This window comes from Oncorhynchus mykiss, chromosome 16, assembly GCF_013265735.2.
Source record: "Oncorhynchus mykiss isolate Arlee chromosome 16, USDA_OmykA_1.1, whole genome shotgun sequence".
In the NCBI taxonomy this organism is placed as follows: Eukaryota; Metazoa; Chordata; class Actinopteri; order Salmoniformes; family Salmonidae; genus Oncorhynchus; species Oncorhynchus mykiss.
Genome location: NC_048580.1, coordinates 32,054,678 through 32,126,766, shown reverse-complemented (window position 1 = coordinate 32,126,766; position 72,089 = coordinate 32,054,678). Strand labels below are relative to the sequence as shown.

The following is a 72,089-nucleotide window of genomic DNA, read 5'->3' as shown; positions in this document are numbered from 1 at the left end:
CTTTAAACTGGTACTGTACGTATATGCGCTATTTCTAAAAACCTGTTTTTGCTTTGTCATTATGGGTTTTGTGTGTAGATTGATGAGTTAAAACAACATTTAGTACATTTTAGAATAAGGCTTTAACGTAACAACATGTGGAATAAGTCAGGGGGTCTCAATACTTTCCGAATGCACTGTACATACATACACATTTTATGGACACAGTGTATTTTACATACCTAAGGGAACATTTTGACATTTTGTGTATGGTTAGTGAGAAAGTCCATATTTCAAATGTACAGTCCCTTACTAGACGTCCGAAAACGTTTGTAAAATTCGCGGTCGGCGTCGGGCCGTGCGGTAGGGCCGGACCTACCGGGAAGTCATCAAATGAACTTTGTCGGACATTCGGTTTCCGTTTTATAAAATAAACAAGTTTTGGTCCATTTTTCCGCTATCCCGGAAATTCCCACAAGAGGGCGTAAGGAATCATATGGCAATTGGACTAAACATCACGAATCAAGACGGGGCCTTATCTCGAAAACGGAAAATATTTCGAAGCCGAAACTTGGTGAGCGTAGGTTTGGCATAATGGGCAGTTGGCCCCGAACAAGATGGCATCTAGGCCTCAACGGTTTTTGAGTTATGGCCATTTTTCTGGGATTAAAGGTCCAAAATGGAAATAGAGAAATTATTTTTCCACTTCAGGTCAAAGTCAAGGAGCCTCCGGTGTCAATAAAAAAAGAACCGGCCATTTATCTATCGTCATTTAAGAGAAATGGTACAATGACAAATTGGTGATGTGCACAAATAGGAGTTTTTTTTTCAACAGTTACAGATCCAGTTGCAGGGTGTTCATACGAATCTTTTTAAAGTGTGCTGTGGAGCTCTGCGAGATTTCTGTGATTTTCTATGATTTTCTGAAATAACACACACATACTAAACCCTCCGTAAATAACTCAGTTCTTAACGTAAGGACTTAAAACTCAGGATTCTGTAAAAGCATACCCCAATCAGGATATGAGTTTATTTATAGCTTCCTGTGCCAACCGGAAGTGCCTTAAATGGTGTCATAGTGGCTGTTTCCAAGGGTTAAAAAGGTCAGATCTTTTCAAAACTTCATATGTGTGAGTAGGCAACCCCCATAAACTGTAAGTCAGTCATTTCTCCCAACAGATCTCAAAGAAAAGCTCCCTCACACACACACAGGAAGGATGGAGTGACAAAGTGCGGTGCTTAAAGACACAGAGAGCAGGCAATGGCATTACCATAATCCCTAGGCCGTGCCGAGTTCAACGAGATATCCCGCTTGACCGTAGCTCGCTCGGTCTAGGCGCAGCGACCATTAGAAAAGTAGGCCCAAAATGAAGCATGCCCCACAACGTCATTTGATTTTGGGTGACAGTGAGAGAACCGTTAGGGTGAGAAGAAAAATTAAACCACAGGAATGTTCCTAAAATCCTCCCGATCCGTGCAAGCCTAACCTTGACCGTGTGGCATTAACCCTTAATAGTTCAAAGAAGGTGTTTACATCAAACAGTTTGCATTGACTTCTCTCCCCATAGGAATACATTGCCTGCACCCCTAAATTCAACCTGAAGCCTATATGGGTTATGAATGCCGTATGAACCTGTCTTCGGTACCAGTCCATCAGGCCACTATCAGGTCTACCTGTGTCGATTCTAAGCTTCCTGGAGCAACCGGAAGTGGTTAAAATCAAAAAGTGTATACCCATTCCCTGCCTGCAGTTTGATAGACATAGTGCATTTAACCCAGTGTAAATGTTTATATATAGCTTCCTGTGCCAACCGGAAATGCCATAATTGGTGTCTCAGGGGCTGTTTCGAGGGGTTAAAAAAGTCTGATCTTTCCAAAACTTCATATGTGTGATTAGGCAACCCCCATGAACTGTAAATCAGTCATTTTTCCCATAAAATTTCAAAGGAAAACTAAATCACACACACACAGCTAGGAAGGATGGACCCTTTGGGGTGCGTAGAGACATACACTGCCTGCATTAGTTAACCTTGTTGGAACTTTTAAAGAACCGTCAGACCTACAGTTCCAAAACTTTAGAATCCTGTTCTAGACCTCATGTCGATAGTGCGTGGTGAGTTAGGTGGCTCTAGAAGGTTCTCGGACCGAGAAACAGCCTCGTACATTTGCAATACCTTCAATTAATTTTTGCATCACGAAAATGACGACATTTAGAAATGTCCCAGAGTCGCAAGACTAGGTGCATTGCGAACGTCTCGGCCCATATAGACAGACCCCAACGTTTCTGTCCGATAGCTCATTCAAGGACCCCGTAGCAAGTCATGGAAAAAACTGGATTTTCAGCACCAATTAGGGTTTTTCTCGGACACCAAATGACCTATCGAGCCGAAACTTGGGATTCGGGGTCGCCTCAGCTAGGCCAACACATAACATAAGAAATGGACCCGCAGCTAGAACGTAACTACGTGTTTTATGTTTTTTTTATGGTTTGAACCGAAGGCGTTGTGAATTTTGGGCCAGCTCTGAAGTATGTAATAGTTGGCTACTAAACGAGTTGGAAAAAGTGGGTTTGGTGTCAGTTTGTATCAGTTTGGTGTCAGAATGATATCTAATTGACTGATGGACTCTTGTCCACTTGACTCTTGTCCATTTGCAATATGTTTAAACAGTGAGGTACCATCACCAAAAGTGACATTCTGAAATCTACCCTAACGAGCGATTGAGATGAACCAGAATCACTGCAAAGCCATCCCGAGTTCATCGGGCCAGTCAATTTCACATTCCTGCAGGATTTTTATAGCATGACAAATTCGTGATGGTACCTGCCCATTAAAACATATTGCAAATGCACAGTGACTTTGAAAAAGTAAGAAAACATAAACAAATGGACATAATGAAATCACCATATTTAAATTTTTGGGTTACCAGATGCACATTTCAGATCACCAGTTGCACGGAGGAAAATTGGAAAAGGAAAAAAATTGTAGTGTGATTTCCTTTATGATCTATTGAGGTATTTAAAAAAATATATATTATAATCTCCGACCATAACAATAGAGTCTTGCACTGCTTGTAGGTTTGATCAATTATTACATATATTTGTGGCTCATCATTATTTGGACTGTATAGATTAATGAGCCAAATATGTTTATGGTCCAATAACATATTTTAAATAATCCATCTACCTTGCAGATCTGTTTTTACAATTTGCACGTTCACATCAAAATGGTTGTTAATTAATATCATCACCCCTTTTGAGTTTCTTTGTCCATGGTAGAGGTAACCCCCCAGCACTTTCTCTACACAATTTCATTTAAAACAGTTGAATGAGTTTCCTGTAAACAATAGATATTATATTTGTTCTCTTTTAGCCAGGTAAATATAGATAGTATTTTCTTATGATCTACTAAGCCATTACAGTTATAACTGGCTATACTTATTTCACCATTTAACATAATGAGATACAAGTCTAAATTCTCTGTATCATAATATACAGAGACTCCTATCCACCTGTATCCTATGGCAGTATATTAAAAAATTGTGCAAATGATTATTTATTTCCACAATGAACGAATAATATGCTAATAATGCTGGCAGTTCATATGAAGGATTGTCACCTAAAGCCAGGTTTGACAAGCAATTATTATCATTGGAAAACAATTATTGTGATTCATCCTGTATTTTCTCTAACATCATTACCCCATAGCAACAGATGTGAAAACACACACACACACACACACACACACACACACACACACACACACACACACTGCCAAACCTTCCCCCAAAGACAACCACAAGCTCAAACCCAACTCAATAGAATACTTATACAGTTGTAGCTGTTGAGAAGGCATGCAAAATGTTGCAATATTTTTTTTTACCAATGTCAAGTCCTAGCTCATGGCGCTCAGACACACCACAATCATTTCCTCCCTATCTGAATGTCCGAGTCTGACCCCCTCCCAATGGGTTACTACAGCTATTATTGCCAGCACTGCTACTGCCTGGGTGGGGACACCCCACCGGAATCGCCACCGGCTAGGTAAAAGGTTGTCACGGTTCTCATTAGCAGCTTTGAGAAATTCTTTGTATATGATGCTCACTTATCCGAGGGCTTTGGCTTTGTTGGAGCAATCCTGCCAGGCAGGCTCAGACACTTGAGGGGGCAGTGCTGCTGTAGTGTGCTACTTGCAGTAGGCCTATAAAACCGATAAGGATTTCTCCTTAGTGTTTGGGTCACTCAGGTGGGTGTCTACAGTACAGGGTTGAGGACCGCTCCATCGTGATAAGACAATAAATAAATAAACAATATTTATAATCTATTTTAAAATATATATCCCATATCTGCACAAAAACTGACAGCTCCCTCTGTCACAACTAGTGCTGTGGCGGTCATGAAATTTTGTCAGCTGGTGATTGTCAAGCAATAACTGGTCAGTCTCACAGTAATTGTCCGTTCATTAACATTAACACATGTACCATCTCCTGGCTTCCACACATAACCTACAAGCTATTTAAAAAAGTTGTATAAGTCAATGTAATTAGAAATCCATCTTGTGTAGTAATACGCCTGTCTCCAAAATCTTTATACCAGTGTGACAGAATCACTGACCCGCAAAATGGAGATAGCAGGAAAGACCGAGCTGGCGAACATTGTAGGGACAGTACAGCACCACAAAGACTGTCTCTCCAGACTCGGTATCGCCATGGACAGTGTGCTGGCAACCATCCTCCGCTTGGAGGGGAGTGTGCAGTCCCTCCAGTCTCCAGCACAGATCCCGGTACCAGCTCCCACACCACGACCTACCTCCGTTCCATCGGAGACGGTCCGTGGAATACCCCTGTCCCTCCCGGAGCACTTCGTCAGGCACCAGCAAGATACAAGGTGTTGCTTCTACAATGCGACCTGTAACTTGCTCGCTAAGCCGGGCTGTTTCTGGAAGAGACAGGGTTGCCACCGTCATCTCGGCACTGACCGGACGGGCTCTGGACTGGGGTACCGCGGTCTAGGAGATGGACGGAGCCGAGGTCAAGTCCTATGAGTGCTTCACCCTCCTCTTCTGCTCAGTGTTTGATCATCCTGTGCAGGGCCGAGAGGAGAGTGAGCGTCTACTCCGACTTTGCCAGGGATCTAGGAAACCCTCGGAGTCCGCCCTGGAGTTCCGGACCATCTCGGCGTCCACTGGATGGAACGAGTTGGCTCTGGTCACCGTTTTCCGCAGTGGACTGCGGGAGGAGGTACAGCTGGGGTTAGCCTGCCGTGATGTCAACCTGTCATTCAACCAGCTCATCAGCATGGCGATCCGGTTGGACAACCTCCTGCAGTCCCGAAGAAGACCTGCATGGAATTTGGAGCTCATGGTTACCCCTGCTCCGTGGCCAGAGCCAATGGAGGTGGGCTAAGCACGTTTACCCAAGGCAGAGCATAGGAGAAGGAGGAATCTGGGCCTCTGCTTCTATTATGGAGGAAGGGGTCATTTCTCCCCGAACTGCTCTCTGACCCCTAGGAGGCGAGGAGGTGACAAGCCGGGGAAATCCCCTGCGCCAACCCAGGTAGGAGGCAAGGTCTCCTCTCCTTGTCTGTCATATCAACCAGTGTGTTTTCCCATCAAATTCCCTGAGTGTGTTTTCCCATTAAATTCCCTGTTCCTTTTCTGACCCATGACACTCATTCAGAACAGATCATTTTCTTAATTACAGACACCCCCATGCACCCCATTGTTTTAGGTCTCCCCTGGTTGAGTTTGCATAACCCGGTTATTTCCTGGTTCGAGAGGAGACTGCTGGGTTGGTCGCGGGAGTGTCAGGGGAGGTGTCTCGCGGTGTCTGTCAACACCACTACGGTGGAAAGCCCGGACTGTGCTCCTCAAGTGGATTTACCAGAGGAGTACCAGGATCTGCACCGGGTTTTCTCAAAGACCCAGACTACATGCCTGCCTCCCCATCGCCCCTGGGGCTGTGCCATTGACCTGTTGTCTGATGCAGCCCTCCCGAGAGGACATGTCCATCCCCTCTCCTATGCGGACACCAAGGCCATGGAGACCTAAGGCCATGGAGACCTATGTACAGGAGAGTCTCCAACAGAGTTTTATCTGCCTCCTCAAGAGTCTTTTTTGTCAAGAAGAAATATGGGGGACTGTGCCCTTGCATTGATTATCGAACACTGAACAAGGCCAGCGTCAAGTCCAGCTATTCTTTACCCCTCATCCCAACCATCATCGAACAAATACACGGGATGCAGTACTTCACGAAGCTGGACATGAGGAGCGCATTTGTGCAGGCGATGAATGGAAGACTGCTTTTCCCATTACCACAGGTCATTACGAGTATCTCATAATGCCCTTTGGCCTGTCTAATGCTCCTTCAGTCTTCTAGGCCTTCATCAATGAAGTGTTTTGGGACATGCTTGGACAGGGCATAGTGCTCTATATAGACGACATTTTGGTCTATTCTGCTGACCGTGTCCAGCATGTCTCGTTAGTCAGGTCTGTGCTGAGAATACTGTTGGAGCATGATCTATATGTTAAACAGGATAAAAAAAAATTCCAGGGCTATCTCATCTCCACAGAGGGAGATGAGATGGAGGAGCCACGCATCAGCGCAGTCAGGTCATGGCGCACCCCCAATTCTTTGAAAGCAGTCCAGCGATTCCTGGGGTTCGCCAACTATTTCCGCAGGTTCACCCGGGGCTTCAGCACGGTGGTCGCGCCTCTTACCTCCCCACTGAGAGAGGTCCACTGCGGCTTCGTTGGACGGCGGAGGCGGGGAGTGCGTTCGAGACGCTGAAGGCATGTTTCACCACTGCTCCTGCGTTGGCACATCCTGACTCCTCACTCCCCTTCATCGTCGAGGTGGATGCCTCCAAAGTAGGAATCGAGGCAGTGCTGTCCCAGCACACAGGAACCCTTCCAAAGCTGTTGCCCTGCACTTTCTACTCTAAGCAGCTGAGCACTGCACAAAGGAACTACGGCGTAGGGGACCGGGAACTCTTGCCGGTCAAGAAGGCTCTGAAGGCATGGAGGCACTGACTGGAGTGGTCCAAACACCCTTGCCTGGTGTGGACGGACCACCGCAACCTGGAGTACATCAGTGCAGCGAAGAGGCTAAACCCGAGACAGGCCAGATGGGCTCTATTCTTTGCCAGGTTCCAATTCACAATTTCCTATAGGCTGGGCTCGAAGACTGTGGAGGCGGACGCCCTGTGTCGCCTCTATGACGCAGAGGAGAGGCAGGGAAAGGAGACCCCCAATAACCCTCCGTTCCGCATCATCGCGCCAGTGGAATAACCGGAAAACAGCACCTACGTGCCCACAGGTGTGCGGGACCGCCTCCTTTCCCTCGAGAGGAACACAGTTCAGTGGATACAGTTCTGCTAGAATGACACATGCAGGCAAAAGAATCCAGTCCAGAAAGAAGCCCAGGCACCACACAGTATTGTCTGTAGGCAAAGAAAGATAATAAAGTATACGCCATTGCACAGTTTTAATGACATTTGAACTGTGCCAGTATAACACCATTAAGGTAGACTAGTTGAACATGCATACTGTAAGGACAGACGCTGGAGACGAGAAGCAAGTACAGGGAGTGAACATTTAATGAAATATGGACAGGAACAGAATACGGACAGCCTCTGGACAGGGGATAATAAAATGACAATAATGCAGACACGGGGATCTAACTGAGGAACAGACAGATATAGGAGGGGCAATCAACAAGGTAAGTGAAAACCCCCATGAAATTGACAGAAATTAATGGCAACATATTGGTATTGGACAAAACATATACACAATCGCAAATAACACTCAAATGGGCGGCAGTTCATCCAAACCATATGGCAAGTGGCATATGGCAAATGTCAAGTGTCATACAAAAAAATCCAAAGATGGCGAGCGCGCTCCACCATAGATTTTAATATTGAAAATGGACACAAAGTCCCAAGGCCCAAGGGTCAAATTGTGAAAATCAAAAAAAAAAAAATACAAAAAATACAACCCCCTCTAAAAATGGGCTTTTTGGACCGTTTTGCAATATGTTTTCACATTTTTTGGTTGTCAATTATATATATATATATATATATATATATATATATAATAGCCGAATGAACATACCTTTGTCTTATTTTATTGAGTTTGTCCATAAGGCCTATGTTTTGTCTATTTGCAATGTATGATCATAGGAAATCCGAAGTCAGTGAACCATGGCCAAATGGCATAAGAAATGTTCAAATGCCATACATAAGTATTGAAAGTACCAAATCAGGATGTCATGTGCATTTGCCATATATGATCATAGGAAATCGGTTTCCGAACCCAAAAGTGAACCATGTCCAAATGGAATTTATACTGACCAAATGATATATATCACTATTTTAAACCCTGAATCAACCTAGAAGGTCTATTTGTCATGTTTGATCATAGGAAGTAAGAATTTGGTGCAATGAGACGGTCTTTTTATAAAATATTTTTTGAAAATCCTAAATGACCAACCTATTGGATGGGCCTGGGTGGGGGTTGCTCCCTACCCGGCCATGGACCCCTTGCACTCCCCTAAAGGCATTTAAACTATTTAAAAATTTGCTCCTGGTACCTGTTCAGATTACCAGGTGCACGGCTGTCCATTTGCAATGTCTTACAATGGGCATTTACCATCATGACTTGGACATGCTCTAATATACTTCAGAAATGCCCAATTGACTGGGCCTTTGAACTCGGGATGGTCGAGCAGTGGTAGTTTTTCTATTGCAGGTTCTGTTCTGTTACTCCATCCTTGCTGTGTGTGTGTGTGTGTTTTTCTTGGAAATCTGATGGGAGATATTACTGATTTACAGTTCATGAGGTTTGCCTAATCACACATGACATTTTGGAAAGATGTGACCTTTTTAACCATTCGAAACAGCCCCTATGACCTCAATTTAAAGCGCTTCCGGTTGAAAGTAAAAGCCTATCCTCTTTGGGATAGGCTTTTACAGAATCCTGAGTTTCAAGTCTTTACATTAAAAACTGACTGATTTACAGAAGGTTGAATGCAGTGTATTCACAAACTGCAGGTTGGGTATATCAAAACCACTTTTAGGGTGAATTTAACCACTTCCGTTTGCTTCAGGAAGCTCAGAATCAACACAGGTAGTCCTTATAGTGGCCTGATGGATTGTCATCGAATACCATTTGATATGGCATCCATAACCCACATAGGCTTCAGGTTGACGTTGGGAGAGCATGCAATGTATTCCCATGGGGAGAGATGTCATTGTAAACTGTTAGAAGAAAACACCCTGTTTTCACTGTTAAGTGTTAATTCCACACAGTCAAGGTTAGGCTTGCACAGATCGGGAGGACCTTAGGAACGTTCCTGTGGTTGAATTGTGCTTCTAACCTTAACGGTTCTGCCACTGTCACCCTCAAATTTAGGGCAGGCTTCATTTTGGGCCTACTTTTTTGCGTGTACGCTGCAGTCAGACCGTGCATCTTGTGAGGCATCTCGTTGAACTAGGCACGGCCTAGAGACTATGGTGATGCCATTTGTTTCCCTTTCTGTGATTATTTAATTTGGGGATTTCAGCCCTAATTGATGGTAAAGTTCACATTTCACCTTTAGGATATGAAGGGGACCATTCAATCTTTTCATGTTGACATCTGTAGAGGTACAGGTGACCCTGAACACGTGGCAAAATGAATTTAGAAAATGGCCTGCACAGAAGCAGAGTTAGAGCATAACCTGTAAACCCATGTTATCCTTAGGGAAAAACGTGTATGTGTCAGACTACATGAACCGGTGCACGCAGCTAGAATAACTCTGTGGCTTGTCCACCCCAACCTTCCCCCGATGAGCCCATCAAAAACGGCGTATCTCTGTGTGACCCAGAGGCCGCTTTATGTCCAAAGTATCATTAAATCAAGGTACTAAACGATATTATAACCGCCATCGATAAAAGACAGTACTGTGCAGCCATCTTCATCGACCTGACCAAGGCTTTCGACCCTGTCAATCACCGTATTCTTATCGGCAGACTTATTAGCCTTGGTTTCTCAATTGACTTCCTCGCCTGGTTCACAAACTACTTCGCAGACAGAGTTCAGTGTGTCAAATCGGAGGGCCTATTGTCCGGACCTCTGGCAGTGTCTATGGGGGTACCAAAGGGTTCAAATGTCGGGCCGACTCGTTTCTCTGTATATATCAACGATGTCGCTCTTGCTGCGGGTGATTCCCTGAACCACCTCTACACAGACAACACCATTCTGTGTACATCTGGCCCTTCTTTGGACATTGTGTTAACAAACCTCCAAACGAGCTTCAATGCCATACAACACTCCTTCCGTGGCCTCCAAGTGCTCTTAAACGCTAGTAAAACCAAATGCATGCTTTTCAACCGTTCGCGGCACGCACCCGGCTGCCCGACTAGCATCACTACTCTGGACGGTTCTGACCTAGGATATGTGGACAACTACAAATACCTAGGTGTCTGGCTAGACTGTAAACTCTTCTTCCAGACTCATATTAAACATCTCCAATCTAAAATCAAATCTAGAATTGGCTTTCTATTTCGCAAACAAAGCCTCCTTCACTAACGCCGCAAAACTTACCCTAGTAAAACTGACTATACTACCGATCCTCGACTTCGGCGATGTCATCTACAAAATAGCTTCGAACACCCTACTCAGCAAACTGGATGCAGTCTATCACAGTGCCATCCGTTTTGTTACCAAAGCCCCTTATACCACCCACCACTGCGACCTGTATGCTCTAGTCGGCTGGCCCTCGCTACATATTCGTTGCCAGACCCACTGGTTCCAGGTCATCTATAAGGCTATGCTAGGTAAAACTCTGCCTTATCTCAGCTCACTGGTCACAATAACAACACGCGTTCCAGCACTGGTCACCCCCAATGCCACACCTCCTTTGGCTGCCTTTCCTTCCAGTTCTCTGCTGCCAGTGACTGGAACGAATTGCAAAAATCGCTGAAGCTGGAGACTTATGTTTCCCTCATAAACTTTAAACATCAGCTATCTGAGCAGCTAACCGATCGCTGCAGCTGTACATAGTCCATCTGTAAATAGCCCACCCAATCTACCTACCTCATCCCCATATTGTTTTTAATTTATTTTTCTGCTCTTTTGCACACCAGTATCTCTACTTGCACATAATCATCTGCTCATCTATCATTCCAGTGTTAATCTGCTAAATTGTAATTGCTTCGCTACTATTGGCTATTTATTGCCTTACCTCCTCATGCCATTTGCACACACTGTATATATACTTTGACTGTATGCTTGTTTATTCCATGTGCAACTCTGTGTTGTTGTTTGTGTCGCACTACTTTGCTTTATCTTTGCCAGGTTGCAGTTGTAAAAAAACTAGCTAACCTGGTTAAATAAAAGTGAAATAAAAAATAAAATAAAATGAATAAAAAAATCACTACTAGTCAGGCTTCATTCCGGGCCTGCTATTTGCACGGTTGCTGCGGTCAGACAGAGTGAGCTACGATCAAGTGGGGCATCTCCTTGAACTCGGCACGGCCTAGAGACTACGGTGATGCCATTTGCCAACACTTTAAGTTATGATTTCAGTCTGTCATTTTGGTGATGGTTCATCACTGTTTAAACTTATTGCAAACGGACAAAAGTCAGCCATCAAGTCAGCGTCCATCAGTCAATAAGATATCATTCTGACACCAAACCGATACATACTGACACCAAACCCACTTTGTACAACTCATTTAGAAAGCCAACTATCACATATTTCAGAGCAGGCCCAAAATTCACAGTGCCTTCTGTTTAAACCATAATAAAAACTTAAAACACATAGTTATGCTCTAGCTGCGGGTCCAAGTCTGACATTATGTGTAGGCCTAGCTGCGGCAGCTCCGCATCCCGAGTTTCAGCTCGATAGGTCATTCGAACCATGAGCAGCAACCTTAATTAGTGCTGAAAATCCGTTGCTGAAAATCCGGGTGTTGCTACGGGGTTCCTGAATGAGCTATCGGACAAAAACTTTAGGGTCCATCTCTATGGGCCAAGGCGGTTTCAATGCACCTAGACTTTTCTAAATGTCGTCATTTTCATGATGGTCAAAATTAATTGAAGTCATTGCAAATGTACGAGGCTGTTTCTCAGCCTGAGAACCTTCTAGAGCCACATAACTCACCGTGCACTATAGACTTAAGCTCCGGAATATGTATATAACGTTTCAGAGCTCTAGGTCTGACAGTTCTTTGATAGTTCGAACGCAGATAACGATTGCAGGCTCTGTGTGTCTGTAAGCCTCATACTGTGTCATACATTGACTGTGTATGTGTGAGTTCAGAAAATTACAGAAATCACGTAGAGCTCCGAAACCCACCTTAACAGATTCATCTGAACACGCCGCAAATGGATCTATATTTTTTTCTCTAAAAATGTCTTTAACCATCACCAATTGTACATTGTACGATTTCTCATAAATTACTGGCTAGTTCTTTTTTTCCTTACACCGTAAGTTTATGTACTTTGACGTGAAGCGGTCAAATTAGTGCTCTATTACCGTTTTTGACCTTGAATCCAAGAAAATGGGCCTTAACTCAATCTTGTTTCTGGGCTAAAAGGCCATTTGGCCAAACCCGTGCTCACCGAGTCTCGTCTTCAAAGTCTTTCCATTTAGTAGAAATGGCCATGTCACTTGGTGATGTTTTGTCCATTTGCAATAAGCAGCCAGTTGCCATCTAGTGGAATTGTCCGGTACAGCGGAAAAATGACAAAAAATATATATAAATATAAAACGGAAACCAAATGTCTGAGAGACTTAATTTGATTACTTCCCGGAAGAGCTGGCCCAGGCAAACGGCCTGAGGCCATCGGCCTATTTTAACATCACTTGCGGATGTCTAGTAAGGGACCATACATTTGCCATATGGAGATCCTCATCAATCATATGGGAAATGTCAAATTGGTCCCTCCATGTATGTAATGGAGTCCAGGTGAGCCTGACGAGCCGGCTGAGGCATAACGTAAGATGTGAGACAAGTTTAGGGACAAAATTACTTGGTGTTACCTTAGACTGTAAACTGTCATGGTCAAAATATATAGATTCAATGGTTGTAAAGATGGGGAGTGGTCTGTCCACTATAAAGAGATGCTTTGTGGAGTGTGGTGTCAAAAAAGCAGAGCAACTCCTGCAGTCTCTATTTTTATCTTATCTTGATTATTGTCCGGTCATGTGGTCAAGTGCTGCAAAGAAGGACCTAGTTAAGCTGCAGTTGGCCCAGAACAGAGCGGCACGTCTTGCCCTTCATTGTAATCAGAGGGCTAATATCAATACTATGCATACTAGTCTGTCTTGGCTAAGAGTTGAAGAAAGACTGAATACATCACTTCTTGTTTGTATAAGAAACATTAATGTGTTGGAAATTCCAAATGGTTTGTATTGTCAACTTACACACAGCCCTGACACACACTTACCCCACCAGACATGCCACCAGGGGTCTTTACAGGAACTCCCTTAAAAAAACGAATAAAGCAACAACTCACGGCACAATGCCTCTCCCCCATATGACCTACTTGTGTGTATGTAGTGACATGTATGTGTAACTGATTGATGCACACACACTACATGTTAATGTTTTAAAACGTATGTAAATTGTAGTGCCAGGCTAAGTCTTTTGTCTGTAATTTGTTTTGTGTTAGCTGTCGCAAATGCCTAGTTAAATAAAGGTTAAATAAAATAAATAATAGGGATTCTAATCAAATCAAATACAATGTTTTTCATCGAAGTACAGCAGGTGAATTGCCACCTGCAGCAGAACCAGTGGTGTAGAGGAGGTTAAATGCATGTACACTCACTTTTTAATTCCCACAATGTTTATTAAAGTAGTGTAGTGGAGGTATACCCTGTATCAATAAATAAGCCAGAGGGAACAGATCAGAATCTTTAGCTTAAAATATTGATAAACTATTGTTTCTTCACATTTTAAGCGCAGCAATGTGTACATGGCAAGGGCCTATGTGCAAATGTTCCAAAATGCAATCTGTGTGAAAACACTGTTCTAAAATGTGCACTGCTCATGCAAGCGGTTTCATGGACAGAGATTGACATTTTCATTAGAAATTTGGAAAAGGGGGAGATCTAAAGTTGCAACAACTGTGATGGGTTGTTAATATGACTAGGATGGTGCCTTTGGCTGCTAGAGAATGAAAGAAAGTTGAAAGAAACAATGAAAGAAAACCAATAAAACAAGAGAACGCATATGAGGAAGTCTATGGTCAATGGTGGGATTTTGGCTATTGGCTACTTTGACGCAAGGTAAGACATGCCTCATAATATGAAGTAAAACATCCAAACAATTAATGAACAGGAAAAAAATAGCGTCACTAACCGTCTTAGGCCTAACCGTCTTTTGGAAAGGCTTTCCCAAAAACCTTCTCAATTAAATGTTAACTAACTACAAAGTAGCTGGCAGAATGATGTCATGATTATTTGCGTTAATCCAGTGGCCATTTGTTTTGCAAACTCTCCTGTGCGCTACAGAAACACTGCTTAACAGTGTTTAATTTGAACAGGATCCCACCCGAACAGGATCCGGCACCTCTCAGTTTTGGACTGTTTCATTCCAGAACCTGTTCAAAAGGATCCGGTACCTCTCATGACATTAAACATTATTTTCCCTTTTTTTTTTTAAAGCAATCAGAGTTCAATCAAATTGATTCTATGTACATCTGATGGCGGCACCCTAAAAAATGATATGTGACAACAGTGCTTGATATTCTTAGAATTGATTTGTGTGAGGCTGGCCCGGGTTGATGGTTTGCACAACATTGTAGTCTATATAGATCAACGCGTGGCCATTGCTGTGGTGAGAGAGAGAAGTGTGCCTGTATCTCTCACAAAACTAGAATGAGATTCACTTTATATGATCTTTCGCCTTGGTCTGATAGACATGAGCATGCAACTCTCATGTCTCCAGCGTTGCACTTAATAATTGATTTACTTATAGAATCATAGCCGCTGGAAGGGTGCTGGAGGTGTCGCATCACCCCTGATGCATTGAAATACATTTGCCAAAGATATATAATTTCTGCTGTCAGCCAAAAAAGGCCTTTCGCAGTAATTCAAATACAATCACGGGAAAACACAGATTCTGCTGAAAAGAGAAGACTAGTCTGTCTGTAGGCTACAAAGTTATCAACTTCCAAATAGTCCTATTGAGTGAAGATAATTGTTTTTTAGGGTCTGTATATCAAAAGAGAGATAAGCTTTGGGCACGAGCGCATCATTGGGTGAGTCAGTGAAACTGGAAAGTTTTTTTAGGACTATAATTTCCTCCTCATATTGTACAATATGTGTAAGGGTTTTCCTGGGGTGAAGTAGAGGTGGACCAAAACGCAGCGTGATTATATTGATTCATGTTTAATAAACAAAGATAAACACTACAAAACAATAAACGTGGAAAACCAAAAACAGTCCTATCTGGTGCAGAGACAGAGACAGGAACAATCACCCACAAACACACAGTGAAACCCAGGCTACCTAAGTATGATTCTCAATCAGAGACAACTAATGACACCTGCCTCTGATTGAGAACCATACTAGGCCGAAACATAGAAATACCCAACACATAGAAAAAGAAACATAGACTGCCCACCCAACTCACGCCCTGACCATACAAAACAAAGGAAATAAAGGTCAGAACGTGACAATATGTGTGTCTCCACATATATAGGCCTAGAATTTTGATTGATTCAAGACAATGTCATTTTTATTGATCTCAGATTCTCAGTTTGTCAGTGTCAAAGTATAGCTTGCCATTTTGATAAATTTTGATGTATTAAAAAAGTTTCTGCTAAAGTCTCCAGTCATGAAATGTATTTATGAAGGCACATTTTTGCCCAGACCCTAGGACACTAAAAATGTTCCCCACCTCTGCAAGCGCCTCTCGCTGATGTACTGCTCTATGCCAGTATGCGAAAGTGATTTTTCATTCATGTGTTCAGGTACCTCAGAGGTCCCCAGGTCACTCCCCTCTCAGGCTCACTTTTTGTTCCTGCACCTTCCAATTTACAAATTTAAGCACTGCTGCTAACTAAGCAACAGTGTGCTAGATTCCTAAACAGTTGATTTAAAGCATGGGTGTCAAACTCTGGCCCGTGGGCCAAATTTGGCCCGCGGGGTAATTATATTTGGCCTGCGAGACAATACCAAATTACTACTAGAGCTGGCCCGCCGGTATTATACAGCGCATTCACCACTAATACTACGAATCCCATAATGCTCTGCTGTTTTCGCGCGCCAATCAGGACAGGACCCAGAAACGCTCTCTCCTCTGTGACAGTAGTCATAGCAACATAGACGCTACAACTGTCAGCGAGCTAACCCTTCCCAAAAATGGCGAAAAGAAAGGCAGAAAACAGGAGCTTTCTGGACAAGTGGGAGGCAGAATATCTGTTTACATATGTAAAAGACAAACCTGTTTGTCTTGTTTGTGGAGTCAACGTGGCTGTAAGTAAGGAGTACAACATTAGATGACACTATGAAACGAAACACCATGACAAATACAAGGACCTGGACATGACTCAAAGGAGCCAGAAAGTAGAGGAGATGAAAATAAGTTTGGTTTCACAACAGAATATGTTTAAAAAAGCCACATCACAAAGCGAGGCTGCTGTAAAGGCTAGTTATATAGTGGCAGCAGAGATCGCAAAATCAGCTCGGCCCTTTAATGAGGGAGAGTTCATGAAAAAGTGCATGAAGAAGGTTTGTGACCTTGTATGCCCAGAGAAAAAACAAGCATTTTCAAACGTGAGCCTGAGCAGGAACACAGTAGCTGATCGCACATGTGATCTTGCCACCAATCTGTATGACCAGCTGATGGAAAAGGGAAAAGATTTTGTTGCGTTCTCCCTTGCTGTGGATGAGAGCTGCGACGCATCTGATACTGCTCAGCTGTCAGTCTTCATCCATGGAGTGGACTCAAATCTGTGTGTTACGGAGGAGCTATTAGGATTCAAATCAATGCATGGCACAACCACAGGAAAGGAAATCTTTGAGGAGGTTTCCAAATGTGTAACTGAAATAAAGCTGCCGTGGGATAAACTCGTTGGATTAACGACAGATGGTGCGCCAGCGATGTGCGGTAAAAAGAGTGGACTGGTGGGCATGATTCGGGAGAAGATGCGGGAAGAGAACTGTGCAGGTGAGCTAACTGTTTACCACTGCATCATACATCAGGAAGCACTGTGTGCCAAAGCCCTAAAGATGGAACATGTTATGACCACAGTAACACAGGTAGTTAACTTTATAAGAGCCAAAGGTCTAAATCACCGCCAGTTTAAATATTTTCTGGAGGAGTGTGGTTCGGAATACGCAGACGTGCCGTATCACACAGAGGTGAGATGGCTAAGCAGAGGAAAAGTACTGAACAGATGTTTCGAGCTGCGTGAGGAAATATGTCAATTCCTGGAAACCAAAGGGAAGGATACAGCAGAGCTCCGGGAGCAAAAGTTCCTGTGTGAGCTGGCCTTTCTCTGTGACATCTCGAGCCATCTCGATGCGCTGAACCTGCAGCTTCAGGGGCGGGGGCGCATCATCACAGACATGTACGCTGCAGTGAGGGCCTTCAAAACTAAACTGTGCCTGTGGAAGAATCAGATGCTGCAAGGAAACCCTTGCCATTTTCCCTGCTGCCAATCCATAAAAGCGCAGATCTCTACCGCCGTGTTCCCATGCGCACAGTTTGCTGAAAAACTCAGTGTTCTCGCCGCTGAGTTTAGCCGGCGATTTGCCGACTTCGATGCCCAGAAATGCAAGTTTGAACTGCTTAGTAATCCCTTCGCAGTTGATGTGGAAAATGCACCAACCAACATCCAAATGAAGCTGATTGAACTCCAGTGCAACGACACGCTGAAGTCAAAGTATGATGCTGTGGGCGCCGCACAGTTTCCACGGTTCATCCCTGACACAATGCCTCAGCTCCGCACCCAGATGCTCTCCATGTTCGGCAGCACTTATCTATGCGAGCAACTTTTCTCCTCGATGAAGATGACCAAAACAACTCACAGGAGACGTCTTACTGATGAACATCTTCGCTCGATACTGAGGATTTCTTCAGCTCAGAGCTTGAGCCCAGACATTGATGAACTAGCATCCAAGAAGAGATGCCAGGTATCTGGCTTGGGCACATCAGATTAGACCAGTGTGCAATAATTAACGTTTTCTTTATGCACTTTTTCTTGCTACAAGGCATGGGCTTGAATGGTTGATTGATTTATTATCATTTTATATGTAAAATTATTAGCCAGTGGAAAAAGTTTATTTTGGTATTTAAATCAGAAGGCTGCAAATAGAAAATAGGCATACAATTTTTATTTAAATTTTATTTATTTAATAAATGAATGCCATTGATGTGTTTTTTCATTTGAAATTCGATTTTGCATGTCTCCACTATTAAATTATATATTGTATGGTAATAAGCGATGCTTGTTCCATATTCAATGTTAAAACTTCTTATGGAGGTGATCCCTGCACAGGGATAGCTCAGCGGAAATTTCAGAGCGCCACCTATAGTACTTTACTTAGTACTCGTTAAATCTCAAACTTTCATTAAAACACACATGCCAGGTACTGAATTAAAGCTACACTCGTTGTGAATCTAGCCACCAAGTCAGATTTGTAAAATGCTTTTCGGCGAAAGCATGAGAAGCTATTATCTGATAGCATGCACCCCCCAAAATACCAGCACGACACGTAAACAACAGATTTTGCGGTAGCCGGCGCTGCCCAAAACGCAGAAATAAAATATAAAACATTCATTACCTTGGACGAGCTTCTTTGTTGGCACTCCTATATGTCCCATAAACATCACAATTGGGTCTTTTTCCCGATTAAATCCGTCATTGTATACCCAAAATGTAATTTGCTGAAGGCCAGTCTGATGCTGCAAAAAGTCCATTTACAAGACGCAACGTCACTTTTTAAAATTACAAAAGTCGCCTATAAACTTTTACAAATCACTTCAAATGACATTTCTAAACCAACTTTAGGTATTAATAAACGTTAATGATGTATCAAATTGATCACGGGGCGATCTGTATTCGATAGCAGCAAGTCTGGAAAACATTGTCCATTTTTTCAGTTTCACAACATACTGTGGTGCGTCAGAAGAAGGGAGGGGTCTATTTGTGTTGTAACCAGGGATAAATGATTCTGATATTGATAGCAATGGTGACATCGTGTGGAAGCTGTAGGCGTTTACAGGGGGTTCGCATATATTTTCTCTCGTCTTAAACAATTGATTGAATGGCGGACGAATATTTTGTTTTTGTTTTTGGTAAACAGTTTTACCAGGGATTTTTACTCCTAAACACGTTCTGTTATAGCCACAGACCCGATTTAACCAGTTTTAGAAACTTCAGAGTGTTTTCTATCCACACATACTTATCATATGCATATACTATATTCCTGGCATGAGTAGCAGGACTTTGAAATGTTGCGCGATTTTTAACAAAAAGCTGCGAAAATTCGCATCATCCATAACAGGATTATTAAGCAAAACTTGTTTGGGTCCATATTAAAAGGTTAATTTGTTCAATGTTGGCCCGTGACTTTGTTCAGGTTTTACATTTTGGCCCACTGGGTATTTGAGTTTGACACCCCTGATTTAAAGGGTAACAACTCTCAAAATTCGACATTTCTCCGATTTTTCCCAGACCTCCCAGACCTTTCCCAGACCTCTGGTATCCTGACGTAGATGAAACATTGTTGTGGATTTATAACATCCAATTTGGTTATTTCTGTATATAAAAAAAGACAGAGCTAAAACGTATAAAAATTTGAAACGTGACAGCCTCATTCGTCTGTTTCGTGGGCCTACTATTAACCTACTTTCACAGTACAGCTTGGGTTAGCCTGACTGTGATAGACCAATAAGGGATTTATAATTTTAGGTCATTCTAGTATGTTACTGTTTGTCATTTTAATGCTTTTCCAACAATCTTGAAGGAGTTCCCACATATGCTGAGCACTTGTTGGCTGCTTTTCCTTCACTCTGCGGTCCGACTCATCCCAAACCATCTCAATTTGGTTGAGGTCGGAAGATTGTGGAAGCCAGGTCGTCTGATGCAGCACTCCATCACTCTTCTTCTTGGTCAAATAGTCCTTACATATCCTGGAGTTGTGTTGGGTCATTGTCCACTTGAAAAACAAATTATATTCCCACTAAGCACAAACATGATGGGATGGCGTATCGCTGAAGAATGCTGTGGTAGCCATTTTGAATTCTAAATAAATCACAGACAGTGTCACCAGAAAAGCACCCCATAACACATCCTCCTCCATGCTTTACGGTGGGAAATACACATGCGGACATCATTCGTTCACCCACACAGCATCTCACAAAGTCATAGCGGTTGAAACCAAAAATCTCTAATTTGGACTGCAGACCAAAGGACAAATTTCCACCGGTCTAATGTCCATTGCTCGTGTTTCTTGGCCCAAGCAAGTCTCTTCTTATTATTGGTGTCCTTTAGTAGTGGTTTCTTTGCAGCAATTCAACCATGAAGGCCTGATTCAGAGTCTCCTCTGAACATTTGATGTTGAGATATCTGTTACTTGAACTCTATGAAGCATTTATTTGGAGTGAAATTTCTGAGGCTGGTAACTCTAATGAACTTATCCTCTGCAGCAAAGGTAACACTGGGTCTTCCATTCCTGTGGCGGTCTTCATGATAGTCAGTTTCATCATGGATGGTTTTTGCGACTTCACTTTAAACATTCTTGAAATGTTCCGTATTGACTGACCTTCATGTCTTAAAGTAATGATGGACTGTAATTTATTTTTGCTATTTTTGCCAATAATATGGACTTGGTCTTTTACCAAATAGGTCTATCTTCATACCCCCCTACCTTGTCACTACACAACTGATTGTCTAAAACGCATTAAGGAGGAAAGAAATTACACAAATGAACTTTTAAGAAGGCACACCTGTTAATTGAAATGCATTCCAGGTGACTATGTCATGAAGCTGGTTGATAGAATGCCAAGAGTGTGCAAAGCTGTCATCAAGGCAAAGGGTGGCTTTTTGAAGAATCTCAATATAAAATATATTTTGATTTGTTTATCCCTTTTTTTGGTTACTATATGATTCCATGTGTTATTTCATTGTTCTGATGTTTTCATTATTATTCTACAATGTAGAAAATAGCAAAAAATCAAGAAAAACCCTTGAATGAGTAGGTGTTCTAAAACTTTTGACCTGTAATGTATGTTTTGAAATAGTCACAAAAATAAGCATGCGCTCAATCAATTCACAATTGTTAATATATAATTCACAAGTGATAGGCTAATATTGTCACCCATCACACTATTCTTGATTTAATATTGTCTTTACATATACTAAATAATATATGTGTGTCATTTTTTTTTATTTGGAATGGACCATTATCATGCACCTGTCTCGAAACAGAGGAAATATATGCATGTCATCTATGCACATAAATAGCAAATGGAGAATGCTTTTCCTGTGGATAATTTTCATGCCATCCAGGTAGGCTATACTCCGGTTTTAAATAGAAGCAATATGCTTAATATTAGGAAGGTTGAGAAATAAATATATTAGGCCTAGCCTATAGAAAGCTGATGGGATCATCCTCTTTTTAATAGAGGCCATCACACTGTTTTCTCACACAATTGCATAGCCTATAGAAATGTTGCGCAACATGAGCTCATTTGTTCTTATGAAGTGTTTGATTCGTTTTTCAAATACATTTGCATTGATGTCAGAGTGATTAAAGGGACAATAGAGTGCTGAGTCCAGTTAACAAGTTTGGTAGGCTACTAATCAGCAGCATCAGAGCTTGGAGAAGCCTAACTACCTTGACTAAACGGTCACATGGAATTTGACTGCCATCATGACTCCTGACCATTGGTGTGGTACTAATACGGTCACAGTAACAGCCTTATGCATAACCAAAGCATTTCTGCACAAACTGTCAGAAACCGTCTCAGGGAAGCTCATCTGCGTGTTCATCGTCCTCACCAGGGTCTTTATCTGACTGCTGTTCGGCGTCGTAACAGACTTCAGTGGGCAAATGCTCACCTTCGACTGCCACTGGCATGCTGGAAAAGTTTGCGATTAATCGCATCTTCAACTATACCAGGAAGATGGCAGACAGCGTGTGTGGTGTCGTGAGGGCGAGCGGTTTGCTGATGTGAATAGGGTGCCCCATGGTGGCTGTGGGATTATGATATGAGCTGACATAAGCTACGGATAATGAAAACAATTGCATTTTATCTATGGCAATTTGAATGCACAGAGATACCATAAAGAGATCCTGGGGCCCATTGTCCTGCCATTCATCCGCCATCACCTCATGTTTCAGCATGATAATGCACAGCCATGTCGCAAGGATCTGTGCACAATTCCTGGAAGCTGAAAATGACATGTCTTCCAATTCCCACAAATATCCAGCAACTTCGCACAGCCATTGAAGAGGAGTGGGTCAACATTCCACAAGCCACAATCAACAGCCTGACCAACTCTATGCGAAGGAGATGTGTCACCGCTGCTTGAGGCAAATGATGGTCACACCAGATACTGACTGGTTTTCTGATTTTCCCTACCTTTTTTTAAGGTATCTGTGACCAACAGATGCATACCTGTATTCCCAGTCATGGAAAATCCATAGATTAGGGCCTAATGAATTCAGTTAAATTGACTGATTTCCTTATATTTCCTTAACTGTAACTCATTAAAATCTTTGAAATTGTTGCATGTTGGGTTCATGTTTTGTTCAGTGTATATGTCGCAAGTGAAAGCATTGCGTGAAAGCCTCAGACTTAGGAAGATGTAAAACTTTTATTTTTATTCTATGAATTTTATTTGACTATATCAAGTATACTTTTTTTAAAGAATGTCTTCGGTGGGGTAATTGGTATTCTAAAGAGGTTAATTTTACCTGCAAGATTTATGCTGAGTAATGGAATAAAGTTATATTTATATATTTTTTGTCACTCATTACTCATCCTAAGTATCCACTTAAAGGATCGCTGTAGATCGTGAGTTATTAATTTTATTTTTTCCTATTGTCATTATTTAGTTTTTTTTCCACATTAATTTTATAACCTGAGATTTCTTTTGTATTCTGAAAATAGCAAAGGGGGCATTGAGTTTTCAATATTTGTCAGGTACACTACAATACCAAAAGTATGTGGACACCTGCTCATTGAACATCTCATTCCAAAGTCATGGAGTTTGCTGCTAAAACAGCCTCCTCTCTTCTGGGAAGGCTTTCCAGTAGATGTTGAAACATTGCTTGCTTCCTTTCAGCCACGAGACACTGATGTTGGGCGATTGGACCAAGCTCGCAGTCGGCATTCCAATTAATCCCAAAGGTATTTGATGGGGTTGAGGTCAGGGCTCTGTGCAAGCCAGACAAGTTCTTCCATACCGGTCTCGACAAACCATTTATGTTTGGACCTCACTTTGTGCACGGAGGCATTGTCATGCTGAAACAGGAAAGGGCCTTCTCCAAACTGTTGCCACAAAGTTAGAGGCACAGAATCTTCTAGAATGTAATTGTATGCTGTAGCATTAAGATTTCTCTTCACTGGAACTAAGGGGACTAGCCCGAACCATGAAAAACAGCCACAGACCATTATTCCTCCTCCACCACACTTTACAGCTGGCACTATGCATTCGGACAGATAGCGTTCTCCTGGCATCCGCCAAACCCAGATTTGTCCGTCGGACTGCCAGATGGTGAAGCGTGATTCATCAGTACAGAGAATGTGTTTCTACTGCTCTAACTTCAAATGGCGGCAAGCTTTACACCACTCCAGCCGACGCTTTGCATTGTGCACGGTGATCTTAGGCTTGTGTACGGCATCTCGGCCATGGAAACCCATTTCATGAAGCTCCCGAATAACAGCTCTTGTGCTGACGTTGCTTCCAGATGCAGTTTGGAACTCGGTAGTGAGTGTTGCAACCGAGGATAGATGATATTTACGGCATTCACACTTCAGCACTCGGCTGTCCCGTTCTGTGAGCCCTACTACTTCGTGGCTGAGCCGGTGTTGCTCCTAGATGTTTCCACTTCACATTAACAGCACTTATAGTTGATTGGGGCAGCTCTAGCAGGGCAGAAATTTGACGAACTGACTTGTTAGAAAGGTGGCATCCTATGAAGTTGCAAGTCACTGAGCTCTTCAGTAAGGCCATTCTACTGCCTATGGAGATTGCATAGTGGTGTGCTTGATTTTACACAACTGTCAGCAGTGGGTGTGGCAATAATAGCCAAATCCACTAATTTGAAGGGGTGTCCACATACTTTTGTATACACAATTGAAGTCGGAAGTTTACATACACTTAGGTTGGAGTCATTAAAACTAGTTTTTCAACCACTCGACAAATTTCTTGTTAACATACTATAGTTTTGGCAAGTCGGTTAGGACATCTACTTTGTGCATGACACAAGTCATTTTTACCAACAATTGTTTACAGACAGATTATTTCACTTATAATTCACTGTATTACAATTCCAGTGGGTCAGAAGTTGACATACACTAAGTTGACTGTGCCTTTAAACAGTTTGGAAAATTCCAGAAAAGGATGTCATGGCTTTAGATGCTTCTGATAGGCTAATTGACATCATTTGAGTCAATTGGAGGTGTACCTGTGAATGTATTTCAAGGCCAACCTTCAAACCTTCAAACTCAGTGCCTCTTTTCTTGACATCATGTGAAAATCAAAAGAAATCAGCCAAGACCTCAGAAAAAATGTGTAGACCTCCACAAGTCTGGTTCATCCTAGGGAGCAATTTCCAAACGTTCATCTGTACAAACAGTAGTATGCAAGTATAAACACCATGGGACCACTCAGCCGCAATACCGCTCAGGAAGGAGACGCGTTCTGTCTCCTAGAGATGAACGTACTTTGGTGCGAAAAGTGCCAATCAATCCCAGAACAACAGAAACAACAGAAAAGGAACTTGTGAAGATGCTGGAGGAAACAGGTACAAAAGTATCTATATCCACAGTAAAACGAGTCCTATTTATCGACGTAACCTGAAAGGCCGCTCAGCAAGGAAGAAGCCACTGCTCCAAAACCACTATAAAAAATCCAGACTACGGTTTGCAACTGCATATGGGGACAAAGATTGTGCTTTTTGGAGAAATGTCTTCTGTTCTGATGAAACAAAAATAGAACTGTTTGGCCTTAATGACCATCGTTATGTTTGGAGGAAAAAGGGGGAAGCTTGCAAGCCGAGGAACACCATCCCAACCGTGAAGCATGGGGGTGGCAGCATAATGTTGTGGGGGTGCTTTGCTGCAGGAGGGACTGGTGCACTTCACACAAAATAGAGGAAAATTATGTGGATATATTGAAGCAACATCTCAAGACATCAGTCAGGAAGTTTAAGCTTAGTCGCAAATGGGTCTTTCAAATGGACAATGACCCCAAGCATACTTCCAAAGTTGTGGCAAAATGGCTTAAGGACAACAAAGTCAAGGTATTGGAGTGGCCATCACAAAGCCCTGACCTAAATCCTATAGAAAATTTGTGGGCAGAACTGAAAAAGCTTGCAAGGAGGCCTAAAAACCTGATTCCGTTACACCAACTCTGTCAGGAGGTATGGGCAATACTTTCTTGTGGGAAGGTTGTGGAAGGCTACCCAAAATGTTTGACCCAAGTTAAACAATTTAAGGCAATGCTAGCAAATACTAATTGAGTGTATGTAAACTTCTGACCCACTGGGAATGTGATGAAAGAAATACAACTGAAATGAATCATTCTCTCTACTATTTTTATGACATTTCACATTCTTAAAATGAAGTGGTGATCCTAGCTGACCTAGGACAGGGAAGTTTTACTTGGATTAAATGTCAGGAATTGTGACAAACTGAGTTTAAATGTATTTGGCTAAGGTGTATGTAAACTTCTGACTTCAACTGTATATCAAGACATCTTCTGCTACTACTTTTTCTGCGTTCAACTAATGTCAGGGTTGTATCTGGAACTTCATATTGAAGATAGAAATATAATGAATAGAGAATACAATGTTCTATACTATTCCAATCTGACAGTCATATTGTATCTACACAAAACATTTATATCCAAACATTCTTTAAATGTCCTTTCTCCTGAATTTCCATTGCCCCAGGTGTACATTATCAAGTCAAACCAAATAACCAATGATATTTTGTACATATAAATGTAAATAAGTTGTGATGCTCAACTATTGTATGACTCTCAATATGCCACTGAAAAGTTTGAAAGCTGCAATAAATGAATGATACCTGAAAATACTGAAGAGTAATTCAAGACATTTAAAAAAATGCAAACAGCAAGTTGGATGTTTAGCAAAGACAACTTCAAACCTCTTTGTCCATCTGAGGGTAAGTGTTCTTGTTTCAAAAACACACTATACCATCTTTAAAGGGATAGTTTACTCAGAATACAAAACTAACATGATTTTCCACCTACCTTAGCTGTAGTTATTTATGAAGGAATATTTACTTACCTTTCCTCACTTAATAAGTCATGTCTTTACTGTTAGCATTCTCAGTAACATTAAATTGTTCCCATGTTTCCCCGACTGTGAATCTGTCTAAGGTGTTCCTAATGTTTGTACACTCAGTGTATACCCATTGATATACACCATAAGACCCCAGTTTGTGTCTCAGGAAAAAAAGAAAGCTTTGTGAGGGAAAATGCATTCAAAGTCAACTGAAGTTCTTGAACTTAAACACACCCTGGCTTTGTTAGACCAGGGATCAAATACAAATGGCTTATTACCTGTGCATTAATGGAAGACTATGAAAAAACACCCCATATGTTTATCCAGATAAAAGCAAGTTAAAGTCGATTGATGCACTGGTGTGTAAATCTAAGTTACCTAACAAAAAATCCCCATCCAAATTGGTCAGTTTAAGCTAGAGATATTGTTTGTTTTTGCATTGAATGGGTTTCAATCCACTTTATTTGCCAGTGTCACACTTCCGCATCTGCGGTGAAAGGTGGCAGAGCGTGGGTGTTTGTCAGACCATCAGACGTCGCAAAAATTGGTCTTCTCACGAAAAAATCTGTGGTAACATCTGTATCGTCCGAACGGTTTGACCTACAAACTAATGTGGAAAGGGGAGATTCTCACAAACAGGATGGTGTTCTTCGTTTTTCACAAGTGTCATGGAACTCGTCGGACGATAACCGGTACCAGTTTAAAAAAATGAATTGAAGTATGGAGGCGGTTTTGTGCCTACCCCAAAAAAGGGGTTAAACATGTGTAAAATAAATATTTAAATAATCCTGAGCTTTCTTATATGTCCTAGATATAGGACAGACAATTCAAAACCTTGTTTCTTGTGATTCATTTTTTTACTGTCTTTTTTGCCATTTACTGTATTTTTTTCCATCCCCCCTCCCCACATCGTAGACTCTAGAGAATTAATGCAGAGTTTTCTATGATTCTACATTGTCTTTAGCCAAAAGTATTGAATTTCGCTGCCAGGTTCGGATGTAGGACCTAGCCATTCTACATTTAACTCACAATGTCTTTAAATATAGTGCACTTTTCCTGTTTCATAGTAGACAAGTTTAAGGATACAGCCATTCAACAGCCATTCAAATACAGATTGACCCCAACCCTAGTGGGCACAGAATGAAATTCAGACAAGGCCAATGTTGTACCCAGTATTATGTCACTAGAGGACGCTCTAGACTAGGAATTATTATTTCTTGGTAAGACGTTTCAACAGACACTTTTCCAATAACTATTTAGCCATTAGCTTATCACCCATGTCAAAATAATGAAGATAGTAAAATATAAAACCTGGTGTTCAAGAAGCTGGCCATGATTGTCTGCTATAAATCACAAAACGAAAACATTTAGTCAAATGTATAGTACACTACCGTTCACAAGTTTGGGGTCACTTAGAAATGTCCTCGTTTTTGAAAGAAAAGCATCCATTAAAATAACATAAAATTGATCAGAAATACAGTGTAGACATTTTTAATGTTGTAAATTACTATTGTAGCTGGAAACCGCAGATTTTTAATGAATATCTACATTGGCGTACAGAGGCCCATTTTCAGCAACCATCACTCCTATTTTCTTGTGTTAGCTAATCCAAGTTTATCATTTTAAATGGCTAATTGGTCATTAGAAAACCCTTTTGCAATTATGTTAGCACAGCTGAAAACTGTTGTCCTGATTAAAGAAACAATAAAACTGACCTCATTTAGACAAGTTGAGTAGGATCAAAATGGCCAGAAACAAAGAACTTTCTTCTGAAACTCATCAATCTATTCTTGTTCTGAGAAATTGAAGGCTATTCCTTGCGAGATATTGCCAAGAAACTGATGATCTCGTACAACACTGTGTACTACTCCCTTCACAGAACAGCGCAAACTGGCTCTAACAGAATACAAAGAGTGGGAGGCCTCGGTGCACAACTGAGCAAGAGGACAAGTACATTAGAGTGTCTAGTTTGAGAAACAGACGCCTCACAAGTCCTCAACTGGTAGTTTCATTAAATATTACCAGCAAAACAGGCGACTCCAGGATGCTGGCCTTCTAGTAGTGTGAATTCGTGATTTTGGTGCTTGCAGATTAATGTGTGCACAGTAATCATTTATTACTGTATACATCAGCATATTGGCTCACTAATTTGACAAGCAACAAAATAATGATTCCACAATTGTAACGAGTTATATTTTTATGAGTTAAAACTGTTTATCAATGACTTATCAACAACATGTTAACTTAAAATGTTTATAGACTAGGATCAGCCCTAACAACCACCTTAGGGTACCCCTTAGGATAAAGTGTTGCTGTGGCATCTAACATTGATTGTAGCCATGAGCCACCTGTGAAGAGTTCACATGGCTTTATAAACACAATAAAAGGGGCTTGACCTTTCATTCCATGTCTTACAATCAAATTCACTTCAAAAGGCACACACACTTTAAAAAGAAGTGTTGTGTATCTTACAACATTTACAACAAAAACCTAATCTGAGCATAGCAGTGATTCACAGTTGTTATCTTATTTTTCAGAACTTGACACATCCATTCTGCAGTGTCTTGCTGTGCTCACATTGAACACTGTGCATCTCAAGGGTTCCCCTTTCTTGATGGTCTTAGGCTGGTCAGTGAAGCTGGTGTCTGTTTTGTCCATGATGGATGTGATTCTGATGGAATTAGGGTAGTGCTTTTAGAGCTAATGCTTTTTTTGTAAGCAAATGCACATAATCTGAAGTGTGGTGGCCTACAAAAACCAGAAAACTACATGAGATCTTGTTTCTTTAAACCAGAAACGGAAGAGGAAGCGAGACACCCTACTCAAAAGTTTTTTCAGTTTTTTTTCTGGTTCAATGAAAGTCGATGAACTAAATAGACCAGACCCAGCTGCTTTGCATTGGTGTCTACGGGTTAAGTAGATCGGAACTGACAATTTTTTTCTATGGTCAACAGCCTGAGTGAACTTCATATTTCCACCATCTTTGACCATATTATACACACCACCTCTGAGAAGCCAGCAAGAAAAAGCAAGACCTAGCAAGAAATAAGACTGTGACCTTGGCGATTTCCTTTCAAAATAAAAGCCCTGCAATGAAGATGGTGTAAAATAAAACAAATGGTCAACATTTTTTTACATTTGATTTGAAAATGTTAGCAGATTTAGATTTTTTTTAGTTAATAACCTTAGTGGCACAATTAATATTATAGCATTGACAATATTGTTTGACTACTAGATAGTTATTATGATAACAACAGTAATACAATAATACAAATAACAGCCACAAAAAATGTAAAACATACTGCATTTAAGTTTTTCCTGCGACACAACATACAGGCAAATATATATATATAATATAATTATATATCTATTGAATTCAACAGCTAGGCCTGCTGTTGAATATATATATACCATTATATTTGTTTATTTATTAAAAAATGTTTTGTGTATGTACTCCTATCATTTATTGGACTGTACATAATTGCCTGTATGTTGTGTCGAAGTAAAAGGTGGGTGCAGTCTACTCAGGAGCACATGTACTTTCCAAATGGAAAGACAGCGGCCAATCAGCTTAAATGCATCTATATATATATATCCAATATGATAAACATACTGCATTTAAGCTGATTGGCCGCTGTCTTTCCATTTGGAAAGTACATGTGCTCCTGAGTAGACTGCACCCACCTTTTACTTCGACACAACATACAGGCAATTATGTACAGTCCAATAAATGATAGGAGTACATACACCATTTTTTTTTTATAAATAAACAAATCACATAAGATTTATTATAGAAATACATTTATTGTTTGTATGATAATTACTATAAAATATATAGATAATTGTGTACATTTTCCATCATTTTGCCCTATTTATTAATTTATCATCTGAATGAGCTCTACTACAGAAAAGCCAGAGACAGCGAGACACCTCGATGAGACCTGCCTCCCAGACTTTCTCTTCTCGCTTGACTACTCAAGCCATGAACTTTCTAATGACTGCCCATCTCATGATGTTGTGGTGTTGTTTTTCTAAATTACATGTATTTTTTGTGTGCTTTGAGATTATTTGAAAAGCACTATATAAATTGAATAAATTATTATTATTTATATTGCTAATTCCAAAAATCCGTGAACAGGAAGTTCCTAGTTATTCTTGCCTGCTTCACAACGGTATACACGCCCTTCTTCGGATATTACATTGCTTTTGCGGAGCTAAATATGTTGCGGACCGTTATAATGTAGGCTGTCGATCAATGTTTCGATTAGGCTACAGGCTAAGAAACCCATTTTGGCCATACGATTGTTTAAGATATGTTATAATTTCTGGCATTTATTTCAGCATCACAACATGAAGACGGAGCCGTTAGTTTGACCAAACCTCCACGCAGCACCCGGTATGAACCGGTTTGGGTTATGCGCGATCTCGTGCTACTCCCCCCTCTTGACATGCAGTGTATCACCGCATCCGCGCGCCCTCGTTGGTCACACCCCTATGTTAAGTCACGCATTCTCACCCGCACACATGCTTTGCGAGCCTCCGCAGCATCAGCCTCCTGATTGGACAATAACCCCGGGTACATTCGTTTTCGTCCGGCGCCCCGGGGTTCATTTTAGAACCAATCCAATTGTCTAAAATACACGAACTCGGCCCATTCAGTGTCATGAGCGAGCTAAAACGAATGCACCTATTAATGCGCCCGTTGGTTGACAAGCTGCGATTGGTCGGTATGATGACATAAACTCGATTATCATTCTCCATCTATTTTCGGGGAACGCGGACAATTTTGTTGTAAGCGAAGCGCGTGCTTGAAGAAAAACGCAGAACTGGAAACAAACGTGCACCTTTTCAGCACCCGATCCTCGTGGATAGCCGTACAGGTCCATTCCGCCAACAGCTAATCAATCAGACCAAACAAGCGTGGGTATACAAGCAGCAGCCTTCTTTTTTTCGATAATCATACAGCTACCACAATTGTGTTATTCAGCCAAGCGGCTCCCACGTTCACTGGATACCAGGCCTAGCTGTTGAATTCGATGAGCGGAGGATTCGAAGCAATACTGCACAAGCTTTGTTTGCCCTAAAGGGCTGCAAGTGCAAGGAGCCATAGCTAATACTGCTACAAGTATTGTTTGTAGAAGATAATACATGCTGATATAGATGAGAACGCCCTTATAAACAGTGTAGTGGAGTTACACAGCCTTTGTCTTGTGGTGCTTATGATTCAGCGGGATGTTGGATCGGATGGGACCAGGAATAACGGCCTGCAAATGAAGGGACGCAAGTAGAAATCGAGTAATTAGTCGACTCCATTTAAACGAACAGACTCAATCGTGGTATTTGCTTTTCCCCCTCCACATTGCTTGTTCGTGTAGCTGCACTCTATTGTGTGAGCATCTTTATTATTCCCTTCGCTCTGACCAGGATCCTGCTAGCTCGCCCGCCGCCCCATCGGCCACAGCTGTGTATTAACTACAATTTTTTTAATCGGCACGGCACAGTTCGATATAAACATGTGTTCTCGAGTTTGGTTTGTGACTGACCGGCGTATCCATCAGGAGTATCCGCAAGTTCAGATCCTTCGGGCTCTGAAACAGCGATGCTCCGAGGAGGATGTTGAATTCCGCTCTCTTCTCATGGACCAAATCGTGCTCACCATCAGCGAGGGACAATTAGGCAAGTATCACTAGATTTGAAGTTGTACATGCACTAGCGTAAGACAATAGTCATATATAGTTATATATACGATTTACTGTTTTGAATTGGGGTTGAATCGTGTATTTTTGTTGTCTATTATTGGATGTGTTTCAGTGTTACGTTAGTGTATCCAAGTTTTGCAGTAGACGGTATTGTTCGGGCAAGCAGCACACACACAGCTTCCCAGCGCGAGCTGCTGGTTAGCTAGCTAACAGTGTGACGGTGACCGCCTAACCCAGTTTCCAGACAGCCTTGAGTTGTCACTCACACGGGGATACTGCATGAATGATGCCAAGGCAAAACAATAGCTACATGGAATAGCTACTTTATCAAATAGGAAATATGCGTAGGAGTAAACACTGCGATAATATTGGCTATATACAAAGCCATACTCAACTCCACGATATCAAATCCGGAGGTGAGATGTACAGTACTTTGCTAGCTACATAGCTATCTATGTACAGGAGGCCGTAGAATAATTGGCCAGCTAACGTTATGCTAGATAGTTGTTGTGAAAAGCGCATCGCAATACAAAGAGAGTGGCTAGCTAGCAATGTAGGCTAGGGCTATACAGGCTATTCTTCATGGGCCAGCAAAGCTATGCTAACTCTCCCGAATTAAACGGAAGCATTTAAGCTGTAACTTTAGCAGAGGACGTAGTGCACTTTTCAATGATTTGTAATTAGCTAAGTGACGTTTGTAGTGGGTTTAGCTAGCTTGATTGTTTAATTCTTAGCTGCCTTCTCTTTTGTCATGCACGAGCCAACAGTTGCTAATAAATAGTAGAAATTGGGTTTGTTACGAGGCATTTGCATGCAGGGACAACAGGCACAGAGGCATCAGAACACAGACTGGAGCACTGATGGCTGGTGGAACAAGTAAAACAATAGTTACAAGTTTATCACTAACTGATAATAAAACAAACTATTGGGCATCATTAATATAAGCAGTTTAGCATACACAAACTAATTTATGCTTTTATTCTTTGAATTTTGGGGCTCCAAGGCACTGCATCTAAGTGCTAGAGGTGTCACTACAGACCCTGGTTTGATCCCGGGCTGTATCACAACCGGCCATGAACGGGAGTCCTATAGGGCGGCACACAATTGACTTGCCTAGTTAAATAAATAATAAAATACATGTGTTTTATGTGAACAATGTGGAAATGTAAATGGGTGGAGTCTTTTTGGACAAGAATATTAGAATCCTTGTCCAAAGACGGCGCTTTAATTGTCATATCCTGGGTTGGTTGATTCAATGAGCTTTGTTTGATTTGTAGTTATGAAGGTTCATATTGGAAGAACAAGAGACCCTTGGCATTTTGTAGTGAGACAGGAGCTTGGGAGGGGGGCATTTAGCTCAATGAAGTGGCAGACTGTTTTATAGCACATCTTACATTTTGGCATTGACTGGAGAGGGGGAGGGGGCAAGCTGACTCAGACCTGGAGGTGGGGAGGGGGAGCTGTCTCTTTGAAATGTGGCAGTGAGATTGGGAATGGCATCCAAATCCAAAGCATTTTCTTCACCTGTAATGGAGCACTTCCAATCTGTTAACCAGTGTACTCTCTCCTAATCCTCCACGTAGGCTACGTGTCGATTGTGCTACTCTACAACAGTTTAAACGAGATAGGCTAACGATGTACACAACCTACATCACTTATCTTACAAAAATGGTCAAAACCACTCAGTTTGTCATTGGCAAGGAGTCAGACACCCACTTCAACAATGGCCTAATTGGTAGATCGTCTTCAATGCTGGATAATCTGTGAGAAACCCAGGAGGAAGGGAGGGTAGGACTATTGGCCTAGATAGGTAGGGAAATAGACAGCTGTCTAGGTTAGCCAGAGCTACAACTGGAGCAGGGTTGTATCCTGTAGGGCCTGCCCTCTAATCCCAGCTGGCCCCAGATCTACATATATGGCTTTAGTCGTTAGTGTTGACATCACAGATTAACGGCCATTGGAGAGTTTGGCCATAATGGCAGCTTTAGGTCACACTAAACCATTTTTCACACTAAGCCATTCAACCAATCCCATCAACCCTGTGAAACCCACAGTTCAGGTGGATCATTATGAGATTATTATAAAACTAAATTAAGTAGCAGAGAGAACAGTCTGTGGCTTGGGTGGCTGGAAACTTTGACAATGTTTTGGGCCTTCCTCTGACATTGACGTTGATAACGGCAGACTCTGGCCTTGACCCCACTGTCCTAGGGTGTCTCAGGGGGAGTTGGGATATGCAAAAAACACATTTCCAAATAGGACAAATATATGGAAATGGTACATATAGAAGCACCCACCAAATTATTATTATTATGTCCACTGCCAAACCCAATGGTCATCCAAAGGAATCTCACATCCCATGATTCAGAAATAAAGAGTTGTGCACGAGGAAGACAGGTTATGAATTGATTAATTATTATTTGGCCTTCCTTGTGGAGGCCACACAAACACACTTGTCAATGCTAGACAAATATAACATGTCCATAATATTATAGAAAAGGCAATAGGACATAGGATCTCATGAGCGATGGCCAATTTAACACATTGTGATTTTCCACCAGCAGTCATATGATGTGAGACAAGATGCATCATTAATAGACCAAGGATGGAATTCCCTATCTTTCTTTAATCCTAATCTTGGCATCGAACACTGAGGAAAGACTCCCAATTGACAAACTATGCTGAACTATAACAGCTTTCCCATGTGGGCATATGAACACTTCTGCTTTTGACAAGGCCGTTTTAGCTCAATTGTTTTAGCTTAAACTAAAATAATTTGATAAATAGGAATAGCCTATTTCCCTAGACATTGTCAGCTGTAAAATTTTGTATTCAATGAAGGACAAACGTGCCTTGGAAATGGCAAAGAGCAAAGTGTGAGGAAACACCAAGTCGCCTGAAGAATAGGTTCAGCTGGTTTTTAGAAGGGAACAGAGAAGTCAGTGTAGCATTTCACCTCTTTTTATTAGCCTATGGCTGAAGTTGAATGGATAATTCACATGTCTCCCAATATAATGTCAGCATTCGGCTGTATTTAGCTTGGGTAATGATCCCCATTTTCTGAATTTGGAAGTGAAATGCATATAGGTTGATATGTGTTTAATCCTTCCTTTATAAACAGATATAGAAATAAATAAGCTACTTTCATGTTATCTTTTTGTTTACAACACTTTTAGCCTATTTAATAAAGTGTTGAAGGGTACACTAAGGTCGTATGCTAGTTGACATGGCAGGTCAGGGAGAGATTATCAGTTTTTATGAGTTTCTTTTTTTTAATCTCGTGATGTAATAACGCCCTGGCGGTCAAAGACTGATCATTTCTCTCCCACTGTAGCGAGCTGTGTCACGACAACTCATTTGCTTGCTCTCAAGTGATGGGAAAAGGTGCATTTGCATATTAGGACTCTGTATTTGGCAAAGCAGTTTACATAGTTCTAGATAGATATGAGGCCGCAGGGCATTAATGGTTATTATACCAAGGGAAACACTCACTACCTCATGGATGCTGTCCTCTCCAATCAATCAGACAGTGCATAGGCGAAGCCGTCCCTGTGTGTCACAAAACACATCTTAATGTCACTTCAAATCCTGCCTAAGAACACATGAGGCGTTGTTGTCAATACCAACCAGTTAGGATTGAAACCTGGCCCATGAAATTAAATGACATACACCGTACGCCATCAACTGATGCATTAGTATGGTATTGGTTGGGTAACATTAGGGATGGGCAATTTTGATGGGGATAGGGGCCACAAAAAAGAGGCTCATGGTTCTGCGTACCCACATCCATACCCCTCCCCTTGCGAGCAAAACAGTTCTGCACACTTCCTTTGGTCCAGCTTGATCCTTGCTGACAGGGCCAGCAGCAGCACATTCAGTAGCAGCCTAATCACAGTGTGTGATTGAGGGCGTTTTCAGCTAAATAGACCTGAAGTACAATAAATAACCTACTATAGCACATATTGTGATAAAGAACATCAACTGAGATGTTGATTATTATTGGAGATGAGCAAATCACATAGTAGTTCTAACAAGAGACAGACTCTTGCAAGGAATAACTCAATAGGTTATTCTCTAAATGATTGTATACAATTGCTTAATAGGCCCAGTCCCTACATATTTGGAATGCACCAATGCATGGTAATTTCTCACATAAACATTGAAAAAGTCCACACACCATCTGACAACAGCTGAAAATCACAGTTTAATGTGTGTGTGTGTGTGTGTTTGTGTCGGCTACGTGGCTGTATTGTCGCTAGACAAGACAGACCAGTGTCCAGCCAGCCAGTCACCCACCCTTTCCCCAGAGGAAGTGGTGCCCGCCTGGCCCGTGCCAATGCTGTGGCCAGGGCTGGCAAAGCTCGTTGAGTGTTGGCATGTCAGCCCAGCCGTATTGTGACATCACGGCGGAATGCACAGAATGCCAGAGCGGGATGGGAGCCCCCCACTCAGCAGTTATGGAGCCAGTCAGCCCTGTCAGACACAACGAAAATAACACACAGTTCAACACCCGTGGGGACGGAAGGCCCTGCACACGGAAAGATGACTGGTAGATTAGTTGGCCGTAAACATCATTTTGTCACTAGAAATTGGAAACACTATATTCCCGAATGGTCCTTCTGCAAAAGGGAATAGAGGGTTATAAGAACATTTTGTAAATGTTTTCAAAATGACTGTCTGTGACACTACTATGAGCGCACTGGATGCGAACAGATTCCTCAGGGTTTTTCCATGTGACCTGTGTAGTTGCCTTGGAAACCGACACAAGTGATGTGGACACCGAATACTGTCTTGGCCAGTGTCCTTTGATACTTCATTGTAGCATGGCTCGCTCAACGGCTGCACAATCAAACCAGTATGAATGGGGGGGGGGGGGGGGGGGGGTGCATGCAGTGAGTGAATTCCCCAATTGAATACTGAGAGTGAGAGGAGGGGGGGACAGGCAGGGTTATTCCTAAACAAACACTTTCCACTTCTGACTCATCCCCTGCCACATACACACACTTCTCCCCACCTCCCCTGCAGTTCTTTATGCATACATCTCCATCCTTTTCTATTGTCCTGCTGCATTTATCTCTGACCATCGTTTGAACCAAAAATGGCCCATCTCCTTCCTTCTTTCTGTGACTTCTCAAGCATCAGTTTGAAGTTTGAATGAATGCTTACGAGCCTGCTGCCGTCTACCACCGCTCAGTCAGACTGCTCTATCAAATCATAGACTTAATTATAATATAATAAACACAGAAATACGAGCCTTTGGTCATTAATTTTTATAAGTTAAGTTTAATGCTAGCTAGCAACTTACCTTGGCTCCTAGCTGCACTCGCGTAACAGGTGGTCAGCCTGCCACGCAGTTTCCTCGTGGAATGCAATGTAATCGGCCACAATCGGCATCCAAAAATGCAGATTACCGATTTGTTATGAACACTTGAAATCGGCCTTAATAAATCGGCCATGTTAAAATCTCACAGTGAGAATGTAACCTTGAGCATAACAACGTTCAAACACGCAAACTATGTCAATATCAATACACATATGTATGCAATCTATAGATAACTATTTATAGCCAATCTCTTGTATACTTTAAACAAATTTGGTGCAAAATCTATCAGAGAATAGGTGCTGGTAGCACCTCTTGCGTGTATGATTGTAGAGAGCTCTTATGTGTATTTAGGTTCAGTCAATCTCCCAGGCTTAAGACTGGCTACATGAGTTATAAAACATGTTTGCAGGGTTGGTTCTGCATAGCTTGTTGAAATTGGGTGTTCTGGTGCCGCTCAGGCATTTTAAGGTATTTACTATAGATCTGGTAGCTGAGAGATGTAGATGGTATCTATGATTGTGTTTTAGATTGTGTATTTTAACTGTTGTTTGTATTCTAATGTGTAAAATGCTGGGCATTTGTCTCAATGGGACTCCCTGTTGAAATAAATGTGCTTATACCTTTCCTATATTGGGAGAAAGCACTGAACTATAAGCTGTATTAAGTATACTGCTGGGGATCTGTGCTCCTCTGGGGGCGATGACTCTTGGCCTTGAGGCCAGAGAAGTTGGCAGTGCCACAGGGAGCATGTGGATGTGAGCAGGGTGTGATGTGAGTGAGCGACACGGGCCGGACCCAGTCCAACTGAAGCACTAACACCACTAGGCTACCCTGCCTGGACCCACACCTCTGCTACACAGGGCCAGCTCAGAGCTCACACATCCAGAGCAGCTCGATAATGACTGGCCCTGCGTCATTATCAAACACAGCAGGATCCACTCACAACTTGTCTAGGCCTACGTGTTGGTGCTGTGGGAACAGATTTCTGGGGTTGTTTGTGGGATGCTAATGTGACATGGGAGGGACTGATGGGAGGGACTGATGGGAGGGACTGATGGGAGGGACTGGTGGCAAGAACGTTCTAAACAGACGCTACTTTTAGGTTGTCTGGTTGTTGTGCGATACATGCAAGCCACTGTAGCTACCAGAGTTGCTCTGCAAAATGTTATCAATGAAATATGTCCTCTTGACATTAGTGAAAGTGTAGACTGTTCATATGATTAATCAATAATATCCAATGATGTCTATATGAAACTACCATAAAACTTAAATTAATAGCCAGGGCGTTTATTTACTTAAATCATTGAACACAACAAGCGCTTATTAGAGACAGGCTTCTATTTGAGCCAGGCATCTATTTCTTTAATGTGCACAGTTTTTACTAATTTGCATAGTTAATTGTTTAATTCCAGCCTTCACTTCCAGCATTTTAATACATTTCTTCATTTCGTGCACTAATGTGTTATCATTTACACGCGGTCATGTTTCTTTTGTATTAGTATGCCTCTATTAAAAAATATCAAACTTTTCTTGACCATAATTATTCTCCTCTGACTGTACATTTTTGTCAATTCTTACTTCAAATCAAAATGTATTTGTCACATACAAGGTGTTTAGCAGATGTTGTTGCGGGTGTAGCGAAATGCTTGTGATTCTAGTTCCGACAATGCAGCAATATCTAACAAGTAATACCTAACAACTTCCCAACAAATCCCAAATACACACTAATCTAAGTAAAGGAATGGAATTCAGAATATATAAATATATGGATGAGCAATGTCAGAGCGGCATAGACTAAGATACAGTAGATAGTATAGAACACAGTATATACATATGAGATGAGTAATGTAAGATATGTAAACATTGTTAAAGTGACCACAAAAGGGCGATCATCTGATTTCTAGGGTTCCGTACTTCCGAAGTTGTGACTGTTTTTGTGCTTGCAAGTTAGCTAGCCGTTCTCAGCTGTTAGCAGCTAATGGCGATAAAAACAGATGATTTTCATATTTTTTTAAGTCATTACTGAATTATTTAATGTAACAAATATTTAAATATGTAACATTATTAAACCTTGTTTATTTGAAACAGTCTCTTGTTTGATGAAAAGTGTGCCGTTGCCCGGCTAATAAAAAGGGACAGGCGGAAATTTGAGACTGCATTTCATTTAAATCTTTACGGTATGTGAAATGTGACATTTGGAATATTTCACGCTAAAAACCTATTTTGTCTCTCTCTCCTCTCACTCTCTCTCATTCCCTCTCCAGGTCTGCGGGTCGAGCAGGAGGTGGTGACGTCCTACCCTCAGGTGGCGGTGGTGCGAGTCCCCACCCCCTGGGTGCAGTCGGACAGCGACATCACAGTGCTACGCCACCTGGAAAAGATGGGCTGCCGGCTGGTCAACCGGCCCCAGGCCATCCTCAACTGCGTCAACAAGTTCTGGACCTTCCAGGAGCTGGCCGGCCATGGGGTCCCACTCCCTGACACCTTCTCCTACGGTGAGCTACTAAGCTTGGTCATATTATTCCTGATTCCTGAGCTTAGAAAATCCAGTGTATGAATTCGGTGTATTCTTGTATTGGATATATGCCAATCATGCTTTTGAATGCACTTGAGTTGGTCTGAGAGTGTCCTTACCAAGTTCTACAACCAGGATTAACTTAAGTCACCCAAGAGACCGGAGTCTGGTCGAGTGGGTAAAGTATGAAACACACCGAGAATCTCACTGCTGATAGACTGCAGAAAAGTACTTATCACAGTGGGAGGCCGTTCCTTCTCTTGCTTGAACAAAAGCGGTACCTGCTGTGGGCCGACCCGGTAGAGACGAACCTAGCAAGGCTCGTCAGTGGCCAAAAACTTGACTTTGATCCAATCAGAGAGCACAAACCCCACTTGGGGTAGCCAAAAAAATAAAATGAGAAAAGAGGGCATTTTCTCCGTAAATCCATGGTGAACCAGTCACACTTCATATGCAATGTAGGCTATGGGATGGTAGTTAGCTAAGTGCACAGACCCAATGCGCACAACACTAAATACTTCTTCCAAGCTAGCTAACCACTTAAGCACTCCTTAGCTAGCTAGCCATATCCATGTGAAGTAGGGGTGCTGAGGGTGCTACAGCACCCCCTGACAAATCATTATAAATGAAAGAAAAACATATTTTTTCAAAAAAGTGGTCCACTGGGCCTTTATTAGCCCCCCCCCCCAAATGTCTCAGCACCCTTCTTCACATGGCCATGTAGCTAGCAAATATGCTAACACTAGTTGATCTTAAGAATGCATCATAAAAGAAAAAGCATTTGACCCATCCAGTCCCCTCTGTCATCATCACTTTCTCAAACACTCTAAAAAAAATATTTGTCACATTTTGCCTGGAATCTCTGACTTCTCTACTTTGGACAAAGCAGGATGTGGAATAATACAGGCAGGCAACGAGGCCTGTACGCCAAAACCACACTTGCTGTGTTTTTATTTTGTTTTAAGACCAAACCAAAGCAGAGAGGAAAGGTGTATTTTAATATATTTAGTGCCACTGCAGAAATCTAGTGCTTTGTATTTTGGTGAGGGCAACCTAACACTCCTCAGACTACAAAGAGGCCGGAGTGTTTATGTAACGCGCCCCTCCACCAACCATCATGACTTGGACAATAAAAAAATCCCTCCCTGCTGCCCCTAACCTCCTCTGGCTCTCCTGCCGTAGCAGCCGGTGACGTGGTAGAGCTGGGCCTGACATTTGCTGCTGCTCTCTTTCGCTCTGTCTCACAGCAGAGTGTGGATGTGTGCTTTTTGGAGAAGGCATGTGCAGGGCAGCTCACATCTGGTCTTCTGTCAAAAGGCCAGACCACAGACAGAGAGCACCCAAAAATTGCAGTGTTCAATATTCCACATTAGTTCAGGCCCAGACAGCAAAACTAAGCAGATTTCGCTCTCCAGATAGCGTTTAAATGTCAGAAATTGTCCTGCTGGTCAATTGAATTTGACGTATTACTAGATATAGTCATATGAAAAGTCAGAGACGGCAGAACAACCAAGTATTAAAAGTATACGTCGGTATTTTGGATAATTTCCTATTTACGGAGAGAAAGACTAACTCATGGATACCATTGTTATGTGTATGCGTGCAAGTTGAAGGTAGCATATCGTTATTTTAGCGCAATTGCTGGAAGTCTATGGATATCTACTAGCTATCTTCTCTTAAAAGCAGGGAAATTAGCACTTTGTACTCTAAGTATATATGAAATTGTAAAATTTAAATTATAGTTATTTATTTTTGGAACTATTTTCTCCTAACTACGCATTTTATTAATCCGCTGTGACGGTGGGCAAGGATGGGCTGTGTGTGAGCTGGCCAGCTGAGACGTCGGGACAGCGGCAGTTTTGAACAAGTTTGCTAGCTAGATATCAAGTAGGCAACGTGTGAGAAGAGAACATCAATTGTAAAACCCACAGAAGAACAAGAGTACATCAACAGTCCAAAACTATAGTAGCAGCCATGACTGTGAATATTCTTGACACTGCTGGAAGTATTTTCACGCTATTGGCTAGTTTACGTTACCTTGACAGCTAGCTAGCACATGTAGTAGAGTGTGGTGAGACTTGGGTTACATCAACGGACTAGTCCAATATTGAAAATGGTTTGTTGGTATGCTGTAAAAGTTTGCAATAACAAACCAAGGAAGTGGTCGGCTATAATCTTTCACAAACTTCCATTGAATAATCCGGACTAATTTAAACTATGGCTAGTTGCCGTGAATATAGACAACGCTGACCAAGGACCTCAGAAAGGTTGTAGCTATTTTTTTAGAGGATGAACTGACGAGCCATAAGATGAGACGTTTCCTGACGCATACAGTGGTCATTCTACGCACGCCAGAACAAAGTAGAATGGGGTAAGTGTGATGATGATCTAACAGTATGTGATTGATTGAGTAGGAGCTAGCTGTTCTCATGATAAAATGTGATAGGCCTGTCAATTGTCTTGTGGATAAACTGTCCATGTCATCCATTACATTTAATGGAATGCCCTCCTCTCAAAGCCAAAGTATAGCTGAGTACAACAAAACAACTTAAAATTCACAAAACTATGTGATGTCCTTTCATTATAAAAAATTGTGTGGTGCCATTATTTTAATCATTATTCAAATTGATTTAAACACTTTCCACCTAATTATACAATTTCCACATGCTTTAGAAACAAATAAATTGGCTTGACTTTATGGTGTTAGCTATGTAATAGGTGACAGCATGCCACAATAACAAAACAGCTATTATGGCTTTCTTCAAATGTGTTCTCGTTTGCTTATGAATACCAACATTTCCTGTACCCTTTTCCTTTATTTTTAACTAACGTTGAGATAGATGACGTGACTGCTGTGGACTGTCCACAAGGAACGGACTCCATGTCTGCTGAAGTAACATCGCATTCAAAACCAGAATAGAGGACAAGCCTCAACAGTTGTTGGTAGGTACTCAAAATATGCCATCAATGTTCTGGTTTACACTTTTTGGCACTTCTTTTGTCATATTGGGATGGTAATGCAATCATTGGCCTGTCTAGACAGATTTATTCTAACAAAAGGACAGGTAGCTCCTCCAGGATAGTTTGGTTGATTTGGGGAACGTGGGGGGGTTTCTCTGGGGGATGGTGCTCCCTTTCAAGTGTGCTCAGAGGCTCCCCTTTTCTAGTGTGCGACATGACCAAAAGTATGAAAATCTAATTCCAAAATCATGGGAGTTAATATGTAGTTGGTTCCCTCTTTTTTGCTGCTATAACAGCCTCCACTCTTCTGGGAAGGCTTTCCACTAGATGTGGGAACATTGCTGCGGGGACTTGCTTCCATTCAGCCACCAGAGCATTAGTGAGGTCAGGCACTGATGTTCGGTGATTAGGCCCGGCTAGCAGTCGGCGTTCCAATTCATCCCAAAGGTGTTTGATGGGGTTGAGGTCAGGGCTCTGTGCAGTCAAGTTCTTCCACGCCGATCTCGACAAACCATTGTCATGCTGAAACAGGAAAGTGCCTTCCCCAAACTGTTGCCACAAAGTTAGAAAAACAGAATCGTCTAGAATGTGCTTGTATGCTGTAGCTTTAAGATATCCCTTCACTGGAACAAATGTGGCCTAGCCCGAACCTTGAAAAACAGCCTCAGACCATTATTCCCCCTCCAAACTTTACAGGTGGCACTATGCATTCGGGAAGGTCGCGTCCTGGCATCCGCCAAACCCAGATTCGTCCGTCAGACTGCCAGATGGTGAAACGTGATTCATCACTCCAGAGAACGCGTTTCCACTGCTCCAGAGTCCAATGGTGGGGAGCTTTACACCACTCCAGCTGGCGCTTGGCATTGCACGGGGTGATCTTAGGCTTGTGTGCGGCTGCTTGGCCATGAAAACTCATTTCATGAAGATCCCGACGAACAGTTATTGTGCTGACGTTGCTTCCAGAGGCAGTTTGAAACTCTGTAGCGAGTGTTGTAACCGAGGACTAACGATTTTTATGCACTACGAGCTTCAGCACTTGGCGGTCCCGTTCTGTGATCTTGTAGCCTGAGCCAATGGTTGCTCCTAGATGTTTCCACTTCACAATAACAGCACTTACAGTTGACTGGAGCAGCTCTAGCAGGGCAGAAATTTGACGGTTCCATGTTGAAAGTCACTGAGCCATTTTCCTGCCAATGTTTGTCTATGGGGATTGCATGGATGTGTGCTCGATTTTTATACGCCTTTCAGCAACGGGTGTGGCTGAAATAGCCGAACCCACTAATTTGAAGGGGTGTCCACATACTTTTGTATATGTAGTGGATATACACTACGTCAATCACTACACTAATCTGATCAACTGCATCCAGCCTGATTGCAATGTAGCAAAGCAAGATGTGTCCCATATGTTATTTTTTATATGTACGACAACTTCCTTGTGTTTAGATTGTATTCACTGGTTTATCGTCTTCTCTTGCCTCATTTCAGGCACTCCAAGATCCAACGTTGTCTACCCAAAACAATCAAAACAGTGGATTGCACGGCTGATATATCAACCCACCGCTCAAAGATTCAGGGATGACCTGATGGAGATCACCCTGCAGAGACGAATGGACAAATACTTGGAGCCCAAACAAATCCTGTGGAAGAGGCTGTCGTTTGGCTGCCAACATAACCCCATGCAAAAACCCAGCAAGGAGGAGGTCATTACTGGTATCTCCATTAGCCATTCTTCCTTGGGTCCACATAAACACGACAAGTAACAAAACACTCTGATAGACAATTGCAGCACACACATCAAGATTCAAGTACACTTGGGGCTATTCTGACACCCCCAACTGACATGGTCCTCCTTGCACTACTACCTAATACAAACACACTTATTGTAACATCATTTGTTAGCCTCTGGTCATTATCTGTCTGCATCTTTAGCATGAAAAGAAAATCCATTCACTTTAGACTACTGCTATACCTACTTTGTACTGTCTATTTTATTGTATATTTACTTTTTATTGCTGTGAATTGTGTGAATGTCTTGTCTATACTGTGTATTGTACATTATGTGCAGTGATCTGTATTGTGTTGTATAAAATAAATAATTGCCGGTTCATCGATTGTCATGTCATTACATAGGTCTCTACCTTTAATATTCAAATGTTACTGAAACATTGACTTGACTCCTATATTTCATTCACACAACTATCTCATACTGTAATGAATCACTTATAGTAGATATTAACTAAAATGGCAGTGATTTGACAGAATTGGAACGAAATAAGTTGTACTGGTTCAAACAGCATTTATTAAAGTGATTTGTCTAAATTAGTTTGGCAATATCTGTCTGTGAAGCTAAATCATCAGAGTGTAATTACAACAGGCCCATTACATCCTCTTCTTGAATCCCATGTAGACTCATGTGGGCGAGGGATATTTGAGGCGAATGGCAGAAGCAACACGTGAATGCATGACTTCTGGTCCCAGTCTATAGCCCTTCAGTGCCTACTCCAACACCAGTTGATATGCAACCAGCCTGTATTGACTAAGAACAACTAAGTTGTTATTTGTGAGTAGCTAGAGCCAAAATGTAATAACAGGAAATAATTTAATTTGATCAGAATGAAATTATAAAACAAAAGTTAATAGATCTTTTATATTTTGTTACTGTGTGCTGGGACAAGCAAGAGTATTGTCACTTACTCGATAGACAGTGGTCCAGCAGGTATGGGCTACTTTTTCCAGTTTATTTTTGGGACAGAAGAATCCAGGTTTGATGAAAGCATAAAAGTCCTTGCGGTTTGTTAGTCTCTGGGTGCGCTGCTCTCTTCGCTGTAGATACACTACATGATCAAAAGTATGTGGACACCTGCTCTTCGAACATCTCATTAAAAAATCATGGACATTAATGTGGAGTTGGTCCCTCCCATTTTGCTGTTATAACAGCCTCCACTTTTCGGGAAAGGCTTTCCACTAGATGTTGGAACATTGCTGCGGGGACTTTCTTCCATTCAGCCACGAGCATTAGTGAGGTCGGGCACTGATGTGTGATTAGGCCTGGCTAACAGTCGACGTTCCAATTCATCTCAATAGTATTTGACGGGGTTGAGGTCAGGACTGTGCAGGCCAGTCAATTCTTCCACACTGATCTCGACAAACCATTTCTGTATGGACCTCACTTTCTGCACTGGGGCATTGTCATGCTGAAACAGGAAAGGGCCTTCCCCAAACTGTTGCCACAATGTTGGAAGCACAGAATCGTCTAGAATGTCATTGTATGCTGTAGCATTAAGATTTCCCTTAACGGGAACTAAGGGGTCTAGCACGAACCATGAAAAACGGTACCAGACCATTATTCCTCCTCTTCCAAATTTATAGTCTGCACTATGCATTGGGGCAGGTAGCGTTCTGCTGGCTTCTGCCAAGCCCAGATTCGTCCGTTGGACTGCCAGATGAAGCGCGATTCATCACTCCAGAGAACGCGTTTCCACCACTGAGGCCGATGCTTGGCATTTTGCATGGTGATCTTAGGCTGCTCGGCCATGGAAACCCACTTCATCAAGATCCCAACGAATAGTTCTTGTGCTGACGTTGCTTCCAGAGGCAGTTTACAACTCGGTAGTGAGTGTTGCAACCGAGGGACAGACGATTTATACGCGCTTCAGCACACCCGTTCCCGTTCTGTGAGCTTGTGTGGCCTACCACTTTGCAGCTAAGCCGTTGTTGCTTCTAGACGTTTCCATGTCACAATAACATCACTTACAGTTGACCGGAGCAGTTCTAAACTGACTTGGAAAAGTGGCATCCTATGACGTGCCACGTTGAAAGTCACTGAGCTCTTAAGTAAGGCCATTCCACTGACAAGTTTGTCTATGGAGATTGCATTGCTGTGTGCTCGATTTTATACACCTGTCAGCAACGGGTGTGGCTGAAATAGCCAAGTCCACTAATTTGAAAGAGTTTCCACATACTTTTGGTCATGTAGAGTATCAAGCCCCACTCAGCACAGCACAAACACTCTTTGTTGGTTGATATACCCCGCCGTCCCCCTCAGACCAGGGTCTCGCCACAACTTCTGCTAGCTCGTCTACTGACTCCGCTGATTCCCCCTCCCTCCTAAATTCTGTCTCTAACAAATATGGCTCTGAATAGAAATGTTCTTCTACTACCTCAAAGTCTGACATGATTCATCAAATGTTATTATTATTGGCAAATCATCATGTTATTATGATGATTTGCCAATAAGCAAGTGAGCTAGCTACTAAAAAGAACCCAAAGTAGTCCGTGAATGAGGAAGTTGATAGTCAATTTTACTGATAATCATCAGAAATTACATTCTAATTTATAAAATATTGATTACTGTGTATAGCTTTGTAAGTTTTTATAAATGATCGACCACCCAGATTTGGAGAAGTTAGGTCTATTTCCCAGGAGATGGTTAGTAGATACCCATAGACTTCCAGCAATTGCGGTAAGCTAATGATATGCTGCCTTCAACTTCCTTAGAACTGCATGCATAGACATAAAAATGGTATTTGTGAGTTCATCTGACTCTGGGTAAGTAGGAAATTACCCCAAATACCGAAATATCCCTTGAACAAAGAATGACATACCCACAACAATCCTCACCCAATGGCAATCATTCCTTGCTTCACAAGTCAGAACATGGTTCCTATAGCAACACACCCCATTTTGCACAGTCAAATGACTGGGCTACACAGATGGTAATGGAGAGATTTTGATCATTGGACAAATTGTAACGTGTGTATCTTGTGTTATTCGTAGGAGGACACGAGAACTTCCGCAAGATGATTGATGAAGCGGAACCGCTGGGCTACCCTGTGGTGGTGAAGAACGCACGTGGTCACAGAGGTTAGTCTGACCGCAATCATCCCCCCATTCACCTCTCTCACTCCTCTCTTTAATATCAAAACCAGCCCAGGCCTCTCGTTTTTTGCAAAACTGCTTCTCGAATCCTCTTCCACCATTGTGTGCGTGACCAATAGCACTTCGGTCCACCCATAAAATGAATTTAACAAAGGGGTGCTAAGTGATTGTCATTGTGAAAAGGAAAGCACATAGTACAAATCATCGACTGCTTATTTAAACCCATTTTTAGCATTCTCGCTGATTTTTCAACTTTCCTTCTCATTTAGAGTAGGATTGCCAGAGAAGTTTTTGACTAATGTCAAGTTAGGAAAGAGATTGAACCTTAGCTATTTCTGGCCCATCAACTTTTTATTCATAGTCATTGACACTTTAATTGGTCTCCCATTGTCTGTGTCTATAACAATAGACTTTGGGTAATGACAGAGCCTAGATAGTAGTATCAAGAAAGGGCATTGTTAACGCTAGAACCGCCATAGGCAAACGGCCACTGAAGTTTGCTTTTGTATATACAAACAAATCAGCCCCACCCAAAAAGCTACAGTGCATTCGGGAAGTATTCAGACCCCTTAACTTTTTCCACATTTTGTTACATTACAGCCATATTCTAAAATTGATAAAATAGTTTTTTCCCTTATCAATCTATACACAATACGCCATAAAAGTACATTTTATTTTTTATTTTGCTAATATATAAAAATTACAAAGTATTCAGACCCTTTACTAAGAACTTGGATGAAGCACCATTGGCAGCAATTACAGCCTTGAGTCTTCTTCGGTATGACGTTACAAGCGTGGCACACCTGTATTTGGGGAGTTTCTCCCATTTTTCGCTGCAGATCCTATCAGGTTAGATGGGAATTGTTGCTGCACAGCTATTTTCAGGTCTCTCCAGAGGTGTTCGATCGGGTTCAAGTCCAGGCTCTAGCTGGGCCACTCAAGGACATTCAGCGACTTGTCCTGTAGCCAGTTCTATGTTGTCTTTGTGCTTAGGGTCGTTGTCCTGTTAGATGAATCTTCGCCCGAGTCTGAGGTCCTGAGCACTCTGGAGCAGGTTTTCATCGTTAATCTTTGCCTCGACCCTGACTAGTCTCCCAGTCCCTGCCGCTGAAAAACATCCCCGCAGCATGATGCTGCCACCATCCTGCTTCACCGTAGGGATGGTGCCAGGTTTCCTCTAGATGTGACGCTTGGCATTTGGGCTAAATCAATCAAATGTATCAATCAAATGTATTTATAAAGCCCTTTTTACATCAGCCAATGTCACAAAGAGCTATAAACCCAGCCTAAAATCCCAAACAGCAAGCAATGCAGATGTAGAAGCACGGTGGCTAGGAAAAACTCCCTAGAAAGACAGGAACCTAGGATGAAACCTAGAGAGGAACCAGGCTCTGAGGGGGTGGCCAGTCTTTTTCTGGCGGTGCCGGGTTGAGATTATAACAGTACATGGTCAAGATGTTCAACCGTTCATAGATGACCAGCAGGGTCAAATAATAATCACAGTGATTGTAGAGGGTGCAACAGGTCAGCACCTCAGGAGTAAATGTCAGTTGGCTTTTCATAGTTGAGCATTAAGAGTTAGAGACAGCAGGTGTGGTAGAGAGAGAGTGTCGAAAACAGCACGTTCGGTGAATAGATCAGGGTTCCATAGCCGCAGGTAAAACAGTTGAAACTGGAGCAGCAGCACGACCAGGTGAACTGGGAACAGCAACGAGTCGTCAGACCAGGTAGTCCTGAAGCATGGTCCCAGGGCTCAGGTCCTCCGGGAGGGAGAGGGAGAGCGAGAGAATTAGAGGGAGCATACTTAAATTCCTACATGACACCGGATAAGACAGAAGAAATACTCCAAAAATAACAGACTGACCATAGCCCCCAGTCACAAACTATTGCAGCATAAATACTGGAGGCTGAGACAAGAGGGGACGGGAGACACTGGCCCCGTCTGACGATACCCCTGGACAGGGCCAACCAGGCAGGATATAACCCCACCCACTTTGCCAAAGCTCAGCCCCCACTCCACTAGAGGAATATCTTCAAACCATCACTTACTACCCGAGACAAGGCTGAGTATAGCCCACAAAGATCTCCCCCACGGCACGAACCCGAGGGGGGCGCCAACCCCGGACAGGAAGATCATGTCAGTGACTCAACCCACTCAAGTGATGCACCCCTGCTAGGGACGGGATGGAAGAGCACCAGTAAGCAAGTGGCTCAGCTCCCGTAATAGGGTTAGAGGCAGAGAATCCTGGTGGAGAGAGGGGAACCGCAAGGGCGGTTCATTGCTCCAGTGCCTTTCCGTTCACCTTCACACCCCTGGACCAGAATACACTCAATCATAGGACCTACAAAAGAGATGAGTCTTCAATAAAGACTTAAAGGTCGAGTCTGCGTCTCTCACATGGATAGGCAGACCAATCCATAAAAATTGAGCTCTATAGGAGAAAGACCTGCCTCCAGCTGTTTGCTTAGAAATTCTAGGGACAATAAGGAGGCCTGTGTCTTGTGACCGTAGCATACGTGTAGGTATGTACTAGAGGTCGACCGATTATGATTTTTCAATGCCAATACCGATTATTGAAGGACCAAAAAAAGCCGATACCGATTAATCGGACGATTTAAAAAAAAAAAATGTATTTGTAATAATGACAATTACAACAATACTGAATGAACACTTATTTTAACTTAATATATTACACCAATAAAATCAATTTAGCCTCAAATAAATAATGTAACATGTTCAATTTGGTTTAAATAATGCAAAAACAAAGTGTTGGAGTAAAAGTAAAAAAAGTAAAAGTGCAATATGTGCCATGTAAGAAAGCTAACGTTTAAGTTCCTTGCTCAGAACATATGAAAGCTGGTGGTTCCTTTTTAACATGAGTCTTCAATATTCCCAGGTAAGAAGTTTTTGGTTGTAGTTATTATAGGACTATTTCTCTCTATATCATTTGTATTTCATTAACCTTTGACTATTGATGTTCTTATAGGCACTTTAGTATTGCCAGTGTAACAGTATAGCTTCCGTCCCTCTCCTCGCCTCTACCTGGGCTCGAACCAGGAACACATCGACAACAGCCATCCTCGAAGCATCGTTACCCATGCAGAGCAAGGGGAATAACTACTCCAAGTCTCAGAGCGAGTGACGTTTGAAACGCTATTAGCGCGCACCCCGCTAACTAGCTAGCCATTTCACATCGATTACACAAGCCTAATCTCGGGAGTTGATAGGCTTGAAGTCATAAACAGCACAATGCTTGAAGCACAACGAAGAGCTGCTGGCAAAACACACAAAAGTGCTGTTTGAATGAATGCTTACGAGCCTGCTGGTTCCTACCATCGCTCAGTCAGACTGCTCTATCAAATCATAGACTTAATTATAACAGAATAACACACAGAAATACGAGCCTTAGGTCATTAATATAGTCGAATCCGGAAACTATCATCTCGAAAACAAGACGTTTATTCTTTCAGTGAAATACGGAACCGTTCCGTATTTTATCTAATGGGTGGCATCCATAAGTCTAAATATTCCTGTTACATTGCACAACCTTCAATGTTGTCATAATTACGTAAAATTCTGGCAAATTAGGCGGCCCAAACTGTTGCATATACCCTGCGTGCAATGAACGCAAGAGAAGTGACAATTTCACCTGGTTAATATTGCCTGCTAACTTGGTTTTCTTTTAGCTAAATATGCAGGTTTAAAAATGTATATTGATTTTAAAGAAAGGCATTGATGTTTATGGTTAGGTACACATTGGAGCAAGGACAGTCCTTTTTCGCGAATACGCACCGCATCGATTATATGCAACGCAGGACACGCTAGATAAACTAGTAATATTATTAACCATCTGTAGTTAATCACTAGTTATGATTGATTGATTGTTTTTTTATAAGACAAGTTTAATGCTAGCTAGCAACTTACCTTGACTTACTGCATTCGCGTAACAGGCAGGCTCCTCGTGGAGTGAAATGAGAGGCAGGTGGTTAGAGCTTTGGACTAGTTAACTGGAAGGTTGCAAGATTGAATCCCCGAGCTGACAGAGTAAAAATCTGTCGTTCTGCCCCTGAAAAAGGCAGGTAACCCACTGTTCCTAGGCCGTCATTGAAAATAATAATGTGTTCTTAACTGACTTGCCTAGTTAAATAAAGGTGTTTTAAAAAAATTGGCCAAATCGGTGTCCAAAAATACCGATTTCCGATTGTTAGGAAAACTTTAAATCGCCCAAATGTAATCGGCCATTCCGATTAATCGGTCGACCTCTAGTATGTACGGCCGGATCAAATCGGATAGACAGGTAGGAGCAAGCCCATGTAATGCTTTGTAGGTTATCAGTAAAACATTGAAATCAGCCCTAGCCTTTACAGGAAGCCAGTGTAGAGTGGCTAGCACTGGAGTAATATGATCACATTTTTGGGTTCTAGTCAAGATTCTAGCAGCCGTGTTTAGCACTAACTGAAGTTTATTTACTGCTTTAACCGGGTAGCCGGAAAGTAGAGCGTTGCAGTAGTCTAATCTAGAAGTGACAAAGCATGGATTAGCTTTTCTGCATCATGGAAAAAAGCTGTCATTGAAATAGTCTTGATACATTTGAAATCGGAAGTTTACATACACCTTAGCCAAATACATTTAAACTCCGTTTTTTCACAGTTCCTGACATTTAATCCTAGTATAAATTCCCTGTTTTAGGTCAGTTAGGATCACCACTTTATTTTAAGAATGTGAAATGTCAGAATAATAGTAGGGAGAATTATTTATTTCAGCTTTTATTTCTTTCATTACATTCCCAGGGGGTCAAAAGTTTACATACACTCAATTAGTGTTTGGCAGCATTGCTTTAAATTGTTTAACTTGGGCCAAACATTTCGGGTAGCCTCCCCCTTTTTCCTCCAAACATAATGATGGTCATTATGGCCAAACAGTTCTATTTTTGTTTCATCAGACCAGACCAGATCAGACCAGAGGACATTTCTCCGAAAAGTACAATCTTTTTCCCCACATGCTGTTGCAAACCGTAGTCTGGCTTTTTTATGGTGGTTTTGGAGCAGTGGCTTCTTCCATGCTGAGCGGCCTTTCAGGTTATGTTGATATAGGACTCATTTTACTGTGGATATAGATGCTTTTGTACCTTTTTCCTCCAGCATCTTCACAAGGTCCTTTGCTGTTGTTCTGGGATTGATTTGCACTTTTCGAACCAAAGTACATTAATATCTAGGAGACAGAACGCGTCTCCTTCCTGAGCGTTATGACTTCTGTGTGGTCCCATGGTGTTTATACTTGCGTATTATTGTTTGTACAGATGAACATGGTACCTTCAGGCTTTTGGAACCAGACTTGTGGAGGTCTACAATTTTTTTCTGAAGTCTTTGGCTGATTTCTTTTGATTTTCCCATGATGTCAAGCAAAGAGGCACTGAGTTTGAAGGTAGGCCTTGAAATACATCCACAGGTACACCTCCAATTGACTCAAATTATGTAAATTAGCCTATCAGAAGCTTCTAAAGTCATGACATCATTTTCTGGAATTTTCCAAGTTGTTTAAAGGCACAGTCAACTTAGTGTATGTAAACTTCTGACCCACTAGAATTGTGATACAGTGAATCATAAGTGAAATAATCTGTTTGTAAACAATTGTTGGAAACATTTTTTTGTGTCATGCACAAAGTAGATATCCTAACCGACTTGCCGACACTAGTTTGTTAACAAGAAATATGTAGAGTGGTTGAAAAACACGTTTTAATGACTCCAACCTAGATGTATGTAAACTTTCGACTTCAACTGTATGTTTGTCAAAAGAGAGATCAGGTTCCAGAGTAACGCAGAGGTCCTTCACAGTTTTATTTGAGACGACTGTACAACCATCAAGATTAGATCAGATCCAACAGAAGATCTCTTTGTTTTTTGGGACCTAGAGCTAGCATCTCTGTTTTGTCCGAGTTTAACCTCTTATGGCTGCATCCCTTGTTCTCAATTTCAGCCTAAAGACATACCCTAATCTAACTGCCTGTAGCTCAGCCCCAGAGGCAAGGATATGCATATTCTTGATATCATTTGAATGGAAACATTCTGAAGTGTATCGAAATCTTAATTGAATGTAGGAGAATTTAACAGTAGATCTGGTGGAAGAAAAGAGAAAGAAAGAGCATACGTTTTCTGTTTTTTATTGTTGTAGCATCATCTTTCACATGTACTAGAATAGCCACACAGTCAGATAGGATGCTGGAGATAATTTTGATGGATAACACAACAGGGCAACTGTAGGTGTGCAACGTTTCAGACTGATAACTTCAGGAATGGGTGAGCTACATGACATTTAGCATGAAGTCACCCAGGTGTTCCACACAAGTTGCCCAAATGTACTCAAGTGGCCGAATTGGTGAAATTACCTATAACTATGTACAACATATGAAAAAGCAATTCTAACACACACCAAAAAATATAGAAATATTAAAAAAAATATATTAGAAAATAAATATAAAAAAAAAACAGTAGACCCTTTGAAAGTCCTCTACACAATATTTTGCTGCCTGTGCCATGTCCCATAGCAGTCTCTTTCTGATGTAAAGCAGAGGCAAACTGAACAGTGGTGCAGGTCATGCGACACAGAACACAACGACGCCTCCATGCTGTGCCCTTTTGGCCCTGAGGCACAGTCATGCCTGCAGTAATGAACTGTGGCATATGAACACCACTGGAGGCAGGAGTAGAGGGGGCAGAGGTAGAGCGGGCAGCTTGGCACCGGGGGCTCCCAGTCGGAGTCGCTATCACTGTGAAAGAAAACATTTAAAAAAAAATTGTATTGTATGAGCCTTTTATCATCACCTAAAATAAACAGATATGTATTGTATAGAGCAGAGGGAACAGTCAATAAGGTGAAGTGCTGTTCCATTCAACTCCGGCCATTATTGTGGGCCTGCCCTCCCCCGAACAGCACCCAACAGCTATTTCATATGGAAATAGAGAGGAGTAGCAGGCGCAGTGGCCATGTGTGTGTTTGCTGTTCTACTCCATTCCATTTGAATAAAAAAATGGTAAATATATATATATATCTGACATGGAATATATATATATATATATATATATATATATATATATATATATACACACACACACACACACACACACATCATACACAGTGGGGCAAAAAAGTATTTAGTCAGCCACCAATTGTGCAAGTTCTCCCACTTAAAAAGATGAGAGAGGCCTGTAATTTTCATCATAGGTACACTTCAACTATGACAGACAAAATCCAGAAAATCACATTGTAGGATTTTTTATGAATTTATTTGCAAATTATGATGGAAAATAAGTATTTGGTCACCTACAAACAAGCAAGATTTCTGGCTCTCACAGACCTGTAACTTCTTCTTTAAGAGGCTCCTCTGTCTTCCACTCCTGTATTAATGTTTGAACTTGTTATCCGTATAAAAGACACCTGTCCACAACCTCAAACAGTCACACTCCAAACTCCACTATGGCCAAGACCAAAGAGCTGTCAAAGGACACCAGAAACAAAATTGTAGACCTGCACCAGGCTGGGATGACTGCATCTGCAATAGGTAAGCAGCTTGGTTTGAAGAAATCAACTGTGGGAGCAATTATTAGGAAATGGAAGACATACAAGACCACTGATAATCTCCCTCGATCTCACCCCGTGGGGTCAAAATGATCACAAGAACGGTGAGCAAAAATCTCAGAACCACACGGTGGGACCTAGTGAATGACCTGCAGAGAGCTGGGACCAAAGTAACAAAGACTACCATCAGAAACACACTACGCCGCCAGGGACTCAAATCTTGCAGTGCCAGACGTGTCCCCCTGCTTAAGCCAGTACATGTCCAGGCTCGTCTGAAGTTTGCTAGAGAGCATTTGGATGATCCAGAAGAAGATTGGGAGAATGTCATATGGTCAGATGAAACCAAAATATAACTTTTTGGTAAAAACTCAACGTATGTATCGATACGTATCGTGTATCGTGAGATTTTGAGTGAAAACCTCCTTCCATCAGCAAAGGCATTGAGAGTTGAAACGTGGCTGGGTCTTTCAGCATGACAATGATCCCAAACACACCGCCCGGGCAACGAAGGAGTGGCTTCGTAAGAAGCATTTCAAGGTCCTGGAGTGGCCTAGCCAGTCTCCAAATCTCAACCCCATAGAAAATCTTTGGAGGGAGTTGAAAGTCCGGGATGCCCAGCAACAGCCCCAAAACATCACTGCTCTAGAGGAGATCTGCATGGAGGAATGGGCAAAAAATAACAGTTTGTGAAAACCTTGTGAAGACTTACAGAAAACGTTTGACCTCTGTCATTGCCAACAAAGGGTATATAACAAAGTATTGAGATAAACAGGGTAGCCTAGTGGTTAGAGTGTTAGACTAGTAACCGGAAGGTTGCAAGTTCAAACCCCCGAGCTGACAAGGTACAAATCTGTCGTTCTGCCCCTGAACAGGCAGTTAAACCCACTGTTCCTAGGCAGTCATTGAAAATAAGAATTTGTTCTTAACTGACTTGCCTAGTTAAATAAAGATAAAATAAAATCGACCAAATACTTATTTTCCACCATAATTTGCAAATAAATTCATTAAAAATCCTACAATGTGATTTTCTGGATTTTTTTCCTCATTCTGTCTGTCATAGTTGAAGTGTACCTATGATGAAAATTACAGGCCTCATCTTTTTCAGTGGAGGAACTTGCACAATTGGTGGCTGACTAAATACTTTTTTGCCCCACTGTAGGTGTAGTTATTAGTGACTATGCAAGTGACTAAGTGACTATGCATAGATAACAGATAGTAGCAGCAACGTAAAAGAGGGTGTTTGGGGGGGGGCAAATAGTTTGGGTTGCCATTTGTTTAGCTGTTCAGGAGTCTTATAGCTTGGTGGTAGAAGCTGTTTATAGAAGCCTCATGGACCTAGACTTGGCACTTGCTACTGCTTGCCATGCGGTAGCAGAGAGAACAGTCTAGGACTAGGGTGGCTGGAGCCTTTGAGGATTTTTAGGATCTTCCTCTGACACTGCCTGGTATAGAGGTCCTGGATGGCAGGAAGCTTGGCCCGGTGATGTCTTGGGCCTTACGCACTACCCTCTGTTGTGCCTTGCAGACGGAGGCCAAGCAGTTGCCATACCAGGCAGTGATGCAACCCGTCAGGATGCTCTCGATGGTGCAGCTGTAAAACGTTTTGAGGATCTGAGGACCCATGACAAATCTTTTCAGTCTCTGGAGAGGGAATAGGTTTTGTCGTGCCCTCTTTACGACTGTCTTGGTGGCCTTGGACCATGTTAGTTTGTTCATGTTAGTTTGTTGGTGATGTGGACGCCATCCTCTCATGGAAATGCTTTTTATTTAGCGACAGTATCAAAAATAAATTTGGGATTGTTCTTATTCGCCTCAATTAAGTTGGAAAAATAGGATAATCGAGCAGCAGTGAGGGCTCTTCAACATTGTGCGTTACTGTCTTTCCAAGCTAGTCGGGTGGATCTGTTAAGGTTTTCTTCTGTCGAAAGAGAGGAGGACCAAAATGCAGCTTGGTTATCTTTATACATCTTTAATAAAGATGATAACGAACAATACAAAAACAATAAACGTAACGTGAAAAACCCGAAACAGCCCTATCTGGTGCAAACAAACACAGAGACAGGAACAATCACCCACGAAACACTCAAAGAATATGGCTGCCTTAATATGGTTCCCAATCAGAGACAACGATAAACACCTGCCTCTGATTGAGAACCACTCCAGGCAACCATAGACTTCTAGACAACTATACTACACCACAATCCCATAATCTACAGAAAAACCCTAGACAAAACACACCATATAAATAACCCATGTCACACCCTGGCCTGACCAAAATAATAAAGAAAACACAAAATACTAAGACCAGGGCGTGACAGGATCAACATTTCCGTTCCAATTTTCTGGAAGCTATCTTCAGGGCTCGGGTATTTTCTGTATACCAGGTAGCAAGTTTCTTATGACAAATGTTTTTTGTTTTTAGGGGTGCGACTGCATCTAGGGTATTACGCAAGTAGACTTTAGTTCCTTAGTTAGGTGGTTAACCAATTGTTATACTCCGATGTCCTTGGGTAGGTGGAGGGAGTCTAGAAGGGAATCAGGAATCTTTGAGTTGTCTGGGAATTTCTAGCACTGCTTTTGATGATCCTTGGTTGGGTTTTAAGCAGATTATTTGTTGTGATTGCAAACGTAATAAATTGGTGGTCCGATAGTCCAGGATTATGAGGAAACATTAAGATCCACAATATTTATTCCACGGGACAAAACTGGTCCAGAGTATGACTGTGGCAGTGATTCCGGAGACATGTTAGACAAAACCCGATGAAAAGTCGATGATGGCTCCGAAAGCCTTTTGGAGTAGGTCTGTGGACTTTTCCATGTGAATATTATCTGTCATGACTACAAGGTCCGATAGGAATTCAGGGAACTCAGTAAGGAACGCTGTATACGGCCCAGGAGGCCTATAAACAGTAGCTATAAAAAGTGATTGAGTAGGCTGCATAGATGACTAAAAGCTCAAAAGACAAACGCAGTCTTTTTTTTTGTAAATTGAAATTTGTCGTCGTAAATGTTAGCAACACCTCCGCCTTTGCAGGATGCGCGGGGGATATGGTCACTGGTGTAACCAGGAGGACAGGCTTAAGTCATGTTTCAGTCAGACCAATCACATCAAGATTATGATCAGTGATTAGTTCATTGACTATAACTGCCGTGAGGGGTCTAACATTAAGTAGCCCTATTTTGAAATGTGAGATATCACAATCTTTTTCAATAATGACAGTAGTTCAATCTTGGTTTCATCAGACCAGAGACTTTTGTTTTTCATGGTTTGAGAGTCTTTAGGTGCCTTTTGGCAAACTCCAAGCGGGCTGTCATGTGCCTTTAACTGAGGAGTGGCTTCCGTCTGGCCACTCTACTATGGCCTGATTGGTGGAGTGCTGTGGAGATGGTTGTCCTTCTGGAAGGTTCTCCCATCTCCACAGAGGAACTCTAAAGCTCTGTCAGAGTGACCATTGGGTTTTTGGTCACTTCCCTGACCAAGGCCCTTCTCCCCCGATTGCTCAGTTGGCCGGGCGGCCAGCTCTAGGAAGAGTCTTGGTGGTTTCAAACTTCTTCCATTTAAGAATGATGTTCCATTTAAGAATGATGTTCCACTATGTTCTTGGGGACCTTCAATGATGTAGAAATATTTTGGTGCCCTTCCCCAGATCTATTCCTCGACACAATCTTGTCTCAGAGCACTACGGACAATTCCTTCGAACTCATGGCTTGGTTTTTGCTCTGACATGCACAGTCAGCTGTGGGACCTTCTAATAGGCAGGTATGTGCCTTTCCAAATAATGTCCAGTCAATTGAATTTACCACAGGTGGACTCCAATAAAGTTGTAGAAATATCTCAAGAATGATGAATGGAAACAGGATGCGCCTGAGCTCAATTTTGACTCTCAGAAAACTTATGTCTATAAGGTATTTATGTTTTTTATTTATCATTACGGGATATTGTGTGTAGATTGCTGAGAAAAATATCATATGTAATCCATTTTAGAATAAGGCTGTAACATAACATTTTGAAAAATTCAAGGGGTCTGAATTCTTTCCGAAGGCACTGTATGTCCTGCTCCTTCCCTGACTTTTACTAAATGTTTGTATTTTACACTGCTCATATGTCATAATTTATTAAAACGAAAACATTCTACATATTGCAGTAGGCCTTTAGAATAATGCAAAACATATCCTCGACTCTATCCATTGAACCAAACAATGCCAGCCCACTGAATGAATGACAAATGGATGGAATGGGCAATAATTCACAATCAAATTTAAATTAAGCCAAACTGGAGGGTGAAATGAGGGTGAAGAGGTTGACTTAATTCAGAAAGACAATAGTGTAAAGATGAGTTTGTGTTATGCCTATTTATCACCGTTGGTGCTCATGTTTAATCATTTGACCTTGCAGGTTGATACCATTCTCTTTTACATTGTATAAAGAAGCAGTTATGGGACTGTTTTACTTACTTTATTACTAATTGAATATATTGTAAGAGAAAGGAAAACATGCTATGTGTTGCAGTAGGCCTTTAGAATAATGCAAAACATATCCTTGACTCTATCGAACTTGATGAGCAGGAAACAAACAATGCCGGTCAGCCTGCACAGCCTGAAACTACACCTAAACTATACCGAAACTAATTTCACACATAATAAGAGTTAGCTTATAGACAATATTTAAGTTGACAATAATCTGATGAGTGACAATATTAGGCCAACGGTCAAATTGTACATGAAGAGATGGGCTTACTTGTAATTTACAGATGCATGGAAAGGATCATCACTTCATCAAATCATCCTTCATAGGCATTATGCAGGTAAAACATTGTGATTTCTATATAGTATCAGAAAGAGCATATTTCCAGTTTCTATTACACTTACCTTTGTCAAATAACTCTCATAATTCAAGAGGTGCAGATTGAACTTTTTCCAAGAATATCCGTGCTGTCCATGCATTCAGCACATGACCAATCGCGCGGCAGCGTTGCTCTGGCTACGAAGCAAAAACTTGTAATATTAGCATATTTTAATTTTACGTTTTTTATTTATGCATTTCATCCTTTACAATTGTTCATGCACTGGTGCTTTTGTTTAGGAATGCTGCAAATTATTTCACCTAGCTGGTTTTATTATATTTTTCATTTCTACTTTTTCAAATGAAGCTGGACTTTATTAATTACTAATCGAATCTACAAAGATGATCAAATGGATTACACTGTAATGTTTTTATTGTGAGGGAAACGAGAATAGGCTATAGGCCTAAGTGTTTTTCCAGGACTTTGTAGAATTTTGCAAAACATATCCTTGACTCTATCTAAACATAACTATTTAAAAATATATATATACAGTTGAAGTCGGAAGTTTACATACACTTAGGTTGGAGTCATTAAAACTCGTTTTTCGTCTTGTTAACAAACTATAATTTTGGCAAGTCGGATAGGATATCTACTTTGTGCATGACAAGTAATTTTTCCAACAATTGTTTACAGACAGACTGTGCTGTTTCACAGTGAAGCAAGGTGGCTGTCATGAGGAAAAGTCTTGTCCTGAGTTTTTGAGCTCAGAGAGCAGATAAGAATGTTTTCGGAGCAGGAGCACAAGTATGACCTCGCAGAAAAATGTAGTGATGAGAACTTCCTGGCAAAACTGGCCTACCTGAGTGACATATTTGGAAAGCTAAATTAACTAAATCTACAGCTTCAAGGGAAAGATAAACACCTCCCTCAGGTCACAGACAAGATCAGCTCTTTCACTCAAAAGCTTGCAATGTGGGGCAGGCCACTTGATGAAGGTAATACTGATTCATTCGAGAACCTGCATGAATTTGTTGACACTACTGACTATGATTAAGGAGCATATTTCATCACTGATGGGATTCTTTAAAAAGTACTTCCCTGAAAGCAGTTCCCAATATGACTGGGTGAGAGATCCTTTCAATGCACCAGCTCCAACTGGTTTCAGCTCTGCAGAGGAGGACCAGTTCATTGATATGACGTCTGACTCCACATTGAGACTGAGGTTCACATCACAGACACTGAGTGAATTCTGGCTGAGTGAGAGGCAGTATCCACTCTTAGGGCAGAGGGCCATGGGCATTCTTCTTATCTTTGTGAGACTGGCTTCTCTGCTGTTGCTGCACTGAAGACCAAGTACAGGTCCCAGCTAAACATTGAGCAGGAGCTGAGAGTTGCAGTATTATGCTTCAAACCCCGCTTCGAAAAGCTGTGCTCTGCAAAACGTGCTCATTGTAGCCATTAATCCTGACTTCCTCATTTTGATAAAAAAAAAAATCAGCACAAATTGTTTTATTAATTTTTGTTTTATTGGTCAAAGTGTTTCATATATTGTGCTCCTGAGTTAATGTTGCTGATCAATTTGAATGTTTTTATTATTTATTGATAATATTTTATTTTATTTTTCAGTATCAAATGGTCAAAAAAATTTACAGTTTAAATAAGGATTTAATTTTTTTTTGAAATTTCAGGCAAATTGATGCACTTTAAGTCTTTTCTGTTACAGACTAAAAAACAATGTTAATAAAGTTATTCTTTGATCTATATTTCTTTCTTTTTTCTTTAATGTTAATAAGGATACAATGTTATGCAGAGGTGTACTTGTAACAATTTTATAGACAAATTATACTATTTACAGTCGTGGCGGAGAGTTGGGGGGCGCGAAATGTTTACTTCTTCCTATGGGGGGCATAACAGAAAATAATTGAGAAGCACTGCTTTAATATCATGCAAAACTTCTGAAGTCGAGAACAAAAAATATGATATTGAAAGCAAAACAAATTCAAAATTATTGATAGCAAAACAAAATATTGCACAGATTGTTTTTTTATGCAGAGCAAATCAATTGTAAATGGATACAACAAAATCAGTGATAAAAATAAATGATAACGCAATTAAATAAAACGCCTCCCTCTTTCCTGCAATTTTCCTTGTCTTTGGTTAAGTGGGAAGTTTTGGCACATTCATTCCAGCAACATAGCACCTTACATCCCACTGCTGCTTTGCCTCTGATGGAAGTTCAGATGTAGCTGGAAGTGGTAAAAAATAATAATGTGAAAAGAAAAAATAACATTCACGAGGGAAAAACAACGTGAAAAATAAACATGTGAATTTTTTTATTGTTCACGTGATTTTCCTCATTCTGCTTTTCTCATTCACTCTCCATGCCACGAACCATCAATAGCCAAAGTTTCTTTTTATTTTTAACGCGTCTTCATGTAATGAAAAATTATGTATAAATGAAATCATTCTCTTCACTCTGTCTCACCCACAGGAAAGGCGGTGTTCCTGGCCAGGGACAAGCACCACCTGGCCGACCTGAGCCACCTGATTCGCCACGACGCTCCCTACCTCTTCCAGGAGTACGTGAAGGAGTCTCACGGCCGCGACGTCCGGGTGGTGCTGGTGGGCGGCCGCGTCATTGGCTCCATGCTGCGCTGCTCCACCGATGGACGCATGCAAAGCAACTGCTCCCTGGGTGAGTGATGCTGGAAAGAGGAGAGGAGGATATTTGGTCACTCTTGGAGGACAATAGGATATACAGTGCCTTGCGAAAGTATTCGGCCCCCTTGAACTTTGCGACCTTTTGCCACATTTCAGGCTTCAAACATAAAGATATAAAACTGTATTTTTTTGTGAAGAATCAACAACAAGTGGGACACAATCATGAAGTGGAACGACATTTATTGGATATTTCAAACTTTTTTAACAAATCAAAAACTGAAAAATTGGGCGTGCAAAATTATTCAGCCCCTTTACTTTCAGTGCAGCAAACTCTCTCCAGAAGTTCAGTGAGGATCTCTGAATGATCCAATGTTGACCTAAATGACTAATGATGATAAATACAATCCACCTGTGTGTAATCAAGTCTCCGTATAAATGCACCTGCACTGTGATAGTATCAGAGGTCCGTTAAAAGCGCAGAGAGCATCATGAAGAACAAGGAACACACCAGGCAGGTCCGAGATACTGTTGTGAAGAAGTTTAAAGCCGGATTTGGATACAAAAAGATTTCCCAAGCTTTAAACATCCCAAGGAGCACTGTGCAAGCGATAATATTGAAATGGAAGGAGTATCAGACCACTGCAAATCTACCAAGACCTGGCCGTCCCTCTAAATTTTCAGCTCATACAAGGAGAAGACTGATCAGAGATGCAGCCAAGAGGCCCAGGATCACTCTGGATGAACTGCAGAGATCTACAGCTGAGGTGGGAGACTCTGTCCATAGGACAACAATCAGTCGTATATTGCACAAATCTAGCCTTTATGGAAGAGTGGCAAGAAGAAAGCCATTTCTTAAAGATATCCATAAAAAGTGTCAGTTAAAGTTTGCCACAAGCCACCTGGGAGACACACCAAACATGTGGAAGAAGGTGCTCTGGTCAGATGAAACCAAAATTGAACTTTTTGGCAACAATGCAAAACCTTATGTTTGGCGTAAAAGCAACACAGCTGAACACACCATCCCCACTGTCAAACATGGTGGTGGCAGCATCATGGTTTGGGCCTGCTTTTCTTCAGCAGGGACAGGGAAGATGGTTAAAATTGATGGGAAGATGGATGGAGCCAAATACAGGACCATTCTGGAAAAAACCTGATGGAGTCTGCAAAAGACCTGAGACTGGGACGGAGATTTGTCATCCAACAAGACAATGATCCAAAACATAAAGCAAAATCTACAATGGAATGGTTCAAAAATAAACATATCCAGGTGTTAGAATGGCCAAGTCAAAGTCCAGACCTGAATCCAATCGACAATCTGTGGAAAGAACTGAAAACTGCTGTTCACAAATGCTCTCCATCCAACCTCACTGAGCTCGAGCTGTTTTGCAAGGAGGAATGGGAAAAAAATTCAGTCTCTCGATGTGCAAAACTGATAGAGACATACCCCAAGCGACTTACAGCTGTAATCGCAGGAAAAGGTGGCGCTACAAAGTATTAACTTAAGGGGGCTGAATAATTTTGCACACCCAATTTTTCAGTTTTTGATTTGTTAAAAAAGTTTGAAATATCCAATAAATGTCGTTCCACTTCATGATTGTGTCCCACTTGTTGTTGATTCTTCACAAAAAAATACAGTTTTATCTTTATGTTTGAAGCCTGAAATGTGGCAAAAGGTCGCAAAGTTCAAGGGGGCCGAATACTTTCGCAAGGCACTGTATATGATTTATTTGTTTGTCCATCCTATTTCTATCTATTGTTCTAAAATAAATACAAATAATTCCACATTTCACAATACATTAAGAAATAGTTGCCCTGGGAGTTGGTCGCTGTTTTCTCTGTCCTGTCATTCCTTGCCATAGAGACCGCAGAGAATGTGAATGTAAGGCACACAGTGAACAGTCCACAGATCGCAGTTACAGGCGTGTCTGTGGTACTGACATACCGGTCTTTCCATTGTGCCCTCCTCTCCCGCAGGTGGCGTGGGGATGATGTGCCCACTGAGTGAGCAGGGCAAGCAGCTGGCGGTTCAGGTGTCCAACATCCTTGGCATGGACGTGTGCGGCATTGACCTGCTGCAGCTCAACGACGGCTCGTTTGTGGTGTGCGAGGCCAACGCCAATGTGGGCTTCATTGCCTTCGATCAGGCGTGCGGCATGGACGTGGCGGGCATCGTGGCTGACTACGCCCTCTCACTGCTGCCTAGCCGCCTGACACGCAAGATGTCGCTGCTCTCGGTGGTGTCCAGTGCCAGCGAGACTAGCAGCGAGCCTGAGGTGTGCCCGGCGCCCAGTAACGTACTGCCCGAGGCCGTGTGCAACATGAGCGTGGGGTCCACTTCTAGTGAGAGCGACCCCGAGCTGGCCGATACCACCCCGCAGCCCACGAGCCGCCAAGTTGGCCCCAGCCCGGTCCTGCCCAACCTCCCTGACCCGGCCTACAACTTCAACACCCTCCTCGCCAACGAGATCAAACTATTGACTGAGTGAGCCGAATACAGCCACGGCACACATGCACACTTACACACACAGACACACACACACCTGAACACATGGCGATGGACATTCCTGTTACAGAGCACACACACAAACTCCTATACACATTATACAGGCAGGATGTTACATGCAAAAGCATGAGCTGAACAAACAAAAATGAAATGAAAAATGCCATGACCACAGAAACTGACATTACGAACATTCTCTTACTAACTCCCCCCATAAACACATAGAGATCTGAGGCTGCTCCCCTGACTCTACTGCTCTTCTCCCCAACTGCGAACAACCCAGTTTTACAACCGCAGGTGGTGGCAGAAGTGGGATACAGAAGGTTAGATGAATTACTGAATCTTTTTGTTTTCAATTGCATTGTGTATTTTGGAGAATGAGAATGATGCGTGGTCGTCGTTATAGATCAACCACTGAGGAAGTAGCCAGGCTTGATTTACTGGTGGTGAAATGAAGTGTTTTTCAAGTGATTTTCTCCATAACTGGGCGAGGGGTACATACAGAGGACTAGTTAGACTGCCCACCAGCTCCATGTAGCAGAGGACAGACCTGGTTCACCGTCACAGGGACTATTAAGTGCAGATTGGGGTCAATTCCATTTTCTACCTCAGTTAAATCTGGAAATGGGATGATTGAAATTGACAAATAAAAAAATCACTGTCACATTTCATTCGTATTAAATTCACAAATTGTCTGTAATCAAAATGGGACTTACCACCCAATGCTGACAAGGAGCCCCTAAACACGGGATCATTAGAATAACAAAACTGACCTAGCACCATTGCCAAGAGGCACCTTGTATAGTAACAACACTACACGATACCCTCTCAAGAGATTCCATCTAGAAATGCATAAGCATAGGTCAAGCACAATTGACCCTGAAACTCTAAAATCGAGCGCTACTGTCACTTGGTTTTCAAGTTAATGTTTTTAGCGGCTTGTTTTTATTAGGATTTTACAAGAACAATAGTCAAACAGCGACTCTTTCTCTTCATCTGAAATAAAGCACTTTAAGATAAACCGATGAATTGCGTGGTGGAACTGCATACTCGGGAGCAGGTTGACGTTTATTGTCATGAGGGTTGTCCTGGAGGCAGAACTGAGTTATTTCCCCTTAGATAGGCTAGCTGCAAAGTCAAATTTGTCAATATTGTAAAAATTCATGAAAAGTAAAATGTGCTTTTTGGTCTCAATTTAGGATTAGAGATGTTATGATTTTGTGGCTGTGCTAGCTAGTGACCATTCTGCAGAGCTGCCTCCAGAACAATATTCATGACGAAAAACTCTAACCTGATACTTTGGAGGCAAGTTCAATCCGTCTAGAAACAGTGCGGAAGCTGTCACTACACCTACAAGAAAAATATACCTCAATACAGAAAACTTCTCACTGCCATAGAATAAACTACTTTGAGTCATACATATCAGCCAGCATCCTTGACTTTACAAGATGTCCCTCCCTTGATACATAGGGTGTAGATATACTGTAGTCAAGTACATTTTTTGTAAATAATAATTTTAGAAGTGTTCATGCTTACTAGTCTGGCTGATATGAAAACCATAAGGGCTGAAATAACTTTCTCAACTTAAACATTTTGGTAAACTTGTGTAGAAAAGATTGGTTTGTACAGAACTGCAATGTCAGAAATAAATGTTTTACAAAAAACACAAGTGCTAACGTTTCTGTGGATTTGGCTAAATGTGTTTAATCAGCCCAACGTTTTGGCCGGTGATGAATTACTGTTTATTCAACTCAAGTGAGGTAATCTTCATAAACCTGTTGTACAAATAAAATGCAAAACAATACTTACTTTTTTTTACAGTGTGTTTGATAGAATGTTACTTTTTTTATTCCTCAAAAGGAAAACTTCTCCAGGGATATCTGTTGGTTACTTGCGGTAAATCTACCACTCAGCCTTCAAAAAATACCTATCCTCTAGGTATTAACTTTGGGGCATCCATCATCAACCAAAAAGCATTCGCTGTAATCATCCAAAGCACAAGCCACTCTACTTTGTGCCACTTAGTGACTAGCTACAGCATAGTGTTGAGGCGAATAACCCATATGTAAAAGGCTTCGATGTCAAACCGTTGACTCTAACATAACTCAGGGAAGCAGCCTTGATCTCATCCCCACTCCTAAGGCATGTGACATATCCATCCTAGCTACAGATCTGCCTAAAATGTGTATTGATGACAAACAAAAAAGGATTTGTAACTATTAAAAGATGCGTTGTGCCATTAAGGTTAACACTCACTTTTTTTCCTTACTTGTTTTATAATGTTCAGTGTTTTTTCCACTAATTCATTTCTGGTATTTTTTAAGGATGTGGTTTGTGTGCACTTATCTCGTCTCAAATAAAGTGAGGCCGCTGTGAAGCATGGTTTTTGTGGGGGGCGATTTACTAACCAGCTGGAATCTAATGGGTCTCCATGGGGAAGATATCACGAGTATGCCAAATGTGAACACGGCAAATCATTTTTGGGAAAGTTTTAGGGACAATGCAGTCAAGTATTTCAGCAAGCTCAACCGGGAGGTAACACCATTTACAGTACTGTGATTTGTCCAACATTATGAAATATCTATTTGAGTAAACTGAATCCCCTGTACTTGAAATAGGGCCAGGGGGTCTGATCATCAATAAGTCTAAGTCACCCTGCTTCCACAGTTTCTGGGTGACTGGTCTACAATTGTTGTTGTCCCTTTTATTTTCCCAAAGGTTACGTTTGATGTGTTGTCCTGTATATCAAGCCTGTGTCATTCCACATGTATACTTTTTTTTTAAATAATGTAAAGAGAAGACATCCTAGAGTCTAGACCAGGGGGCAAAGTACGGCCCGCCGGGCACTTCAATCCGTCCCGCGAGACCCCTTTTTTCTCCCCAATTTCGTGGTATCCAATTGGTAGTTACATCGCTGCAATTCCGGTACAGACTCCCGTACAGGGAGTGGCAAAGGTCGAGAGCCGTGCGCTCTCCGAAACACGACCCAGCCAAGCTGCACTGCTTCTTGACACAATGCCCGCTTAACCCGGAAGCCAGCTGCACCAATGTATCAGAGGAAACGCCGAACACCTGCCGACCTCGTCAGCGTGCATGCGCCCGGCCCACCATAGGAGTCTCTAGAGCACGATGGGACAAGGAATCTCGGCCTGCCAAACCCTCTCCTAACCCGGACGATGCTGGGCCAATTGTGTTCCGCCTCATGGGTCTCCCAGTCACGGCATGCTGTGACACAGCCTGGGATCGAACCCGGGTCTGTAGTGACGTCTAATGCACAGCAATGCAGTGCCTTAGACCGCTGCAACACTCTTGGGAAGCCACCGCAATTTGATTTTAACAAACAATTGGTCCCACAAGAAATGCGTCCCTCCATTGAAATTCAAAATCCCGATGTGGCCCTTGAGCCAAAAAGTTTGCGCACCCCTGGTCTAGACCTTAATTACCAGCCATTGGAAAGAATGAAGGGATTACCATTTTCTCCAACATATGCATTGTTGAAATAATAATAATAGTCCTAATTACTACATTCATATAACCTACAAAGCATATCTAGGTTAATTTACTCTATGGTTTAGTATGTGTGTCCAAAATAACTTTAAATGCCTTATCCCATTTACTTTGTGGAAACTGATAGGGAAACACTGAATGATTCAAATTTGACTGACAAAAACAGCCCCCCCTACACACTCTTTTTATTCACAAATATGCACAGAATTGGAAACTTCTTTGAAAAATGTGGTTGGCGTTGTAAGGCATGAAAAATGTTTTTAGCTTTGATTTCATCTATCTGGTCTTTTCTGATCAGTGTCCACCATAGGAAGGAGACAAAGAACCAATTGACGAGAACAGGTTACACTGCCTATTCTATATATGACATGGCTAAAGCTAGTAATTGGTAAGTAATGACATGGTCCTGGTTTGATGATGTAGCACTCCAGCCTGTTCTGTACTGATGTTAACGTGCTAGTCGGAACAAGGAAACTCGTAAACTTCCGACTTGCTAACTAGTTGTAGTTATACATATGCCGTGTTAAACCAGTTAGCAAATCATACATTTCCGAGTTTCCTAGTTCACCTGTGGTGAGTGAAGGGTCTGTGACCATACACAACAACAACACAATTCAAAGTTACTATTTATTTCTGAATTGCTGCTAATGTATATTTGGCTCAATTAAGGAATCCAATGTGTTTCTGAGTTTATCAGTCTCTCAACACCTGGTAATTAATCTGAATGCCAAAAACAATCATGGATGTAAAAATCAACACTAATAATACTAGTAGTGAAATTATGAACATTGATTCTTTGTGTTTTGATATAAAGACATGACTTGTACATATGTAGGACTTGAAAGAGTCCTTCATTTCATCCATCAATGTGTTCAGAAATGAACCTGATGTTTGCTCTAAGGTTTACAATATTGATTGATATATTAAATTGATCAATAAAAAAACTGCTTCTGTTATACCACATTTGTTCATGATCTAATTCAACTTTGTGGGTTAAAATACTAATTAAATATATTCCATAACACAAGAAATGTCCCCTTCAAACCATCTGTGTGTGATGAAATATTAAAAACTTAAATGAAAGAATCTAAAAGGATATGACGTTATGGAATGCTAATGTCATGCCCCTAGTCTGCAGGCTACAGTCATGCAAGAATTTAGTTTGAAGAAACAGGGTCAATCGGTGACCACGTTTACATGCACACTAATATCCCATTATTGTTCGGGATACTCAAGTATTCTGTTTTTGAGTTGAGGCATATAAACATCATATCCCGTTTACAATAACCCGAAAAAGCATGTATCCCGGTTATACGAAACCAGGATAAGATGTCTGGGATATGCTGATCTTAGATGGGATACTGTGACATGTAAACATCTTATCCCGTTTACTGTTATTTTTCGTGGTTTCCGCACAGAGGTAAATACAGTTTCAGGTTGGAAATTCGATGGATATTCGCCTGTAGTCTTCCTTACGTCCACCAACAGCAGTTAGGGACCGTCAACATAATGACAAATCACATTTTTCAAATTTCAATTGCTATTTAACCATTACTCCTAAAACTTTCAAAATGGGTTCTAGCTAACCCGATGGCATAGACACACATTGCACACATTTATTTTTTGTCGATTTACATCTCGCACTATTTTAAATTATTATTATTTTTAATTTCAATAGCTCATTGGTCATGTGACCTACGGGACTCAAACAAGGTTCAGAATGTCCACTGACTAACCTTCTATATTGCACACCCTTTAGTTAGGTCCATTTTCATCTCACAAGATTTACATTCATTTTTGAAATTGTAACATTTCAATAGCTCCATGGTCATGTGACCTAATGACTTCAAACAAGGCTCAGAATGTCCACTCAGTGGGCCTACACATTGCACACCCTTTAGCTTGTCCATTTTCATCTCACATGATTTTACATGAATTTTTCTAAATGTAAAATTTCAATAGCTCCTTGATCATGTAACCTAGGGACTTCAAACAAGGTTTAGCATGTCCACTGAGTGGGCCTACACATTAGATCGTCCATTTTCATCTCACATGATTTTACATGAATCATTCAAAATGTAAAATTTCAATAGTTGTATGGTCATGTGACCTAGGGACTTCAAACAAGGTACAGAATGTCCACTGACTACCCTTCTATATTGCACACCCTTTAGTTTGTCCATTTTCATCTCACATGAATTTTTCTAAATTTAGAATGACAATAGCTCCTTGCTCATGTGACCTAGTGACTTCAAACAAGGTTCAGAATGTTCACTCAGTGGGCCTACACATTGCACACCCTTTAATTTGTCCATTTTCATCTCACAAGATTTTACATGTGACCTGATTTCAAACATGGTGCAGAATGTACCCTTCTATATTGCACACTCTTGTTTGTGTACTGTAAAATCATGCGGTGTAATGTACATTTCTTCATAGTTTCACATTTCAATAGCTCCTTGGTCATGTCAATTACACACCTAAGAAGCGTGCAGTGGATATACACCCATATTGCATAACCTCTATATTGTTGTACATTAAGATTAATTTGACAATTAGGGGGTTCAGTCCAGTGTTGTGTTTACCCTTTTCTTTAATATTTATCTATAATAATTGGTAGTTCTAAGTACTTATTGTCCCTGTTTTTTTATTTTTCTACAGTATTTAACAGCGGTACACAATAGGAGAGAGACAGATGGTATCTCCTTTCGTCGTTAATATCAACCATAAAGGAAAACGGCAAAGTACGAGAGTCATGCTATTAATTGTCCAAAGCAGGGATGGAGAGTGAGCTAGTGAGGTAGGCTGCAGTGGGTTTGCTGGTCAATACATATACTGAACATTTAACCACAGTAATGGTGGCCAGTAAATCAATTAATAAAAATGTAATATTGACAAATTAAACAGAAATTGTAGACCTTTAATCTTTTCCAACATGTCAACAGACACTTCAGATAAGTATGAAACATTTCACAGTGTTAACTTTCTCTTTATCCATGGTTGATGTACATTTCAGAGCCTCTTCAGTGTGGATGGGGTATAGCATGCATTTTCAACAACAAAGACTGCACTTCCAGTTAGTTGAATTATTTTGTCTTAATTCCCAGTTACAGCACATGGAACCACCGTTGGCATGCAAAACATTCAATCTTAAACAAAACAAAGCATAACACGTTATAAATTATATCAAATATCAATGCAGAATGACGAATTAGCCATCCATTGTGT

The 72,089-nt window shown here is 41.6% G+C and overlaps 1 protein-coding gene and 1 long non-coding RNA gene across 2 annotated transcripts; both read left to right on the top strand.

Moving 5' to 3' along the window:
* The first annotated feature begins 30,633 nt into the window (after positions 1-30,633).
* LOC110491822 (beta-citrylglutamate synthase B-like) lies at positions 30,634-69,819 on the top strand. The gene is made up of 5 exons (XM_021565612.2): positions 30,634-32,133; positions 39,744-39,974; positions 47,732-47,818; positions 62,685-62,888; positions 64,829-69,819. Exons 1-5 carry the CDS (start codon positions 31,971-31,973, stop codon positions 65,338-65,340), a joined length of 1,197 nt encoding a protein of 398 aa, XP_021421287.2. The 5' UTR covers positions 30,634-31,970; the 3' UTR covers positions 65,341-69,819.
* LOC110491823 lies at positions 39,981-45,060 on the top strand. Its single transcript, XR_002468909.2, has 2 exons — positions 39,981-42,937; positions 44,441-45,060. It is a non-coding gene; the product is annotated as an uncharacterized LOC110491823 (long non-coding RNA).
* Positions 69,820-72,089: the final 2,270 nt, after the last annotated feature.

Coding starts and splice junctions, on each gene's coding strand:
- LOC110491822 (XM_021565612.2), top strand. CDS start 31,971: ATGTGTTCTCGAGTTTGGTTTGTGACTGACCGGCGTATCCATCAGGAG. Junction 39,975..47,731: donor CCCTGACACCTTCTCCTACG/GTGAGCTACTAA, acceptor TGTTATTCGTAG/GAGGACACGAGAACTTCCGC. Junction 62,889..64,828: donor GCAAAGCAACTGCTCCCTGG/GTGAGTGATGCT, acceptor CCTCTCCCGCAG/GTGGCGTGGGGATGATGTGC.